The sequence below is a fragment of the Rhinolophus ferrumequinum genome, chromosome 9 (assembly GCF_004115265.2).
Source record: "Rhinolophus ferrumequinum isolate MPI-CBG mRhiFer1 chromosome 9, mRhiFer1_v1.p, whole genome shotgun sequence".
NCBI classification, from domain to species: domain Eukaryota; kingdom Metazoa; phylum Chordata; class Mammalia; order Chiroptera; family Rhinolophidae; genus Rhinolophus; species Rhinolophus ferrumequinum.
The window spans coordinates 7,719,498-7,789,984 of record NC_046292.1 but is presented as its reverse complement, the minus strand read 5'-3'; the positions used below and the strand labels follow the sequence as shown (position 1 = coordinate 7,789,984).

The window sequence follows — 70,487 nt, the reverse complement described above, 5'->3', positions numbered from 1 at the left end:
TCTGGGCTCAGCCAGACTTCCTGGGCTTCTTAGGGTACCACTAGTCTGCCCGGGCACAGCCAGGGTTTCTCAGGGCACCACCAGTACTTCTGGGCTCAGCCAGACTTCCTGGACTTCTTAGGGTACCACTAGTCTCCCCGGGCACAGCCAGGGTTTCTCAGGGCACCACCAGTACTTCTGGGCTCAGCCAGACTTCCTGGACTTCTTAGGGTACCACTAGTCTCCCCGGGCACAGCCAGGGTTTCTCAGGGCACCACCAGTACTTCTGGGCTCAGCCAGACTTCCTGGACTTCTTAGGGTACCACTAGTCTCCCCGGGCACAGCCAGGGTTTCTCAGGGCACCACCAGTACTTCTGGGCTCAGCCAGACTTCCTGGACTTCTTAGGGTACCACTAGTCTCCCCGGGCACAGCCAGGGTTTCTCAGGGCACCACCAGTACTTCTGGGCTCAGCCAGACTTCCTGGGCTTCTTAGGGTACCACTAGTCTGCCCGGGCACAGCCAGGGTTTCTCAGGGCACCACCAGTACTTCTGGGCTCAGCCAGACTTCCTGGACTTCTTAGGGTACCACTAGTCTCCCCGGGCACAGCCAGGGTTTCTCAGGGCACCACCAGTACTTCTGGGCTCAGCCAGACTTCCTGGACTTCTTAGGGTACCACTAGTCTCCCCGGGCACAGCCAGGGTTTCTCAGGGCACCACCAGTACTTCTGGGCTCAGCCAGACTTCCTGGACTTCTTAGGGTACCACTAGTCTCCCCGGGCACAGCCAGGGTTTCTCAGGGCACCACCAGTACTTCTGGGCTCAGCCAGACTTCCTGGACTTCTTAGGGTACCACTAGTCTCCCCGGGCACAGCCAGGGTTTCTCAGGGCAGTGCTGCTCTCTCTGGGCTCAGCCAGACTTCCTGGACACAGCCAGGGCTCTCAGGGCACTGCCACTCTCTCTGGACACAGCCAGACTTCCTGGTCACAGCCAGGGTTTCTCAGGGCACCACCAGTACTTCTGGGCTCAGCCAGACTTCCTGGACTTCTTAGGGTACCACTAGTCTCCCCGGGCACAGCCAGGGTTTCTCAGGGCACCACCAGTACTTCTGGGCTCAGCCAGACTTCCTGGGCTTCTTAGGGTACCACTAGTCTCCCCGGGCACAGCCAAGGCCTCTCAGGGCACTGCTACTCTCTTTGGGCACAGCCAGTCTCCCCGGACACAGCCAGGGCTCTCAGGGCACTGCCACTCTCTCTGGGCCTCTCAGGGTACCGTGCTGAAACAACAGTGACTCACAGTCAAGGTGCTTACATATTCTCAATGGTGGCCGGTCAAGACACAAAAGCAAGTATCTGCCAGTTCCACTACATGGTGGTATGTTCCCAAACAGTCAAGTGGTCCATTAAATTAGGGATGGAAGGCAATTCCCCATAGTCCATAGTCATTTGTCATGGCTGTCCTGGGGTGAGGGACGACCTTGACCTCACCCTCAGCTCCCACGGAGGACTCAGCAAGCGTTTCCTCCTGGGACTACAAGTCCTGCATCCGGGCTGCCTCAGCAAGCACTTCCCAGCTCACAGGGCTGCAACGACCTTCGCTTTCTCCGGCCTCTGCTGGTTGGGGAACTGTCCATGTATTCCCACCCCTCCACGGGGTCCAGCTCTCCAGCAGCTGCTCCTCCTGGTCTTCCTGAGACTGAGTGTTCATAGGCACAAACTGCTCCATGCCTTTCGGAGAGCTTTGGCCGGCACCGTACCCTGCTCGCTGCGCCATGTGTCGTGCGGGGCGGCCTTCAGGGTCTCTGGTCCCACTACCCACACAAGAACGCAGGACATGGTGAGGCCAAAAAGGAACACCCACAGAGCCATAGGTAGGGGAGTCACACCACTATACTCTCGCTGGCGGCTGGGTTGGAGACACAGGAACCAAGAGCCACACAATTCTCAACCCTCACTGTGCCGCTTGCAGGCTCAGCCACCATCTTCTTGCTAGCCCCCCATTTTTTCTTTCTGCTAGCCTAGCCACGGCAGTTATATTAGTGCCCAATGGCTCACTGGTTACAGCTGATGGCCAACTAGCCACAGCTGATGGCCATTTGATCACAGTCGACGGCCATTTACTACCTGAGCCAGCACCTTTCTATGTGAGGCCAAGAGCCTGGAAACTGCTTTTTGGGGCTCTGTCCCCACACTCCACCCCTACAGGCTCTCGCCTCACAATCTACGCGACAAGCGTCTTCCGCGAGGGACCCTGTGCGAGGAGCCTGGAGGTGAATGCTATCTCCTGGACACAGCCAAGCTCTCTGGTCACAGCCAGGGTTTCTCAGGGCACCACCAGTACTTCTGGGCACAGCCAGACTTCCTGGGCTTCTTAGGGTACCACCAGTCTCCCCGGGCACACGAGGGCCTCTCAGGGCACTGCCACTCTCTCTGGACACAGCCAGACTTCCTGGACACAGCCAGGGCTCTCAGGGCACTGCCACTCTCTCTGGACACAGCCAGACTTCCTGGACACAGCCAGGGCTCTCAGGGCACTGCCACTCTCTCTGGACACAGCCAGACTTCCTGGACACAGCCAGGGCTCTCAGGGCACTGCCACTCTCTCTGGGCCTCTCAGGGTACCGTGCTGGAACAACAGCGGCTCACAGTCAAGGTGCTTACATATTCTCAATGGTGGCCGGTCAAGACACAAAAGCAAACATCCACCAGTTCCACTACATGGTGGTATGTTCCCAAACAGTCAAGTGGTCCATTAAATTAGGGATGGAAGGCAATTCCCCATAGTCCATAGTCATTCTCCAGGGCTGTCCTGGGGGTGAGGGACGACCTTGACCTCACCCTCAGCTCCCACGGAGGACTCAGCAAGCGTTTCCTCCTGGGACTACAAGTCCTGCATCCGGGCTGCGTCAGCAAGCACTACCCAGCTCACAGGGCTGCAACGACCTTCGCTTTCTCCGGCCTCTGCTGGTTGGGGAACTGTCCATGTATTCCCACCCCTCCACGGGGTCCAGCTCTCCAGCAGCTGCTCCTCCTGGTCTTCCTGAGACTGAGTGTTCATAAGCACAAACTGCTCCATGCCTTTTGGAGAGCTTTGGCCGGCACAGTACCCTGCTCGCTGCGCCATGTGTCGTGCGGGGCGGCTTTCAGGGTCTCTGGTCCCGCTCCCCACACAAGAACGCAGGATATGGTGAGGCCAAAAAGGAACACCCACGGAGCCATAGGTAGGGGAGTCATACCGCTATAGTCTCGCTGGCGGCTGGGTTGGAGACACAGGAACCAGGAGCCACACAATTCTCAACCCTCACTGCGCCGCTTGCAGGCTCAGCCACCATCTCCTTGCTAGCCCCACTCCGCTGCTAGCGTAGCCACGGCAGTTATATTAGTGGCCAATGGCTTACTGGTTACAGCTGATGGCCAACTAGCCACAGCTGATGGCCATTTGATCACAGTCGACGGCCATTTACTACCTGAGCCAGCACCTTTCTATGTGAGGCCGAGAGCCTGGAAACTGCTTTTTGGGGCTCTGTCCCCACAAGGGGAATGGTCTGTGCTTTGGGAAATGAAAACAGGGCTATGCTAACAAGCACCAGACACCTTCTACCCTGCCTTTCTGAGTTGGGGCTGGGTTGAAGGTAAAAGGACTCAAAACTTCGGGTGAGGCGGGAGGGAGAGTAGAACACATTTCTGGGGTACCTTGGCTTGGCTTCCCTTGGCCTGGAGAGTTGGGAGTTAAGTGGGCACGTTGAGACAAAAGAGGGTACAGTGTTCACACTGGGGAATATTAAAGGGTCACATAGACCCTTGACATGACTTTCGGGAATTCCTACAGTACTGGGATTGAGAGCTCTGCCTGTCTCAAGGTTATTGAATTTCCTCATCAGCCATTAAGGTGACCTGCAGGTCATACAGGGAGTGAGCTCCAAATCTTCCACAGCTGCAGAACTCTCCTCTGGCCCACCCCTCTCCTATGGCCTAAAGACGGTTGCTGTCAGCACTTTCTGTCTCTATGCAGATCAATAGGGCCGTTGGATATGACCTTAAGTTCAATTATGGCTTCAATTATGGAATAAAGAGGCTGTTATTGCACACCTATATCTTATTAAAAACGCTGTGCTGGGGGCTGGCAGAGACTGGACCTGGGGGAAATCATTAGCCCACTAATTTGAAATCAATTTAAAGTACATTTGCTTAATGATATGAGCATTGTGAATTATCTATAAATTGTTAATTTAGTTGAATGTCACACCAGATTTTCATTTAATAAATTGCATTTTTGGGTCGGCAAATGTGTGCGTCCTTCCACTCCCCTCCACCCTTACTTTCTCTTTTTTGGAAACAAAGCTGGATAATCCCTGGGATTCCATCCATGACAGGAGGGTTGAACACAATTCAACCCATAACAGGAGGTCTTGTGCACTCAGAGTCATTCTCCAGGAACCCTGACACTGCTTTGTGAAGAAGCCTGGTGAGTGACACGTGGCCCTGTGACCCCTGTTTCCCTCAGCCTGACAGCTTGCAATCCTCAGTTACTCAAAAGTCTTTGATGTCAGAAACAATTAGGGCAGGAAAGGGATGCTGCAAAGAGGTTGCATATCTATGACCCGCCTCTGCCTCAGTGACAATTTGGGGAGGGAGATGGAGCAGAACAGTGAGCCCGGAAGAGCTAACCTGCCTCTGAGCCAGCTCTGCCTGGCTCAGAGTGGGAGGTGGCCGTGCCCTCTTCTTTGTGGGTCACTGCCTCTGTCTGGATCAGGAGACAGGAGCAGGTGCCCGAGAAGCAGCTTGCTAGGAAGAGTGAGCCTGACCTTTGAGTGGTCTTTATGTTCTCCACAGCACCTGCCATGGGAATGCGGCTGTTGGCTTAAGTGGCAGCCTTTTCACTGTGGATGGGGCACTTTCCTGAAGTGGCACTGGGTGAGCCCTCGCAGGCAGGCAGTGACTCTCTATACCGAACGAGCTGGAATTCATTAGACTCTTCCTGAACTTCTGTTCCATGCCAGGCTAGACACTGGGGCTCAGTGAATAAGGACCCTGCCCTCAAACATGCCTGTTTGATCGGCCGTTATGTGCGTTTATGGAGCCTTCACTGTTGTGTCCCACTCTGCTAAGTGCTTTATCAACATCACCTCGGTGATTCCTCACCAGAACTGAGGTGGGCACTACCACTGGCTTCATTCAACAGATGGAGTACTTAAGCGCGGTTGATTCTTTGCAAAAATGGCCACAATTATTCCCCCTGTAGCCCCACCATTTTTCAACATGACCGTGCAGCCCCTCCCGTCCCGGGCTGTAGCATATTTCCCACCATTTGAGTTGGGGCTGACACATGACTGACGTTGAGGGTGGAAGGCAGTAGAAGTGATGTGTCGCCAGTTCCGATCCTAGGCTTCGGGAGTTGTAATCGTTTCCTAGGGCTGTCATGACAAAGCATCCCAACTGGGGGGCGTCCACAACAGAAATGTCTCATTTCACAGTTATGGAGGCTAGAAGTCCAAAATCAAGGTGCCAGCCGGTCCATGCTCCCTCTGAAACCCATCGAGGAGGAAGGTTGCCTCTTCCTAGCGTCTGATGGTTTCAGGACAACCCTTGGCATTCCTTGGCGTGAGGATGCATTGCTCCAACCCTCTGTCCTCACGCAGTGTTCTCTTCGTGTATCTTCACAGTGTCTTCCCTCTGTGAGTGTCTGCGTCCAAATTTCTCTTTTTTATAAGAACACCAATTGTATTAGCTACCTAGGGCTGCCACAACAAGGTACCCCATACTGAATGGCTCAAACAACACAAATGAATTTTCTCACAGTTCTGGAGGCTGGAAGCCCAAGATCACGGTGCCAGGAGGTTGGTTTCTTCTGAGGCTTTTCTTCTTGGTTTGCAGCAGGCAACCCTCTTGCTGCCTCTTCACATGCACCACTGGTGTCTCTGTGCGTCCTAATCTCACCTTCTTATAAGGACACCAGTGAGATTGGATTCGGACCCGCCCTAATACCCTCCTTTTACCTGAATGACCACTTTAAAAGCCCTATTTCCAATAAGGTCACATTCTGAGGTACTAGGGGTTGGGGCGATACATTTAACCTATAGCAGGAGGATTTGTACACACTCACTCATTCTCCAGCAGCCCTGACGCTGCCTGTGAACAAGCCTAGGGAGTGGCAAATGGCCCTGTGACCCCTGTTCCCCAGCCTAACAGCCAGTTGCACCCCCAAAGCAAAACCACTCAGCTAACTGACAGCTGACTGCAGATACAAGAGAGAAGAACCACCTCTAGGATCAGAAGAACCAGCCAGATGAGCCCAGCTGAATTTAATTAGCTCACAGACTCATGAGCTAAATAAATGGTTGTTGTTTTAGCCCCCTCGATTTTGAGATGGTTTGATAGGCAGCAATAAATAACTGGCTTGCACAAGGCTGTGCAGCTGCAGATGGAACCCAGGCAGCCTGATGGTCTGATTAGCACACCGGGAGAAAGGATGTGTCCCAACGTATCAGACTTGTCAAAGTCTCCCTGGGGCAAGGGCCCCAGAGCCCCTGAGAGGGACCTCTGGAATTCAGTGATCTAGGGGACACGCTGGGAGGAGTGTTGCCTCAGCATCACCATTTGCTGTGAGACTCTGGGAGAAGTCACTTGACCCAACTGAGACTCAGTTTTCTCTTCCATAAAATGGGGTGGTAATAAGCCTGACTCGCAAAGTTGTGCAGAACTGGTGAGATTCTGAATGTGACAACCTCTTGTGAATTGCATAGTGCTGTACACATTTTAGGAAATCTCTCTTTTTATTGTATTAATGTCATTGACGCTCTCTGTCGTAGTTGATATTACTACCTGCGCTACTGAGGCACTCTGGGACATTTTCTGGAATGAGCAATGGAGCAGCAGAAACTGACCTTGGAGTTAGCCAGGCTGGGTTAGAATCCCACCACGGGGTGAAGATGGGCAAGTCACTTTCTCCTCTGCGAAATGGGGTACACCTTCCTTCCCAGGAGGGTGCAGGGTGGAGTCATTTCCTGGGTGGAGAGAACGCATGTGGGAAGGACTCACTTACATGACAACTTCCATCCCTCTCCCGCCTGCCCTGCAGAATTCTGCCTGTTCTCACCAAGGCAAGGCGGTGAGATGCCCGGAAGGTGCTCTGGCGGGCAGAGCGGAGTGACAGAGAACAGCGAGGTCAGAGCCATTCTCTTCCCACGCAAGCCAAATGAGTACAAGCAGCATTTCCGTCAGCTAGACTGGTGCAGAACAAAGGCTCCCCTCGTCTTCTGCTGAGACTCCCCCGAGTCCCTTTGAGAAGAGGCGGGGGAGGAGCCTGAAGGCAAGGAGAGGATGCAGAGTTGCTGGAGAGTAGAAAGTACCCGCTAAGTCCTCCTCCTGCCATGGAACAAAGCCAGGGCATCACTCTGCCCCACTTCTGATGAGATACTTCCCATTTTACAGGTCGGCAAGTAGAGGCTTGAAAGGGTAGGAAATTCATTCTGTCAATAGTTATTTACAACAAACATACTATATGCCAGGAACTGGGGGTACCCAGTTTCTGCCTTCACAGGGTATGCCCTAGTGCTATGAGAGAAAGACAAGTAGGAGATCATTAAAAATACAGGCACAGGAAGTACAAAGCGCTGTGGGGTCACATCCCAGGACAACTAACCCAGACTTGGAGCACCAGTGAAGGCTTCCTGGAGGAAGCTGAGAGCTGAAGGATAAAGAGGAACTGTGAAGGTGCAGGGGGAGGAGGAGTGTTCCAGGCAGGGAGGACGGCCTGGGCATGAGTCACAGCACTGCCCGTATCAGGAACTGAAAGAAGTTTGGCTTGGCTGAGGCCTGAGGTGCAAAGTGTGAGATAAAAATGGGGAAACTGTCAGTGAGATCCTAAAGGGCCTCGAAGGCTGTATGAAGGACCTTCAACTTTGTTCCCGAAGTAATGGAGAAGGCGTCAGTCAGCTACTGCTGCAATAATGCTGTATAACAAATAGCCCCCCAACTCAGTGGCTGAAAACAGCAATCATTATATTGATGTCAGCTCGGAGTCAGGTGATCTATACTATGCAGTACTAGCTGGGCTTGGCTGTGGGCTGAAGTTCAGGTTAAGTCTGTTCCATGTGTCTCCACCTCCTGGAACCAGCGGGCTCCCTGGGGCATGTTCTTTCCATGGAGAAGTAGAAGTTCAGAGGGCAAGTCCCTTTCAGGGACTTTGCTTGCTTCACTCTTACTGACATCCCAATGAACAATGCAAGTCACATGGCCAGACCCAACATCAGTGGGACAAGAAAACATATTCTACCTACAGCTGGAGAGAAACTGGACAAGGAGGGAGTCATTTCTACTTATTGAAGGGCTTTGCAACTCCAAGCACACAAATGCTGTCCTGAACTGGGGGGAAGTCTGTTTTAGAACAACGTTGATGCTGGTTGAGCAGGTATCGCTATGGCCAAGCACTTGGCATATATTACCTCATTTAAAATACAACCATGCATGATGAATATTATTATTCTATTTAATGGATGAGCACACAGGTTAAGATAGAGCAAATGACTTGCACAAATTCAGGTAATGGAAGCAGAATGAGGATGCAAACACCAATTTCTATGACTCCACACCGGCACAGCCACTTAGCCCAAGTCCAGCTCTTTCTACTATCCTTCTCCCTTCCAAGCATTCCACCTGCTCAACTACAAGGAGATGAGGGAGTGGCACCAGGTGACATTGCACTCCTGACCACTCGAAGGGCTCTGATCGGAACTCTGGCTACAAAGCGGTGATGGTCCCACGTCTGTGCTTAGAGAAGGTGGCAGGGAGGCTGCGGCTGGCCCACCAACTCCTGGCAGTGCCAGGGTCAGAGGTCTCCAGCTGATGTTTGTTGATGTCTTCTCTGGGTGGGGGGCACACCCCTTCCTTCCTTCCTTACTGCTCTTCCGGCCTCACTCCACTCGCCTTCAGTCCACTCTCCTCCCACAGCCAGAGTAAGCTTTCTAAGGAGCAAATGAAAGCGACATTTCCACCTGGCTTAAAAAAAAAAAAAAAATCACATAGGCAATAGACTCCTGCAGTCAAAAAATTCAAGAGTGTGAAAAGATTTAACATGAAAGCCTTCCTCTCGTTGTCTGCCATCCACCTAATACCCCACCTCTACAGGTAACCACTGTTTTAGTTTTCCTTGTGTTTCCTTCAGAGTTTCTTTATGCATATGTTATATCAGCAAAAATGAGTATATATTCTGTCACCTATCCATTTTTTAATCACATAAGGTAGCGTATTTTACACACCATTTTTCAACGTTTTCTCCCCATTTAAGATAGCTGGGCAATTTTTCGCACGTTGGCACTTAAAAAGCTTCCTCGTGCTTTCTTCGCAGCTGCAGAGCATCCTATTGTCTGAAGGGACCGGCTGTAATTTATTTCATCAGTCCTCATGCTGATGGACGTTTCGGAGCTCCCAAAGCTTCAGTGAATAGTTTCTACACTGGGCCAAGGTAAGTTTATCTGCAGGATAAATTCTCAGAAGTGGGGTTGCTGAATCGAAAGGACTGTGAGATTGTGATTTGGTAGTTACTTCCAAATTACCCTCCAGGACGGTTGAACCAGTTTGTACTCCCACCATCAAGGCATCAGACAGCCCGTTTCCGCATAGCCTTGCCAGCAGAGAGTGTTATCAAACGTTTAGATTTTTACAAATTGGATAGGCATAAAATGGCCTCCTGCTAAAAAAACAAAACAAAACGCACAAAAAAACAACCAAAAAACGGACAAAAAGCCCTTCATTGCATCCCCATTCCCCTCAGATAAAGTCTAGCTTCCTTGGGCAGTTGTGGGAGTGGGTACAGCCCTGTTATTTCTCAAGGGTTCATTGTCAGCCGGGGACCGGGATGTGGACACAGCTCACTATAGCATGGGCTTGGTGACCCAGTAGAGCCATGAGAGACACAAGGAAGGCTTCATGGAGGAGGTGGCATCTGAGCGGAGCCTTGAGGGACAGGTCAGAGTTTAACAGATGTTAATGGGGGAAGAAAGCGGGGGAATATGTGCACATAGGCCAGAAGGGAGCTGGGGCATGTCCGGGGATCGTGAAGAGCCCAGGATGCTGGAGGACCTAGAAGGAGATGAGCTGGGGGGCGGGGGGGGGGTTGGAACCAGGTCTCAATGGGCCTTGAGTGTCATGTGAAAGAGTGGGGAGTTTAACCTGTAAATGATAGGAACACAATGAAGACTTTTGAGTGGGTGTGTGAAGTGGGTGGGCCGGGGGACTGTTTAGGTAGGAATTTTGATTTATAGTGAGAGAGAACCTCGCTCAAAGTGGCTTAAGGAAACAGGTAATTGATTGGCTTGTTTAAGAAACAAATCTAGGGGTATATTAGCCTCAGGCATGGCTAGATCCAGGGGCTTAAGTGATGTCATCAGAAATCTGTCTTTCACCTTTGGTTGTGCTTTCCTCTGTGCTGGCCTCATTCCTAGGCAGACTCCAGACTTTCCTCCTACAGCCTATAAATATGGGTCAAAAAGAGTGTATCTTGCCCAGTAATTCCAGTAAGTCCCCAGGAAGACACTCATTGGACTGATTTGGTTCAGGTGTCCATCCCTCAGCCAATTACTATGGCCAGGAAGATGAAATGCACTGATTTGTCAGGTGTGGGTCACATGCTTGCCCACCTGGTGGACAGGTTTGGTGGGGTGGCCTCCGCTTCATCTGTGCCACAAAGTTTGGGGTGGAGTAGGGCCCTCAAAGGAAACTCAAGGTGCAGGGACAGAAGGGGAAAGAACAGGCTCCTGTAGGGGACAGATTAAGGTGGGGAAACCAAAGAGAAGACTGTTCCAGGAAGAGAATGAGGGAACTAGAAGAGGCTCTCTTTGAGCTCCTCCTCTGCAGGTGTGGTGAAAGGCCTCGAGCGCCTCCTTGTGGCTGGGAGGCACACTCCACCCGCTGCTGCATCCTGGTCCCATTGTCTCCAAAACCAATCTTGAAGGCAAATCCAGGCAGCCTTAAAGGGCAGGGCTGGGCAAAGTTATCAGGCCCTATGCCAGCCTGAGACACCCGCAGGATGTGTGTGGACAGTGGTGTGTGGACACAGCCCCCTGCTAGGCTCATATTTTAAGTCCGTTGGAGTGGCTGGCATTCCACAGGACTCCACTGAGCCTTGACTGCAAAGGCAACAGTATTTAGCCTGCTGGAGTGGGTGTGAAGGCCTCTCTGAACTCCTCTGGAGGCTCCAAGAGGTAAAAGAAACTTGGTTCTTGCTGGGCAACTTTCTCTGCAGTGACCGAGGCTGGTCTGAGAACCTTGTGCCGAGGGCCACCCTACATGCTTTGCTTGTCTCTCTCGATTCACTTTGTGGGGTGGGTACGTGCCTGAGTCCTGTGGGTAGCAGTGCTAAGCTCCTGAGATGGCCAGATGTTCTCTCCTGGCCCAGTGCGTTACCCCTTTCCCTGTCCACTGCCCCGAGAAGGCTCCAGCCTTGTACCCCTCTAAGACACAATCAATCCCTTCTTTTATGCCTTAACATCAGCCTGCGGTAGGCTGTTTTTTGGCTCAAGAAGGCCTATGTCTGATGGGATAAACTCCTCAGAGGCGAGGACATTGGTCCTCATCTCTTAAATCTCAGCCAGGCCACCTGGCTTCGTGCCCTTAACCTTCACTCTTCTCCCTCGAAGCCCTCTAGTTTGTGGTTATGTATTTGAGGGATTCTTTTATTAAAGTTATTTTTCCCTTCTTGACTATAAGGTCGCTTGACTATAAGGTTTAGGTCTGTTTTTGTGTTCCCTTGTATTATTGAGGCCGGGAACAGTGCCTGGCACATAGTAGGTGTTGAATAAATCGTCGTTGAACAAACGAATGAATAGACAATAGCTTCAATGGGTGTTCTCCTGCTTCTTGAATGTGAACAATGAGAACAAGAGAGACTCACAGAGATGGATGGCCACTGGTGGTGGGCACTGGGGACAGCTTGATTTTAGGAGACTCAAATCCTGGCAGCATAGCTATGGAAGGAATCAGGGCTCTGGACACCATTTTGTCCCCAGCTCTGTTTTCCGGGGGATTAAATCAATGGTGGGTGGCTTGCTAAAGGTCACCAGGCAGGGCTGGCGCTGAGCCTCAGATGCTGAACTTCCAACTCCAGGTCCGGTGCTCCTCCCTCTCAAATAGCATGCAGGTGGATTATTGTGGCTGAGGAGAGAACCCTGGCTGCCCAGCTGGCCTGGGGCGGGTTGCTTCTGTGAGTCAAATCTGGTCGTATACCGAGAGGCTATAGGAGAGAGAGAGAGAGCACACACTCAGGAGCCGTCAGCCCTGGGTGGGAATCCCAGCTCTATCACTCACAGGCTGTGTGTCCTCGGTCCAGTTTCTTCACGTCTCTGAGCTTCAGTTTCCTTATGAGAAAATAGGACAAAACCCTCCCTTCTGAGGAACGCCGTGAGGGTTCTGAGAATGCATGGCCAGGGCCTGGGACGTGGTAGGCACTTCAAAAAAGCTAGCTGTCATTCACATCTCGTGGCCTCCAAGGGAAGGGGAATGAGAACTAAGGGCTCGGGGAAACTTGCAGGTGACAGGGGTCCGTCTGCCCCTCCTTGGCCCCCTGAATGCCTGCACATCCTCACAGACCCCTGGCTACCTGCTATGCCTGAGGTGATGAAAGGCGTCTCATTAATGCTCAGCCAAACTCACTAAGACTGGGAGCTGTGCATCAGTGGCAAAGGAAGGTCAAGGTTTTCTTCACGGGAAGTTAGTGCCTCTGGGACCCTGTGGTGCCAATGTTCACAAACGAGATGAAGGGGGCTTTGTTTGCAGGCAAGGAGGCAGCCAGGTGTGTGGCGGAAGTTCCCTGGAGCCCCCAAATAGTCCTCCCCTCCTTCCCCCAGCCTTGCCCTGGCCCCTGCCCCTGGGAGGAAAAGCATTACAGGCAGGGAGCTGGACAGAGCAGTCACCACGCAGGGCCTGAGGGACCAGGACAGGCCAGGTTTGATGAGGAAGGATCTGAAGTTGAGAATGCCATCCACAGAGGGTGAGCCTGGCAGGGAGAGGGAGTGGGGCAGGGGCCCTGGGCCAGGAGAAGCTGCCTGGCGGTGTGCTGCATGCACTTGCCTTCCCCTCGTGGGACCTCAGGGTGCTCATCTGTAAGACAGGAATCCAGCTTGCAGGAGAGTTATCAGGGTCACAAGAGAGTTGAGCCTAGGCCAGGAGCCCTAGTCACCTGTGTGGGGGGAGGTGACAGTGACAGGCACCAGTCTGGCCTCCTCCATCTTTCATCTGCCCGCCCAGCATCCCAACGACCCTCTGCAAAGATAGAGGCCAAAGGGAAGGAAGAGGAGCTGTTTCTTCAAAGCGAGGAAATGGGCTAAGTGAGGGTTTCTTTACAAATGGGCATTATTTGGACTGCATGCAAATGATATGCAAATGACTCTGCCTCCACATTCAAACTAGGTTATTGGGAAAGTCTCGGGACAAGGATTTGGAGATGGCAGTCCTTTTTCTGAGCACCTTCTCAATGTCTTGTCCATTTGCCAGCCCCTCCCTTGCCTTACCCCTCCCACCTGATCTCCTCCCATAAGCTTCCGTTCCTCTCACAGTGGTCATTGAAAGGAGCACAATCCTGCAGCCGTGCCTCCCCCACCCCCAAGGGCTGCTGGAGCCCTGGGTGGGACCCCCTGAGTCCCCTGATCAGCCCCCTCAGGGCTGTGTGGTCCCCAGCACGTCCCCCTGCCACTCAGCCACAGCGCTCTTTGCTGGGCCTCAGAAGGCTCAGGTTTCATACGACATTGACGGGAAAACACTTCAGTGCAAAGCATTGTACAAATTCAAGGGTTTCCGTTCCAAATTTTCTAAGAACAGGACTCCTGGTTTGCCCATCAACCTCAAATAACCCTGTAACTGTCATCGCCCTTAGTTACAATTCTCTGAGAGGCCGTAACCCTAACGGCGAGCACACACCCTGGGGCAGGCGGGCTGCAGTCTGGCTCCGCCATCACTAGCTGCGTGACCCAGGCAAGTCAATTTCTTGGAGCCTTGCTTTCCCCGTGTGTAAAGTGGGTATGATAATACCTCCTCCTTCAGGTTAACAAATGAGCTGACCCACGCTGAACCCTCTTATGGGTTCTACTGTGTCCCCCCAAAAGAGGTTGAACTCTGGTACCTGTGACTGTGAGCTCATTTGGAAGTAGGGTCTTTGCAGACGATCAAGGTAAGGTGAGGTAATTAGGGAGGTGTCCCTATGAGACGGAAGGTGATGTGAACCTCAGAGAAAAGATGGGCACGTAAAGGCGGACGCAGAGAGTGGAGTGATGCGTCCACAAACCAAGGCTGCTGGCTATCACCAGAAAGCAGGAGAGAGGGGTGGGATATTCTCCCGCAGAACCTCCAGAAGGAACCTATCCATTGGTTCCACTGATTTTGGATTTCTAGCCTCCAGAACTGTCAGAAGATAAATTTGTGTTGTTATAAGCCACCCTGTTTGTGGCACTTTCTTATGGCAGCTCTAGAAGACTAATGCAAACCCTGAGGAGAGCGTCTGGCACGGTAAGTGCTATGTGTCAACGAGCGCCATTAATTCCTTGTTTAGTGTCTGTCTCATCACAGATGGTGGGTTCAAAGGTCTGACATTCCCTCAACAAATACTGAGCACCTACTTGGTGCCGGGCATGCCTAGGCAGGGGGCATGACGTTGCTCATCTGTCTTGTATCCCCAGCCCCCAGTTAATATTTACAGATGACCAGGTGAGCTGGCCTGAAGACCACCCTTGATGACATCTTTCCCCCTCTCAGGGCTGTCCTAGCTCAGTCTGTGTTCAGCTTCCTAAAGCCCAGGGGGCAATGTCTGCCCCAAGGAAGGTCAACACCAGACACACCAACAGCACACAAAAATGTCCCAGCTGGGGAGACAGGTGAGCCCCTTAAAGAAAGGGGCATCTAGTGAGCCCCACTCATGCAGTGCTCTGAGGCCCCCCTGGGGGCATGCGGAGGCCCCCAACCTCGCTCTGGGCCAGCAGAGGCCTCCATGGCTCTGGACCCCAGTGGGTCGGGCACACACCCTGGGGCAGGCCCACATCCATCTCCTTCTAGGCCAGCCCTACTCCTCGTGCCAGATTCTGGTTGGGCAGCATGCAAACACTTAGTTATTTCAATTTTAAGAATATGATAGAGCCAGCGATGCTTAAAATGCTCGTGTTAATGGTGGCGGTCTGCAGTTTCATTTCACTTTAACAGGAACCATCTGCTGTGAGCAGGCAGCAGGTGGCCAGCTCCCGTCCCAGGGGCTGTCCCCTTCCCCCAAATTCCACCCCCAGAGTCACATGGGGGAGATGGGGGATCCGTGAGGAAGGCTGTGCTGGGGCCCCACAGCCCCCAGGGAAGATTTTAAAAGGGCTCTTTGAAGCCGGGGCCCAGGGTAGGACATGCAGAACCCCAGGCTGGTCCTTCTGTCCTCTCTGGCTAGACCAAAAGGTCTGGGGAGGACCATGGCCATGGTAAAGCGGAGGGGAGGGGAGGTGGTGCAGGGGATGTGAGGCCCCTGCCCTTGAACCCACTGTGCTTGCTCTTCCTGCAAAGTCCCCAAGGGAGGCCTGGAACTCCGGAAGTAGCTCTGATTCTGCCACTGACCCAGCTATAGGTCAGTCACTTTGCCTCCTGGTGCCTCAGTTTTCGCATCTGTAGAATGGGGGGCCCTGTAACACCCACATCAGAAAGTTGTTATGAGCACTCAGGCAGTGTGACAGGGAGTCCCCTGCAAAAATAACGTGACACCCCCCCCCCATGGTGACTGGGCATGAGAGGAAGGCTGGTCTCCTCCGCTGTCAGGGGGAGCCCAGTGTGGCTGCCAGCAGCCCGGTGGGGTGGGGTGGCAGCCAGCTTCACCACCCAGCTCCTGCTTGGCACTGTGATGAAGGCAGTGTGGGCCACACAGGTGGGCGTCGGCTCCCACGCTGGGCGTCGGCTCCCACGCTGGGCCTCTGGGCCGCTTCCGGCCCAGGCCTGGGAACAAAAGTAGTTGGAGCCAAGCTGGGAAACAGTGGCTCTGGGGTCAGCGCACAAGTGTCTTGTCCCTACTCGCTGGACCAAAGTGAGCAAGTCAGGACCCAGTGCCAGGGCTATAGGGAGGTCCCGGTGGGCAGGGGGATCTTATAGCCACTTCGGAGGAGCACGAGGCAGGCGCCCAGCCCCAGCGCCCCCGCCAGGAGCACGGCGCCCAGGGCTTTGAGGAAGGAAGTCCTGGTCCGGGTGAAGGAGCCCGGTGCCATGATGCCGAGCAGGGCCGTGCTGACTGTGAGCGTGTAGAGGATGGAGACGCCCGTGTTGAGTGCTACGATCTTGCCGAATTTGGCAAACGGGGCTATGATGCAGAAGAAGAGGGGTACTGTGGCGATGACTGTGGTGAGGGCACTGGAGACGATGGCCACGCCCACGTGCCGCACGGCCTCCAGCGTCCGCCACTGGCGCTGCGAATGGGCGTCCTGGGTGGGGGCGAGAGCGGAAGCTGGGGACAGCGGACCTGACAGGACAGCGGGATCCCTCCCTGCCCAGGGCTTGGACCCCGGGTAAACAGGCACCCCGTGCCCCAAGGCCAGTCCTGCCCCTCGGGGCCCCCAATTCTGCTTCTATAAATGGGATAATTACAGCACCTACTCTTTGGTTCCCCTAGAACAGCGGACAGTGCGCAGTGTGCAGCGGGCAGTGTGTGTGTGTGCATTAAATGTTGCTATGACGACCATGATGCTTTTGATCTTTGTAATAAGTTCTCATAAATGGGAGTCCTGACTGAAACTGATTTTCTTCTTTTGACCAAAAGCAGCTAAGTGTGTAAATAATTTAATTTACATATTTATGAATGTCTTCACACCAGTACAATTCCAAACTAGGAAAAAAACACTTTATGATACCCAGACCTGGTTTTGGCACTGAGTCACGGGTATATCCTCACTAAGCTACAGGGGGCCAGTTAGTGGCCTTAGGGTCACAAACGCCCAGCCCTGCTCTCCAGGCTGGAGAATGAGACTCGCATTCAGGGAGCGGGAGGGCCCTTGGACATCACGTGGTGCAACCCCCATGCTCACTGAGGGAGACGGAGGCTGGGGGAGTGGACCCTCCCAGGGCCCACACACTGCTTTGACGGAGCTGCCTGGGAATTTGAGTCCCTTGGGAGATCGGCCCTGAAAACCGTAGCATCTAGAACATATCCTGGTTGGGGGTCGGGCACAGGGGGTGTCTAGCTATCCTTGGGGGTCCCCCAGCTTCACTGAGGTGGGAGGAGATTCATTGGGAGGGGAAGGGCAGGCAGGACGCTCACCTCGGCCTGGGGAGGGGGCAGGTTCTCTCCAGCCAGCAGGTAGCCCTCGACTAGATGGACGCAGTAATCCACGGAGGAGCCGACGAGGATGGACAGGGAGATGGCTTCCACGGCGCCCATCTCCCAGCCGCTCCAGTACATGATGGTTACAACGAGGCAGACAATGCCTGCGGGTGGCGGGGGGACGGCGGGAAGGCAGCTTGGACCTGGCCCTGCCCACACAGTCTTGGAGGGGTGCTGGGCAAATCAAGGGGCCCCTGGGGAATGGGGTGAAGTCTCGAGTGGAGCCCCAACCTCTGGTGGCAGGAAAAACAGGGCCACAGAGAGCTGAGGGGGAGGGCAGGGCGCAGGTACAGCAACATGTCACTGGGCAGAAAGCTATACACAGCAATATCTGACTCAATTCGGGGAGCACAGACTTGTGGGAACAGTCCTGTGAAGGACCGTCACCCACACAGCACCGAGCAGAGGGTCACTTTGCTGGGGTAGGGGTTGGGGGAGCGGTTAGGAAGACTTCACTGAGATGTGACAGCTAAGGGTTGAGAGAAACCTGCTGACGGGAGGCCACCAGCAGGACCCCTGCCTGTTGCTGGCCCTCGGCCACGTACATACCCAAGATACTCAGAAGCACAGGGAGAAGGAGCAGCACATGGGTGGTGAACACGGCCACTGCAGCCACACAGATGAGCAAGGAGAGGGCCAGGCCGTACAGGGCACTCTGCACCCCTGCAAGGTAAGAGAAGAGGGTCTTCAGCTGAGCTGTGCGGGCGGGGCGCCCACAACCTCCCCTCATCCCCATGGTTCAGAGGTCACTGGGGTTACACAGATGGGCACAGAGACAGCTAGCTGTGTCACTCTGGGAAAGCCACTTGACCTCTCTGAGCCTCAATTTCTTCATCTGTAAAATGGGGCAATAAGAGTACCTACCCCATAGGCCTAATTTGGAGTTTAAAGAGATAACACAGCTCAGGCCCTCAACACAGGACCTGGCACTGAGAAGGGCTCCTAGTGACATTGAGCTGCCGTAATGGTCATTACTATTCCTTTCTGGGTGACCAAATTCAGGATCAGAGAATGTGGCCAGATGCCCCTGAGCAGGAGGGGACCCAAACTCTGGCTGCTGACTGGTGTTCCCAGCCACTGGGTCATTCCAGTTTCTCCAGGGCTCTTGGCCAGGATTGAGATGATAACAAGTGTGGCTCAGACAGGCCATGCCATGCCCTCCCTGTCCAGTCACCTCCCAGACCCCCAATGCCACCATCTGCCCCACCGGGACCGCAGGAGTAAGGGGTAGGGCTACTGCTTACCTATAATCTCCATGAAGATCTGCTTCCAGTGCTCGCAGGTCTGGAAGCCTCGGCGCAGGGCCGAGCCCTCGGGGAACGTCTGCAGCTGCTGCTGCAGGAAGCTCTCCCAGCGCAGGTAGTCCGAGTAGGTCTGGAAGGAGGACTTGCCCTTGTACGTGGTCTGTGGGGGACATGAGCAGTGAGACAGGCAGGAGGCTGTGGCCCACTCACCCTTCCCAGGCTGTGGCTGGTCTCCTCAGGGGCAGATGTAGCCAATCCTTGGACACCTGCAAATGGAGTGTGTGTTATGTTGGGGGTGTGGGGGTGGGTGAAGGATGAGCCAATGCAAGATGACCTCCTGCCAGCCTCTGGGCTCCCATGATTCTTACAGCAATAGCAGGTTCCAGTGCCACCAAAGTTCCTGTTCTAACAGAACCACCTTCAGAGCATGCCCTGCTTTTGTGTCCCACCCTCTGCACATGCTGTTCCCTCTGCCTGCAAGCCAGCTCCCACTCATCCTTCGAGTCTTGCTAGGGTTCTGTCTCCTCCAGGAAGCCTTCCTTGATAGCCCAAGATGGGCATTCTCTGGGCTATGCAAGAAACCTATTGAAAGAAGCCTGTTGCTTTTTAGGTGGCCCAATTCAGGATCAGAGAATGTGGCCAAATGCCCCTGAGCAGGAGGGGACCCACACTCTGGCTTTGAATCAGTTCTTGTCACTTTCTGGCAACCTGCTCATCTCCTGGCTGGACTGTGAGTCCAGAAGGGCAGGGAGCGGCCCATCTGGTTCAGTGTCCAGCTGTGAGGAGCTGTTCGGGGGATGGTGACAAGACAGGCACTCATCCGATTCTGGAACGTTCACCTGTTAGCTCACTGGCCCGATTCTGCTCTCCATGAGCACAAACCGGTTACAGTGTGTCTGTGTGCATCTGCGTGTTGGTGGGGGTCGGCTAAGAAGTGATGTCCTGTCGTGTGGAGGAGCCTGAGCATGAATTCTCTCCTGTCTGAAACTGTCTGCGGCTTCAGACTTAAAAGGGAAAGAAATCCTGTCACACGCTACAACGTGGACAAACCTGGAGGACATTATGCTAAGTGAAATGAGCCAGACACAAAAAGACCAATACTGTATAACTCCACTTATGAGGTAGGCGCCTAGAATAGTTAAATTCACAGAGACAGAAAGGAGAACAGTGGCTGCCAGGGACTGGGGGGAGGGGAATGGTGCGTTAGTGTTTCACGGGGACGGGGTTTCAGTTTGGGAAGATGAACAGTTAAAAGATGGATGGTGGTGATGGTGGCACACCAATGGGAGTGTATTTAATATTACTGAAGTGTATACTTCGAGATCATTAAGATGGTCAATTTTATTATGTATATTTTATCACAATTAAAAACAAAAACTTCCTGGGCTTTGAACGGGTGTCTGCATTAGCCTGGGGCTCATTCAGGGCTGGGAGGGTCTCTGGGCCCTCTTTGTTGGTGGCAGAGGTTGGTTGCCTATGCAGTGAGGGGCACACATGGTGGAAAGGAAAGCAGGGCTGGGGCCAGAGAATAAGACTCGGCTTCACTTGTACCCTTGTCATCATCATTCTCATTCCCCAACACCCTCATGTCATCTCACTGTTGCTTCTCAACGACTGTCAGAGGGAGGGCGGGGATCTGTAGCCCTATTCTTTAGAGGAGGAACTTGAGGCCAGAGGGAATGAGTGATTTGCTCAAGGACGCAGAGCACACCGGGACTAGAGCAGGACTGGACCCCAGGTCGTAATATGGAGCCAGCAGGGGCAGACCTGGCCAGGCTCACAGAGCAAAGTGCCAGGGCGGTGGGGTCTGCAGATGCCCAGGTCTGGGGTGTGCAAGTATGTTCCTCCTTGTGCAGGCCCCAGGGAGTGTCCGGGTGAGAGACGAAGCAGTGATGTGTAGGATGGCTGGTTCCCTGGTTTCCGAGCCCTCCTGGAGGAGGCTCAGCACTGGGGTCTGTGGCCCACTACTTGGCCCCCCACAGTGGCAGAGGGAAGCATCCTGCACTTTCACCAGCCCCACCCCCACCTGCCCCTGCAGCCCAGAGGCTACAAAATGACACGGACCCTGGGCTGGTGGGGAAGAAGAGGGGCGGGAGCGTGCATGGTAGAAAGGCTATGCTCTGCTAATGCTCACTAACCGGGTGACTGTGGACAAACAATGTCACCTCTCTGGGCCTCGCCTTCCCCTCTGAAGAGCAACCCCACCCATCTGGAATGAGGGCCAGGGACCGGAGGTGACACACAAGAGGCAAATACTCTGCATGGTGCCTCTCGAGACCGTCGGGGGCTCACCGACTCAAAGGCCATGGAGATCCACTGCACGCGGCCCTCCTTGACGCCCACGGCCCCATGTGACAGCTGCCCTGGGAGCAGGTTGGGCTCGGGCAGCTCCTTGCACTCAGGGTGTAACATCTGCAGGAAGGCGGAGATGCTGTAGCCTGCAGGGAGGAGTAGAGAGGTGGGGAGGGTGGGGACCCAGGAGAGCACTCTTTCCCCCGCATCCCACCGTGCGCAGGTACTCACCCATCTGTGAGTGAGTGTGGGAGGGTACCCCCCAAATTTAGTAAAATTTTTTAAAAAAGGAAAGGTGTGTGTAAGCACTGGCGATGTCATTGGGAACCTACCACACCCATCTGCTCTGGGGTGGAGATGACATCTGGTGGCCTCAGCGAGATCCCTGGCATGACCTCACCCAGGTTAGCTAGGAGCCAGCCCCTTGCTCCCAATTTTGGAAAAGCTACTCCTGCAGGTGTGCCCCCCCACACCACACATGTCCCCATCACAGGCACCTCTGGGCCAATTCATGTTCACGCACTTCTGGAAGACAAGGAGAATGTTTGCACATCCCCCACCCAGTGTGGACACTCAGGCACAGACACATGTCTGCAGATACCCACATGCCAGGCGCAAGTGTCCTCAGGGCTGTCCACCCTTGGTTCCCAGTCCCCCCGGCCCCTCCTTGCTCTGAAGAACTAGCTCTCCCCACAAACCTGAGGGCAGGCACTGGGCCCCGCCTGGCTTTACTAGCTCTGAGTTCCCGGCGATGGCCTTGCAGAGGCGACACAGGTGCCCAATTTCTTTGAAGAGGTCAAAGCTGCTGTCATAGATGACGCTGCCCTTTCCCAAGGAGACACAAGCCAGTGCAGGCCGCTCAGTGAGTCAGGACCTCAGGCCTGGGCCCCACCCCCAGGGAGTAACCCCCAGCAGTTCTCTGCCACTGTCATTGCCATCACGCTGGAGTCCTCTGCGTGGACCCGTGGTCCCCACCCAAGCCTGCTCTGCCTGTCCCCAGCAGGACCTCTGCTCCCCTCACTGCCCACCTTATACAAGCCCCCTTGCTCTCACCTGCTTCTTTCACTCAAAACACTCTCACCTGGGCTTCCTGCTTCCTCCTCTCCCTCTGCACAGCCAAATCCTACCTGTCCTCCACTGTCGCTTTGTCTCCCCTGGCTGTCCTACCCATCCCTCCCCTGAACACCTGCGCGCTCGTGGTCCGGAATGAACAGAAAAATGTTCTTCCACTCCACCTGGCTCCCGAATTACTTCATGCCTGATCCTGGACTCCCAACCGGACTGACTTCTCAAGGCAGGGGTACGACTGTACGTACATCCACAATCCTTCCTACCACACGCTCAGCACCCATTACGTGCCAGGCACACACCTACTCACAGCTCCATTAGCTTCTCAAACACCCAAGGGCCCAGCGTAGGACACAAACACATACAAGAGGAGAGAAACCCACAGGGCGGGGGCACCACAGCTGAGGCACACAGCAAGGGCCTCCTGCAGCAGGAAGGATGGGTGGTTTTACACACGTGTGTGTCCCTCATCTCTGTCCCAGCTCCTAAGGGTGCGGGGCAGCCAGCTCGGGCCCTAAATGTCCTAAATTCCGAGTGATTCTAAGAGTTCAACCTCTCTCAGTTCTCAAGAGAAACAATACCCAGGGCCCCGTGGGGAACCTGTTTGGTCTGGTGAGGGCATGTGGGGGTTGGGAGGGTGGCCCTCGGGCTGGTACTTGTTTGCAAGTCTGGTTAGTTGGCATCTGCTCAAAGCGGGCCCACGTACCGGGTCTCCGATGACATGGTTGTCCACCTGCCGCGTGCGGTTGATGCCCACAATGCCGAAGACCACAAAGACCATGGCCCCCGTGTCCACCAGTGGCCGCACCGCGGGCTTCCCACAGCCTGCGTTCACGCAGGGGTTGAAGCCGAAGGTAGCCGAGAGGCGGGCCCTGGGCCCTGCAAAGAGAGTCATAGCTGTACTAGAAGCAGGGTCCAGCCCCCCAGGCCCCACTGTGGCCTCCCCGCGTGTACCTTTTTCACTGGGCACATAGAAGAAGCCTTTGGTCGGCCCATCGGGGCTGGAGCTGAGCAGGCAGCCGGGAGGTGCCACGCACACTCGCCCATGGAAAGGTGGCTTGTGGGACTGTGCAAAGTACAGTTTCCTGTGGAGGCAAGGGAGGCCAGGACTAAGGGTGGGAAGCCCAGGACGAGTGGGGAGGTGAGGCCAGTGTGGCCACGTGCAGGGGCTGGACCGGAGCTCCCTCAGCACAGGCATTTGCTCTCTGGTTGGGTGGGGACTGGTGTTTGGAGGCCAGTTCTCGTCCGGCCCCTGCCAAGACCACTGTGTGAGCCTGCTCAAGGCCCGTCCCCTACATGAGTCTGTCTCCCCACCTGTGGCATGTGGGTTAGAGAAGACTGGCAGTTTTCAATCTGCCCTCCAGGTCGTGGGAGGACCATCCTTGGGGGTGTCTGCTTAGAAGCACCTTACTCCCCACAAAGCCCCACCTCAACCTGAATAGTTATGGAGACTCAAGCTTCTGTTTGAAGAAAGGGTTCTATGATCAGCTTGCTCACCACTAGACCTGGCGTAGCTCAAGGTTCTTTCTAGAATGTTCTAAGCTCATCCGGGCAGCCTGACCCCAGTGGCTATTGTGTATATGCAGAGCAAGCCCAGCCTTGGGTTCAGGGGAGGGTAGATAAGGGGTACCCCCACCCCCCGAGCCAAGGTGCACCAGGCTGGAAGGGCCCAGCAAGCCTGTCCTGGTCACCCCCCTGCCTCCACGCCACACCCCTCTGCCCCAAGCAGCGTTCCGCCTCATGCGATGCTGGAAGTTCTGAGGCAGCGCCCTGTCAGAGACCACAACCCCCCGTGTCACCAGTGCAGGGCCCCTTACTGCTGTTCTCTAGACTATGGCAGCCTGGCGCTTTCTGTCAGAGCTCTTGTCGTAATTTGTAATGACATTGCAGGTGACTTGTTAGCTGCTGTGCCCCGCTAGTCGGCCTGAGGACAGATGCACATCTGTCTTGTTTACTGCTGTATCCCCAGGCAGCACATAGTCGGTGCTCAATGTTTGTGACATGAATGAACAGATGAAGGAGTAGACCCTCAGCTACCACGGCTTCGATGGCTAAATGAATGTAAGGCCCTGCCCAGAACATGGGGGATGGAACCTGGGAAACGACACCCCCAGCTGGCTCGGACACGCCCTACCAAGGCACAGAATGCAGTGAAGTATCTTGGGGCACTTACTCCGTGCCAGGCACTAGACAGGGCATACCATACAGGATAGACAGTCTCTCCCTGTCACCTGACAGTCTGGAGAAGGACATTAAATACTTTCTGAATTAATTATACATGTTGAGAGTGTATAAGTGCCTTGGAGAGGAAGGGCAGAGTGTATTCATTCATTCATTCATGCATGCATGCATTCATTCATTCATTCATTCATTCATTCATTCAGCACCGGCTGTGTGTCTGATGGTGAGCTAGGTGCTGGGGACACAGCATGGAATATTAGTCACGGTGCCCCCTGCAGGATGTGTCCGTGTTCCTGAGGGAAGACAGGTAATGAGCTAGTAGATCAGTAAGATTCCAGGGGGTGATGGGGCCAGAAAGAGAGCAATGAGGTGATGTAAGGAGAGAGATCAGGTGTGGCTACTTTAAATGGGGGACGGAGTTCTGGTCAGGGACAGCGTCTCCCAGGAGGGGACAGGCTCTCCCAGGAGACCTGACTCTTGAGAAGTCAACAACATGAGGGGCTGGAGAGGGGCATCCTAGGCAGAGGGAACGGCAAATGCAAAAGCCCTGAGATGGGAACTGCCTGGCATGCTGAGAACAGCCACGGGGCCATGGTGACCCATCAAGAGGGAGGGGGCAGAGGGGGAGTGGCTCACGGGCGTCATCTTTGCCGGTGATTCCCACTCCCCTGTCCTGGGCATAGAAACATCTGAATAGATGTGTGGAAATGGGCCCGGGTCTCTTCAAGGGGCTTGCTGGCCTTGAGGGAGAGAGAGAGGGGAGGGCAGGGGGGCTAGGCTGGTGGAAACAGGCTTGTCTGCAAGGCTGTTACCGGGAGTGCTGCTGCTCCTTGGCGGCCACGTAGAAGCTGAAGTCAAACTTCCAGCCCCGTTTGGCGTCGCAGGCCAAGGTCGTCACCATCCACTTGCGGGAGGGGCTCGCCGCCTGGAGCAGCCCTACTGTAGACATACAAGCGGTCAGCTTCTTGGTGAAGTTACCAAAAGGCGTTCTATATACCTAAGCAGTGGATCGACAGAGACAAGACATGTGACTCCGGGAGGCTGCCTTGGCCTGGGCCCGGCCTCAGGCTCCGTCCCCTCCCTCCTCAGCATGTCCCCCGTCCCAGCCCTGAGTGGGGGATAGAGCCCTGAGCAGAGGCTCAGAAGGCCTGGGTTCGAGATGGAAGATAGAGCAAATCCTTCCCTCCCTCTCTGAGCCTCAGTCTTTCCTTCAATTGAGCACTAATTCCACGCCAGGCCCCGAGCTGGGCAATGAGGGTGCAGCAGTGGGCCCCGCTCTCATGGGCTGCCAATCACATGGGCTGCTTCAGATTCCTTTAAGGGCTCCGAATTAAACAATCAGGATGGGAAAACACAGGGTAAATGTGCAGAGGAAGAGGAGGGCAAACTGAGAGGGGTGCTTAGGACAGGGCTGTACGGGGAGGTGACATGTATGCTGAGACCTGAATGAGGAGTCAGCATGCATTAAGCTGGAAGGAAAGGTTTTCTAGGCAGTGGGAACAGCACTGCAAAGGCTCAAAATCAGGAAACGCCTCTGAAACCGCATCTTTCAAATGGAAATAAAACTCCCAAACAAATGTGCTGATATGTGTCACCTTGCAGGGTGTAACATGTTAAAGAAACACAAGTGATTCCTGCAAGGGAAAAACTGAAGGCCTGGCTTTGCCCTGAGAGGCTCTTTCCTGGGGGGCTGGAGCAGCTGCCAAGAACAGCATATGGCTACAAAGAACTAATGGCTACCATATATTGGGCACGTACTATGTTCCAGATGTTATGTCATGCACAGGCCTTACCTCATGTACCCCCAACAACCCTGGCTGGTACTTTTCATATCCCCATTTCACAGATGAGGAAACTGAGACCCAGAGAGATTAAGTAATTTGCCCAAAGACACACAGATTGTAAATGGCGGAGCTAGGGCTCGAACCCTACAGACCCGGCCTTCCCCTCCCTATATGGCCAGTACCAACCAAGGCAGCACTGAGGGACCCCTCCCCTGGTAGTGGTGGCTCACTTCACGACAGCCCAGGCTCACCTGGAAGGAGGGCACCTCCCCGTCCCCGGGGGACACGATTTGCCAAGGGGCAGGCAGGCTGGCATTGAGGGAGAACCTGTAGACAGCCAGGTGGCCTTTATTCTTCACCTTGGAGACGTACACGGTGCCTGGGGAGTCTGGGGGACAGACGAGGGATGGATGGGGGTGGACAGTCACCTTGACTGGCTTCCCCTGACCCTGCAGCAGGCCACTCTCTGCTGACTGAGGAGCTGAGCCCTGACCTTGGTGGTGGTGAATACTAGGATGGAGTGGTGGCATGGGTGGTGGGGGAAGCAGTGGTCCAGGACGGGGTGGCTGCATGGATAGCGGGGGACGTGCTGATGGTCGTTGGTTTTGGGTGGCAGCTTGGGTGGAGGGAGTGACAGCAATGGTGGAAGTTGTGGTGAAGATCGTTGGTACGGACTAGGGTGGTGGCAGTGGTGACAATGATGGGAGCACAGTGTGAATGGTGGGGCTAGTGCTGGGGATGACAACGGTGGGCACGGATGGGATGAGGACGGTCATACAGAACCGCCCCCTGGGGGAGTTAACTCCTACATGTGTCCCAGCACCCCACCTCTGACGGAGACCCCAGTGTTCAGGACCCCCTGCCCTCCCCCACCCAGACCGTCAAAGGTGCACAGGGCGGGTTCATGGGGCACCACAGGCTGGGCTGGAGCGGTGGCAGGAGGGGAGCCCACAGTTCTGGCTGAGGAGAGCTGGTGGGACAGGACCCAGCTTCACCGAGTTCACCCTCCATCCAACTCCTCCACAGGTTCCTGTTCTCACAGAATTTCATCTCATCTGCTCTCCTCACAGGGCCCCCACACCCTAGCACCAGGTAGGATCCCCCGACACCCCCACCCTTGCCACACCACACTCCCCACTGACCCTGCGGGGTGGCCTCAGGCCGGCTGGCCCACAGGACCCCTGAGCCCCGCTTCTTCTTCTCCAGGGACGTCCGGATATTGTTCTGCAGGCTGTGGGGCTTCTCCTGGAACAGACCTACCCCCCGAGCTGCGTCAGGGACAGGCTGGGATCGGTGACAACCCCAGGGACACGGTCCCCAGGGCCCTCAGCTTGGGGAGAGGGAGTGTCAGGGGTCTGAAAGAAATTAAACAGAACTGAAAAAAACATCAAATATTGAATTTACAGGAATCTTAAGGTAAGAGAAAGGCAACCTGTCAGCCTGGGAGGGAGACACTCTGAAGCTTTCCCTACTCGGAGCCCCAGGTCTCACTCTCTGCCTGTCACAGGGGCTGACACCATACCCCCGGAGGGCGGCTGCGGACCACACGGCACGCTGCTTCTTATCCACTTTGCTCGTGACAAATGCTCAGTAAACAGGAGCCATTAGAAATGGAATGTCACCAACTAGTACAGGGGATGGAGACTTTCCTGTTTTGTCTAAGCATTGTAGATGAGTTTTTGGTTTTTTTAATGAGAGAACTTTGATACCTTCAAAAACGTAACCCTCACAATAATCCCAGGAGGTCATTATTATTAACCCCATTTGACAAGGAAGAAAGCAGAGGTTCAGGAAGGTTACGTAACCTGCAGAGACGTGAGAGGCAGCGCCCCATTAGGACCCAGTTCTTGTTGCCCCTAAAAGTAAAGCTCTTTTTGCTATAATCTGAAGGAGTCCCTTTAAGGGGTTGGGGGCTGGACTCTGGCTGGGGTCCTGGCCTTTCTCCAGATGTTTCCAGGAACTTTGGGTTCATCCTGGGGTTTGTCCACCTGTGAAATGGGAGTGGATGCGGCTTTTTGTCCCCAGGCCCTGAGGGATAGCAGGAGCCCTTGTAGCAGCAGTGACAATGGAGCGTAATTTGTATGCCCAGGCCGGCCGGGGGAGCAGCTGGGGAGGTGGTCGAGGCTGGCTCCAATTTAGGAGGGGCTCTTCAGGCACCTCTCTGAGCTGCAGTCAATTATGCATTTGGTTAAAGCCATTACCAGGAGGACGGCCAGGTTAATCCGAACACCGCACGAATTAGATGAAGGCAATTACAGCAGTCAGTGGATCTTCTCCCAGGAGCTGGGCACACTCGCCCCAGCATCTTCTCATTTGGTTTCTAACTGCCCTGGCAAAGCTGGATGACCTTGGGCTGACTTCACCTGCCCAACCCTGACCTCAGGCTCTCCTCTGTAAAATGAGGGCCTAGCCCAGGCTACCTCTAAAGCAAGGAGACATCTTTATCTCACATCCTGGCTCATCTCCGACGTGCGTTGACACTAAGTCCTATGGATTTCACCTCCTAAGGTAAGAGATTCCTAAGGTAAGAGATGCCTCTTGATTCTACCGCTACCATTAGCACGCTGGTCCCAGCCACTACCATCTCTCCCTCCCAGCCAAGCTAACGCCTTCCCTTCTCTCCCTCCCAGCCTGGTTAACTTCTTCCCGTTCTTTAAGTCTCAGCTTAGACACTACTTCCTCCAGGAAGCCCTCCACGAGGCTGAGCTCCCTGGGCACCCTTTTCCTCCATCACGGCTCAGATCTACTATTACAATGGCTGGCCGCTAGTGGCAGGATGAACTCCCTGAGCTGGGAAAGCGTGTCCCGCCCACTGCGGTCTCCCCCGAGCCCGTGCATCTGACACCCAGTAAGTTTTCGTTTAATGAACTGTGGAAACACTGAACCTGGGTCTTGTATCTTTCAGGCCAACAATCTTTGAGACCTGGACTCCAAAGAGAACAGGGGCCCACAGGGGACCTCCGACTGGAAACCCTCACCTGAACAGGTGATACAGGAGATGCCCTCAGCGCTCAGGTTGTACTTGAGGTCTAGCAGCACCTGGATGTTGGTATCTGGCCGGAAGAGCAGGGGGGCCCGGCTGGCGGGGCGGAGCCGGCTGGCGAACACCAGGGACAGGATGAGGATGGAGACAAAGAGCCCTGCGAGGAAAGGATGCCATACTAGGAAGGGCTGGGGCCCAGGTGATGCCTCCAGAGCCCTGGCAAGGAGCTGCTCCCTTTATGGGGTCAGTGGGGAGAGGGTCCCACAGGAGTGGGTAGAGGCCCAGCATGCCAGCCTGTGGGTGAAGCTTGCTAGGGATCGGTCCTCCGGGGGTAGGGGTCGGTTGTTGTTATGCACGTCACTTGGGAATTAGACCATAAGCTACAATCGCACACTACGCCAAGAACCAGCCATCATCTTAGAGCATTTAACAGCTTATAAAGAGCTGGCATATCCACTTGATTGTACACAACCCTGAATACTGTTGATTGTGATAATAATAGGACTTAAGGTTTATTGAGCACCTACTGCGTGCCAGCCACTGGGCTTAGTTCTTCACAGGCACTAAGGCATCCCTTCCGACTGCCTGAGATAGATCCCGTTCTTATCTTCAATCATAGGATAGGAAACTGAGGCTCAGACTCATCTAAGTCTGGAGTCCAAGCATTAAGCACTTTGCTCTACTGCCCAGCATGATGACTGGCACACAGTAGGTGCTCAATAAACAAAACTATTGGGGGCCAGCTTCATTTCACACAGGAAGGAGGAGGTGAGGTTCAGAGCGAGTGATGGATGCCAACCCAGGCATCATGTGCAGGAGGGGGTGGGCTCCCAATGCCTACACGTTCTTTGGGGGAGTCCCCCCCATGCTCCGATACTGGGTAGAAGCTGCAAGACAGAGGGGAAGGAGGGTGGGGAGCCACTTACCCACAATCACCCAGCGGCTCTTGACGGCCGACCACAGGACCCAGTGGTGCAGCAGCTCCTGCATCTGAGCAATGAGCTGACCCCGGCTGGCCCTATCGGGGGTGGGCTGCAGGCCCTCGGGGGACACTGACACCAGAGACACATCTCCCAGCTCCAGAGACACTGCCAGAGCAGAGCAGGGGCCTGTCAGAGGCCTGGCCCAGATCCGAGTCAAAGCCCACCCTGGTCTCCACACTCTCTAGGGAAACCCAAATGTTTGATGGGGATCCCCTGGACCATCTCCTCCAGCCCCCTGCCTCAGGTCCAGCCTGACCTCAAACAATCTTGTCAAGAGTTACTTCCCGTGGCAGGGGATGCCCCCAGGTCTCGCCAGGGAAAGGCCTTCACCACGTCTCACCTGGTTCCTCCTCTCCATTCAGCAAAGGGATGTCATCATCCAGGTAGGGCATGAGGCCCGGGGCTGGGGCCCCAGCCCGCTCCGGAGCGGCAAACACATCCCCGGGGAAGTGCAGGGAGCGCCTGCGGCCACACTTCTGGTGGCAGCTATGGAGAAAGTGGGGGAGAGGGGTGAGCCCCGAGGGGAGGGCCGGGCAAGGCCCCGGCTACCACACGAACCCCCGTTTCACACTGCTGCTGACATCTCACACTTCCAAAAGCCTGCATCTGATTTCTTTCCAGTGCCATCTCCCCCCAGGGCCCTCAGGAGCCACTCTTCCTCTGGGGAGACAAGTGGTGACAGCAGCCATTACCCCGGGAGAAGGGATGACAACCAGAGCCCCCCACGCGTCAAGGTGACTAAAGCAGGGGAACCATGCCTCTGGTGTCACGTGGCCCTGAGGCTCTGACACCTGGAGGAGGAAGCAGGCTGGGCTGAGGGTGTAGGCGGTGTGGCCGAGGCCTTGACTGGAGCGAATGTGAGGAAGACAAGGCTCATCCCCAGGGACACGAATAATGCACGCGGCGAACAGAATGAATGCTGTGAGCCAGGCACAAGCTAGAAGCCCCATGTGCATTCTCTCACGTAATCCTCTCGGGAATCCTACACAGGGATTACACTCGTTTTCCAGAAAAGGAAACTGAGATGCAGAGAGGTTGAGCAACATGCCCAGGGTTCCATAGCTGCCAAGCAAAGAGGCCGCGGCTGAAGCCCAGGACAGGACGGCTACTGCGTCCATGGCCCCGGACGGGAGCCGGGGAGGGGGCGGGGCTTATGCGATGCCTCTGCAGAGATGTCAGATCTGAATGCCCATAGTGTAGACGGCAGTGCCTCAGCCAGCGTGCCCTCGTGCAGTGCCTAGCCCTCACCAGCACACAGGGCCGCCCTGAAGGGAGGGTGTGAGTGGGAGAGCTGAGCAGTTAGTCCGGGGCCCAAGCCTGATCTCCTTGCTGGATTTCTGTCTCCCTCTTACCCCTCCTTGGCTCACCATAGTCAGGTGGACATCGTCCCAGACCCCTGACATCCTGCCTTGCGTGCCCGGCCTCAAGCCCAGAGACCCTCCATCATTCCTCAGTGTTCCCAAGCGCAGGCAGCCACCCAGGCCAGAGTACACTTATCTCCTCCGCCCTCCCGTCCTCCCTCCCCCGACCACTGGCCCACGAAACCCGGATCCTTCAGCGACCGGCAGCAACTCTGGACTGCCCTGTTCAATTTCGTACATGGCTCACTATGTCTAAATGTTGTCTCTCCGCCAAGACAAGAACCTTGAGGATATTTAACATGGCGCCTAAGGGCACACAATGCAGAATCAGATTGTCTTGGGTTTAAATCCTGGCTCTGCTGCCTACTGAATGGGGGACGCTGAGAAAGGTGACCAATGTCCCCAAGCCCTTGTTTCCTCATTTGTAAAATGGGCAGAGTGAAAGGACCGAGCTCTCAGGATCCTGGCGGATGGCAATGAAATCTAGTACAAAAGCGTTTTGCCCACTTCCTGGCATACAGCACGTGGTCACAAATGGTAACCGCCCGACGGGGTTCTCTTCTCCATTCCTTGTCCCCCAGTAGCGCCCAGCATAGGACTGGGCACACAGAAGGGGCTCAATAACGAATCACAAGGGCATGTTATAGATGTTCAGTGAGAGGAGGGCAGGCACCCCCACCCCGGCCTGCCCAGCTCACCTGGTCTGGCAGGAGCCCTCTAGTGGTGCCATGTAAAGGCTCCAGATGCCCAGAGCAGCAGGCATGGTGAAGAGCACAGCCAGCCAGCAGCAAGACACGATGAGAGACATAAACAGGCCAAAGTCATGGACGGCTGGGATCTGGCAATAAAGAGGTAGAGGGGGATGTGGGTTGTTATGCCTGGAGCCTAGGGAGCCCGCAGACTCTGTAGCCTGAGGTCCGCAGGCACTCAGGACCTGAAACCATGGTGAGACTGAGGCGGGGTAGGAAGGCTCAGGCTGCGGGATGCCAGCCACTGGCCCAGGAGGACATCAGAAGGCAAGGGCTGGCACCAGGGGACACAACAGGGGAGAAGGAGCTCCACCTCTGGAGTGGAGGCTCTTGTCTATACTGTGGCTCACTGCCCAGAACAGTGCCTGGCACAGAGCAAGTGCTTGATCACTGTCCTTACATGAATGACTGGGGGGACAGAGGAAGACACGCCCTCATGAGACCAGTCCATGTGTTCGCGAGAGGAAAGAGAGAATGCTGCCATGTAATGGGAGCAGGGAGTCTGGAGCCTTGGAGTGATGGGTGCACTCTAGAAATGTCACAGGGACCTGCACAGGGGATGGCAGTCAGAAGGAAACTGTAGCCAACGAGCAGACAAGTCTTCCCTGTTCGTGAAACACTTTCGCAATCATCTTTTCACCTTAGTCCCTGAATAATCCACACATGAGGAAAGTGAGGCTCAGAGAGGTTGGACGACCTACCTAAAGTCACACAGCCAGTAAATGGCAGAGGTGGGATTTGAACCCAGCTCTGCCTGTTTCCTGGATGTGGTTCTCTAGGTAGGCCTGGATAATCCCAACACATTTAGTAGTTTCTAGACGGGATACTCAACACAGGTCATAAAATCTCTCAAAGACTCAGGCAGGCTCACTGCCTTTCAGCTTCTAGCAGCACCAAGGACTTGGCCCAAACTTAGATCCTTCCCCTGAGCCCAACTCAGAGGCCTGAGGAGCATGGGGACAGCGAGAAAGTCAGTATGATGACAATACAGTATGAATCAGTGGGTGAAAAGAGCTCAGGGGTCAGGAGACATGGTCAAGCTTACCACTTACCATCTGTGTGACCTTGGGGAAGTCACTTTCCCTCTCTGGGCCTCAGTTTCTATATTAGGAAAATAAGGACGTAATGATACCTTTGTCATAAGTATGTCACGAAGACTAAATGCGAAAGAGCCTTGGGAACTGCCAAATGCCTTCAGGGCAGATGCTGGATTACTATCAACAAGCATCAAAAATAAATACCATTCATATTAAAATTTTTCCACTTGTTAAGTTCTGGCAATGGTGATAAGCAACAAAAATGGACCCTAGGGACATGGTGAGCGCCTGAGGCAAAGGCTGTGTGGTCACAGGAGAAGGGGTGGGTGGGAAGAGCAGAGACCAAAGGCCAGGTATGTACGGGAGGAATGGAAAGGCCAGGGCAGGGACAGAGGGCACTCTCCCACCTGGGAGAAGACATTCGCTGCGTAGGCGGCGGCCGTGGTCAGGGAGGTGAAGAAGGTGGCCTTGCCTGCCGTCTGGATGGTGTGGATCATCCGTAGCTGTGGGTCTTCAAGATGGGCAGCCTGGCGGTATGTGTTGATGAACACAAAGACATCGTCCACACCTAGGGGAGGGAGTCCCGCGCCAGTAGGGGCAGGCTCAGAATCGCCTTGCTGTCTCCAGGACCAGACCCAGGCTGGGCCCAGACCAACCCTGGGAGGCCCCCTGACAGGTCAGGCTCCAGGGGCGGCCTGCTTCTCAGCTTGGAATGTGGAAAGACACATCTGACTCTGGCTCCACCCACCAAGAATCCAAGCCCCACCTTCCATGCTCCTTGGAGCCACCCCATCCCCGGAACTAGGCCCCTTCTTCCAAATCTTAGCCTGTGTCCCGTCTTTCCTAGACTTTTCCCACCATTCCTACCCTCTCCACAGCGTATTCCCCCCGCTCCTTCCACCCCTTGGGGGCTACACTCACTATATGCCAAGGATCGGACCACCATACATACTCCACCCACCACCACACTCTGAGGCGCTGAGGTCCGAGGGGGACGTTCTGGAGCCTCCATGAAAGCCAAGCTTTACAACCAGGGAGGAGGCCCTTTCTGGTGCCGAGTCCTCAAGTAGGAAGCCCATTGCTATGGCAACAGAAGCAACTCACCAATGCCCACTATCACGAAGGCAGCCACCCCGTTGAGGATGCCCAAGTACTGGACACCAAAGACCACGTGGTACAGGAAGAGTGCCACCAGGCAGCTGAGACCAATGCTGGCGATCCCAAAGAAGGACAGGAACACTGGGTGGAGCAAGGAGACAAGGAATAGAGTGCGGGCCCCAGAGGAATACACACCCCCTTCAGTGTTCCTGAGCCCAGCTTGGTCCTGCCTCACACCTGTCCCCCCGCTGTGGAGCACCCTTCTCCATGCCCAGAGAAAGAGCTGGGCCAGAGGCCCGAGTGGCAGAGGAAGCCATCTCTGAGTGAGGCAGGTTGCTCACGGGCCCTCATCTTTACGGAATTGACCTCAAGGCTGGTAGGAAATCATAAACATGTATTTATTTAACATCTGTTATCCCAGCAGAGAAAGGTTCTGTGAGGGTAGAAAGTGTGTCTGTGATGTTTATCACTGGATCCCTGGCACATTCGAGCATCTGGCACATAGTTGGTGCCCAATTGATATTTGTCACATAGATGAATGAATGCCTTTTCCATTTTTGAAGATACTACCAATGTCTCGTTCACTTGGGCAATAGAGAAAACCTCCTGTATATGTAGGAAAAAGCAGGTAGGGTACCTGAGAAGTTGGCATTGGAAAAGTAAATCGAGGGACAAAAGGGTAGCTGACCTGGAGCTGTAAAACAGGCTACAGAACAGTCCCTAACAAGGGTCCAATACTCCAGACTCCCCAAAACAAAGTTATCAGCAAGAAAAAGATGGTCAATGGGCAAAACGTTAAACTGTAAGGTCCTGGGAGTGAGGACACTTGGGTAAGCCTCAACCTGCCTCTGGCCCTCAGTCTACGTGCCTGGGGTTGAAAGGCGATTTCTCAGCAGCCCTCCCCATCAGCTCTGAGATGGTGGATTCGAGACTATTTCTGGTATTCTTGAGAAGGAAGGTTTGTGTCCAGGTAGGAGCACACTGGGAGGAGAGAAGGCTTTCAGAGAAGACCTACCTGAGCAGGATGTGAGAATGTAGACGAGGGCGGCAATGCAGCTGCTGCTGATGAAAGCCAGGAGCATGTCGTTGTTGAAGGTTCTGCGTACCTCGTAATCAAAGAGGTCTGTCCCCCCATAAAGAACCTGGACTTTGCTGGGGAGAGGAAGGACGTGGATAGAGAAAGATGGAAGTGGATTAGAAGTGGCTGTCAACACTTGGCGGAAGGACCAGAAGTATCCACATAAATTACAGATGACATACAACAGAAGACAGAGCAGTGAGCGGGAATATCTAATCGAAAACATAGAGAGAAAAATAGAAAACAAAACCCTAGAAGAGCATATTGGAAACACATGAAACTCAGTGAAAAGAGCTAACATTTGTGTAAGTAGAATCCTAAAAATGAAAAGGGACAGAAAGTGAGGTTAGAAGCAACATTCGAAGAGATAATAGCTGGGAAATTGCTAACACTGATGAAAGTTATCAACCCACGGATTCAAGAAGTTCTGTGCACCCCAAGCAGAACAATGGAAACCATACCAACATAAATCATAGTAAGACTGGTGAAATCAACGACAAAGAGAAATGTTAAAAACAGCCACAGAAAAAAAAGACAATCATTCAAAGGGGCAACAAAAAGACTGACACCTGACTTAACCACAGAAATGATGGAAGTCGGAGCATAATGGATTGACATCTTTAAAGTATTAAAAGAAAATAGCTGCCAGTGTATAATCCTATACCAGCAGAAATAAACTTCAAAAATAAAAGTAAAATAAAGATGTTTTCTAGGCAAATAAAACAGAATTTATCACCAGCAAACCTGCACTAAAAAAAAAAAAAAATACTAAAGAGAGTTCCTCAGATACAAAGAAAATGATCCCAGAAGGAAACGTGAAATTGTAGAAAGTAATGAAGAGCAACAGAAAAGGTAAATATGTAAGTAAATATAAATGGAGACTGACACACTAAAATGAAAACGTAATATCTTATGGGGTTTTAAATGTATATAGAATTAAAATGCATGCACCAAAAATGCAAAAGGCTGAAGGGATTATAAACGCAGTGAACTGTGTTCTAAGATTCTAGTATTATCAGGAAAGTACTAAAAGTGATCATTTGTATTATTCTGGAATAAGTCAAGGTGCATGCTGCCATCTCTTGGGTAACCAATACTAGAATAATAAAAAAAGATTTTATTAATCCAAAAGAAGGTACTAAGTCAAGTCTACAAGGGTCTTGGTGGTCACCATTCTATGCAGCTCTGGGGGAATGGGAAGGGGAAGAGAGGCTTTTTTACCCAGAGCAGGGGTTTCGTCTTGGCAGCTGAATGTATTAGGCAGAGGTAATTGTTGATTTCTGAAACCCTGAAGCTCCTTCTACAGCCAGCCCCTCCCAGCTTCCCAACCCAGGCAAGTACCTTTCCCTGGAGCACCTCCACCCATCCATTTACCCCCAGACAAATTCCCACTAAGGTGTTTCTGGCACAGTGCTAGGGGCTAGGCCTATAGAAACAAGCCAGGAACAATCCCAGACTTCAACAAACACACACTCTATTGAGACATAATTAAACTAGACCTTCGTCAAAGTTGAACAAAATCTTATAGGTCTGGGAAAGGCCTGGAGATTCTGAGATTCTGCATTTCTAACAAGTCCTCGGGGGCTACTGATGCTGCTGATTTGAGGACTACACCTTGAGTGACAAAGAATTAAACACCTGAAATACAGAGGGACAAGGATTATGATGAAATGGTAGCTCAGAGAGGTGAAATAGCTCAATGAAACTCCCACCGCTAAGTGCAGCAACTGGCATCTGACCCCAGATATATTGGACTCAAAAGCCTATGTATGCTCTTTCCTGCCTCCCGGAGGGAAAAAGAAGAGGACTGTAGAAGTGGGTAGAAGTGCATTTAATCCAGCTTCAGGGATAAACTGCCCAGGGTGGATCTTAGTGGATGAACAGGGATTTGCCTGGCAAAAAAGCAGTGCACAGAGAAGCTCTGAGTGCAGCAACGGGCATAGAAAACACAAAGGGTGAGGGCTCCGGGTTAGAACGCTTGGATTTTAATGTCTTCCACCTCTTGTGGGCTTTGTAATTTTGGACAACTTACTTACTTGTGGTGTGCCTCAGTTTCCTCAACTGTAAAACAGATAATCATAACAGCACCTACCTCATTGAGGTGGTGTGAGAATTAAATGAAATGGTGTGAATAAAGCGTTTAGAACAGTGTTTGGCAGAGCAAGTGCTCAGCAAACATTAGCTCTGGTTATTTCAGTAGTTGCTCAGTGTAATGGATGAGTAACGGAATGAACGAGGGTATTTCAGGCAGAATGATTTCTCCTGCCCAGGACTAACTTGTCAGGGCAGGGGACTCAGAGGCACTGGAATTACTGCCTGGCAGGACTGATAAATAAACTATCTAGTGTCCTTTGCTGGTGGAGAGGGGCCCAGTTGTTTTCTTAGACACACATCCCAAGGCTTGGAGGACAACGAAAGCACCCATCACCCAAAGCACCCACTGTCCAGTCTCTTAGCTCATATTCTCTAGACTCCGGAAGGGTAGCGGGCCTTACCGTCTCCACTATTCAACTGAGGCCCAGAGAAGTGAAGGGACTTGCAAATTATCTCCCTGGGTATTAGAGACAGAGAGGAACTCCCGAATCCCTGGTTAATACTCTTTCTGGAAAGCCCGCTAGCACCATTGCCGGAGAAAATCAATACCCAAGACCTCCAGGGCAGGAGTTCTGGGATTTCCTACCTCCTTCAGAGCTGTCATGCCTACGAACCGTTAGTGCTAATCAAGAAAAGGAGCTGTCCACCTGTCAGAGGGACATCAAGGATATATGTGGCTCTGCTCCCGATTTGGGAAGAAAGACTTCCCAGGAGAAAGGTTCCAGGGAGGGGGTCTGGGGATTATGAGAAAAAAGCACCTGGAAACCAACTGCCGACTCTAATAGAGCCCTTCCCTAGTACACACAGAGCAGGCACATGCCGGGGGCTGCTGGACCTCCTACCTAGTAGACTGCTTGGCCAGCATGGCCACGTAGGTGACCACGAAGCTCTGAAACTTGGCCCGCTGCTCCTCCCAGCGGTCATCCACCGAATAGTAGTTGGGCAGGGGTGCTCCAAACAAGATCTCGCTGCGCAGGAGGGAGCTCTTCAGGTTTTCTGCAGACAGACCCTCGTCCACATACCAGTAGAACTCGGGGTGAGTCATGGCCAGCTCCAGGGAGCCTGCAGGGGCAGGGATGGGTGCCCAAGTTGCTCAGTGGGTCAGCTCCCACCAGTCCTCCCATCAAGGTCATCCTGCCCTCCCCACCACCTTACCCCTTTCTAAAGAGCTGAGAAACTCCCCCTCGGCTGCCTCAAACTGTCCCCAATGGGACAGAGGGATGGTTTAGAGAACTCACAGCTGCCCAAGAGGAGCAGCTCCCAAGCTCCCCCCTCCCCCCCCAGGGACCTCCCACTACGTTGACATTTTCATTTCCATTTGAACCTCAGCTAATTTCACGGCTCAGTCTCTGTAGTCTGGCCTTCATCTGCCTAGAGCACTGCACATGCCCCCCCCCCTCCCGCCTTAAAAGCCACACCCAAGCCCCACCCCTACAACCATTCTCTGGCCTAGCTAGCTCCATTCTTTCTCAAGTCCCATCCCTGCTTACCTCAAACCAATCCCACCTTGGTCTTCCTTCAACCCCAGCCACGCACCTATATTCCTCTAAGCAGATAACAGTTTCTTTGTAACCACACCCAGGCTTGTCTCTGCTAAACCTCATGCGCAAGCCTCTCCCCATGCTTTCTCTACCTGGCCACAGCATAACTCCCCATCTCTCAATCCAGGCATGAGCCCAAACCTCCTTCCTTGCGTCCCTTGAAAACCACCTCACACCCCACTCTGCCACCAGTCCTTCCTCGCGTGACCCTCAGGCCTGCCCAGCGCTCAGCTCCGGCCTGACTGTGCCTTCACAGCCACGTCCCTCACCATCCTCTCACCAGCCTCTAAAGCACTGAACCAAACGTCAAGCCTTCCAATCCACCCCACCAAGCCCCGCTCGCAGTCTCATTCAGGCCTCCCCCCTTACAAGCCCCACCCCCAGGTTCCTTCAAACCCCACCCCCTCAAGCCCCTCCCCCAGCCACACCCAGGCCTGCTCACCCCGGATGTCTGCCAGGTCCTGGCCCATGCCGTCATAGTAGATCTTGCCACCCCTCTCAGTGGGGAAGAAGTAGGTCATGAGCGAGCTGGGCGGGGAGCAGTAGGAGTAGGAGCCGAGTGGCAGGTCCTTGAGCACTTCATGAGGCTTCCAACAGAACTCGCGGAAGCCTGGGTGGTCCATGATTTTGCGCTCGATCTCGTGGATGGTGACCAGCCGCTCACTGGTGAAAATGTTGCGCTCCGCATCGCCACGCGCGAGGAAGATGAGCTCGATGCGCCAGTGCGCGTGTGTCTGCGTGTTGGTGCTCACGTATGAGCGCGTGTAGTCCCAATGCGAGGTTCCCCGGCGGGCACGGCTCTGATTGCTCGCGGCCGCTACAGGGGACGGAGTGCCGACTTGGTGTCGCCCGTTCTCGTCTGGCCTTTGGTCCGTTGGGACTTCCCTCTGGTTGGCTGCCAGATCCGCCAGGGCAATGGCCTCGCGCCGCAGACGCCTGCTCCAATTGGCTGCTGGCTTCCGGGCGGCGGGGGCGTCCCACCAGGGGCCTGGGTCACACTGAGGGACAGCAGGGACCGCACGGGGGGCCCTGGTGGCCCTCTGCGAGCGGTTGCCAAGATGCCGCTGCTGCAGCTGCTCTGAGATGAGGCGCTGGAGGGTCTCAGAGGTGAAGTCAGCCAAGTCGCGCCGGTTGCGCCCCCAGGACCCAAACTGGGACTTGAGCGCCAGCGCCAGGGCGTCAAAACGCTGGGAGGCCTCGTGGTTGCGGATCTCAAAGGCATTGTAGGAGATGTCAATATCCAGCGGTGGGTAGTAGAGGAACATGAAGGCTGTCAGGGCCATGGGGATGCTGCAGCCCAGAAAGAGCACCAGACTTGCACAGCACGGGTTGGTGAAGGCCCAACCCAGGCTACTCCAGAAGCCTGAAGCGGGTGGCCGCGAGGGCAAGGTCCAGTGCCGCCAGCAACACTGACCCCCTGCCTCAGCTTGGGGCCCCGGCTTCTGGGCTCTCCTAAGGGCCTCACCTGTGGCTTCCTCCTCTTCCTGCTCCTCTAGCCACACATCCTGCAGCAATGGGTCATCTTCTGAGTCCATAGCCTGTAGGAGAAGGAGAAGGTCAGCAGGCTGGGGGCCAGAGGCGGGGGGTGGGGGGGGAGTGGGGGTGGGGGGGGGGACACGACGACGGAGAGAGAGAGAGAATGGTGCCCTGTGGCTGCAGTCGACCAGCTCCGGGCATTAAGCCTGCCTACTCATAACCGAGTACAAATACTACAATGGAATTGCATCAAGCGGGCATTTAACTCAACTGAACTCAACCACATGTGCACAAAACAGAAAGAAAAATCTTACACGCCCATCATGTCCCCCAACTAGATCAGGGCTTTCAAGGCCAAAGAAAAGAGAGAATCACAGCCCAATGGCCAACAGAAGAGATAGTCAGTCCTTTCTGCGTAAGGGATAGTCGAGGGAAATTTTCACGATGCATCATTTTCCAATATTTGCTGCATTCTCTGGTTTTAGAACTCAAAGCCAACGTGAGGTATGACTCCATTGTAATCACTTTCATTTAATGAGCAAGTATAGAGTACCTTCCAGAAGTATCGGGGTAGAAGGGAAAGAACATGATCTTTGGAATAAGATGGACCCTGGTTTGGGTCCTGGTAGCGTGAACATTAGCAAGGCAGTGAACCTCTCTGAACCTCAGAGTCTTCATCTATGAAATAGAGGTGGCCATTCCTGCCTCATACGATTGTGGGGAGGGTCAAGGAGGGAAGCAGTCTGGAGTCTGTGTAGTACATTGGCTATTATCTGTCACGTGAACAGATTTCTTTGTTCCCCTCTGGAGACTCTACTGTGCTCATCCATTGCCCAGGAGGCTGTGCCAGGGCTAGATGCCTGTCATAGCTCTCCTCAAGAACTCTCAATACCTCCCCACCCCCTCTGTGGGACGCTGCAGCTGCAGCCACTGTTTGTCAGGCTCAGACCACTTAACATGCAGCTCCAGCAACGTCAAACCTTTGGGCATGGGCAGGGCCCAAGCATCTGTCTCCCCAAGACTTGGGCAGAAGCAGCAGGAGGGCCTGGCAGGAGAGGGCAGGGCGAGGCAGCTTGAGGACTCCAGCAGGGCGGCCTGAAGGCGGGAGGCTCCTGGCATCCCTGGGCATGGCCTGTTCCCCTTGTCCTGCCTGCCCTCTGTTTGGACAGAGAGAGACTCATTATCTAGTTAGATGCCAGGCAGTGAGAGGAGGAAGCTAATTATGCCAGAGCTGGCTAATTAATGCTGCCTTTCCGATGAACATTCTCTAGAGTGCTCCATTTCAATTAGACAGTCTGTCCGGGAAGAGAGGGGGCTGCTGTCAGCCCAGAGCAAGTGAGGAAGAGAGGGCGAGGGGAAGGAGGGAGCCAGAGACAAAGAGACACGACCTGGGAGAGATCAGGGAGGGAGCCAGAGAGGAGAGTGGCACCGGTGGGGAAGACAGAGACCCAAATAGGAAACAAAGAGATTAACTGAGTGAGCTAGGGGGTCTGGTGGTGGGTGGGAGAGGAGGAGGGCACAGCAGAAGACTGGAAAGGGAGAGCCTGCAAGGGGCGGGAAGTGCTCCTGTAATACGCAAGATTCCTATCAATGAAATAATTCAACTTCCTCGTTGCGGTACCCTAAAGCATGTAACTGCGGGCCCAACCATATGAGTACACACTCCTGAGTGTGAATCAGAGGTCGCTCAGCCTCACTCCACCTCCAAAGGACAAAACCAAGTCTGCACCGGGAGGTGGGGGCCTGTGGGAGCCTCCCCCGCTTTCCCAGCTTCTGAGGGAGGAAGCTGATGGTAACAGGATGGAAAGGGAGAGGGGCGGCTTTGGCACTTTTTCTGGGACTATGTCCATCCGCCCTGACCACAGTCTCAGCCTGCCTTTCAGGGGGTACAGTTTAGAATGTGTTGGTGTGTTAGGGGGTCAAAGGCCAGGATTCTGGAACTCAGCAGCCCCTCTATCCCACTGCTACCCCACGAGGAAGGTCACTCCTTTTTGCACGTGTACAAATCTAAAGCAGCTTTCAAGGCCTTGCTCAAGTGTCACCTCTGCCAAAAAGCCTTCCCAGATCTGAACCCCCACCCCCAGCTGCTTGTCTAAGCTTCTCACCACACTTTGGGGGTAAAAGTTAGTTAGGGATGGAGAAGGAGAGTGTTAAGAGCTATGGTTTTGGAGGCAGACAGACTTGGGTGCAAATCCCAGCTGTATGAGTTAAGGCAGGCAGGGTAACTTTTCTGAGCCTCCGTCTTTCCATCTGCAAAATGGGGCTAACAGTACTTAGCACGGAGGTGTTGGAAGGGTGATGTACACAGCAGGCTGACCATAGTGCCTGGTAGGTATAAGTGCTTGGGAAAGGACAGCTACTGTTTTTTATAATCTGCTTCCCCCTAAGGTCTGTGAATTCCTAAAAGACCCATGTGGCACGCTGTATTTGCCAAAGATTTCATCAACAATATCGCCCATTCCACATGCTTTTCTCATAATGTGACTTTGAGACTTCTTCCAGCAGGAAGTAATGTCTGCATTCCTTCCCTTTGAATCCGGGTGAGCTTATAGCCACAGCAGAAGTGGTGCTCTGTGACTACTGAGGCTAGGTGATAAAGATGCAGCTACCACCTGGCTCTCCTGGGACACTCGTCCTTGGAACCCAGCGGCCATGCTGTGAGGAAGCCCAAACTCGCCCGTACAGAGAGACCACAGGTAGGAGCTCCTGCGGACAACGCGGCTGACAGGCAGCATTAACCCCTGGACACGTGAGTGACGACACCTCCAGGTGATCCTGGCCCCTGTAAGTGGAGTAACCCCCAGCCTTCAAGTCTTCCCAGCTGAGGCCCAGATACTGTGGAGCAGAGCTAAGCCACCTTCTCCTGTGCCCTGACCTGCAGAGTACACGAGCATGATACACTGGTTGTCATAGATCACTGAGTTTCAGGACGGCTGGTTACGTAGTAGTAGTAATTGCAACAACTTCAACGGAGCCCTGTCTGATACGTGTGACTCCGTGCCCTGGGGACAGCATTTGCTGAATTTAAGTGACCAGAAAATTGGCCACAGCCATTCTGCCTTCCAGTGAGAGCTCCACAGCTGGGTGGACATGAACTCCAAGGGAGCAAGGACTTGGCTGTCATGTTCCCCGCTGGGTTTCCGTGGCCTAAAATAATCCTGGAAGGGGTCACTGCTTGGCAGATATTTGTTGAATAAAGGAAGGAAATGGAATCTCTGAAGAATCTGGGTTAGGTAGGCGATAGCACTTTCCCCTGTACAGAGGGAAGTCAGATACCAAACAGTGTAAGCATGTGGCAGAGAGAATGGTTTCTTCTACCTGCAGTGGGAAGGATTCTGAAGAGTATGAAATGGACAAGCAGGAAGTGGACTGGATGGGTTCTTTGTCTCTCAGTCCACTCTCCCTCCCCACCCCGACGCCTGCCTTCTCAGCCCACCCTTGAAAAGAAAAGCCGCCACATGGACCATCACACAAGACGGGGGGTGGTCGAGTGACATGGCTCCATATCCTTCAACTTTCTGTGTGGCCCTGGCCATGTCCTGTCCCCTCTTGGGGCCCTGTCTCTCCCTCCGGCAGTAGGATGGGAAAAGCCCAGGTCCCTTCAGCTGTGACACCTCCAGAATCTCCAAGAAGCCCAGTTTGCAGACCAAGGAGGGTGGATGCCCTCTGAGAGATCCCACCAAGCCGAGTGAGGCCCGCTGGTGGGTGGGGTCTCACTCGGATGCCTCAGCTGGCATCCACCTCCTCAGGCCCCCACAGGACAGACGGGCAGCAAATTGCAAATTTGTTTTCCTTTCTCAAATGACGGGAATTGATTAGCTTATCAAGGAGCTCCAGCTGCTCCATGGAAAGAAGCTAAGGGTGGCTCCTCTGGTTTCTGTCATTGGCTCAGACAAAGAGCCTGAAGTAGGACAAAGAAAATGATCTCCCATTAGGGTGGGCCCGTGGCATATGCTCATGCTCAGTGACTAACACGCGTGCTCTCTCGCTCTCTGTCCCTCTGTCTCTGTCACATACACATTCAGATGTGGTCGAAGTTAAACTCTGGACCTCCCAGGCTCCCATGCACACATCCATGGAACAGGTGTCCTCCTCTTGGGAAAAGCAAGTGGGGCGCCTGCCTGAAAGGGAACAGCAGACTCTGGAGAGCCTCGGAAGGAAGAACCTGGCCCAGTTTCACGGGCCAGGCTTGGGGCAACTCAAAGCTATATTTACAGCATAACACTAATTTTATAACAGAAAAATAAATCCACATATATGTGCATTTTTAAAAAAACCATTAACAGTGGTTATTTCTGGGAGGATTGTGGATGATTTTTATTCCCTCTTTTATACTTGTCTATTTCCAATTTTTCTACAATGATCAGGTAGTCTTTTAGAATCAGAAATGAATGCTATTTAAAAATAGAATGTGTGTGTATGTGTGTGGAAGGGATTTTGCTAACAGCCTTCAACTCTTTGAGGAGTTCCTATAATAGGCAAAGGAGGAGGGTTCTGTCCTCCAAGGAGTGAAAACAAGGAGAGTTGGCTCCGGTTGCAGCAGGAGGGATCCTAGTTAGAAAGCAGAAGGACTTGGGAGAGAGGGAGTTGGCAAATGACCAGCAGGTGCATAAGTGGGGAATCTCCTGTTCCCCTGAGATGGAGAGGGGGTTCTTTAAAATGAGTAGGAAGCAGGTCACGACCATCGGACCCAGAAGAGACACCAGAGCACATCTAGTCCAACTCCTTCATTTTACAGATGGGGAAACTGAGACCCCGCAAGGAGAAGGGACTTACCCAAGGTCATATTTCAGTGGCAGAGCCGGGACTCTTGGCTCAAAGGAGTGTTCCATCTGTTCCATCACCAGAGTCTGGGAGGAGTTTTTGGCAGCCCCAGGGAACCACCAGACCTGGAGATGATATGTGGACCCAAAGAGCCAAAATAGGGCAGCTATTTTTAAGGTCTAAGGGAGAAGTCACAAGCCAGATGGACTTGCCCATCTGGACAGGATGGGGCTTTGGTGGGAGGTGGTGCTGCCTCAGAGACACGCCCAGCTTCACACTGGGGCCTCCTCCTTCTCTAGACCTGTCTGCCGGCAGCCCTGTTTACAACTTCTCTCCTGTCGAAGGGTGACAGCACCCTTCCTTCTTCATTCCTCCATCCCAGCTAGACTATTAAAATGTAATCAAAGAAATCACATTAGACATGCAGATTCGACTTAAAATACGTCTATGTATATATATACAATTTAATGGCAATTAGGAGCGAATCAGCTTTTCTTCCTGTCTTGGGGTGTTTTGGCCTCCCTGGTTCAGCTTTGGTCCTTGGAAACATCCTGGGGTGTCTGACTCTCCTACCCTTGGGCTGAGAGGTTTGGGCAGAAGTTGGAAACGACACATTTTTGAGTTGAATAGCTTTACCCCTAACATGCTGAAGTGGGAACACTGTGTCTTCCGCTTCCTGGTTATGTGTCTGCCCGCTCCTTTGGTGAATTCAGCTCAACTGAAGCAGAGAAGGCAGGAGTGGACAGAAGGGGGCTCTGTCCCTCCTAGCTCTCACTGTCCTGAGTCCTAATACCCCATCTTCTGAGAGTATGCCATCCCTCAGATGCCCTGGTTCTGTGCCTACCAGACAGAATCCCAAGTTCTTCTTGGAGACCTGGGCAGTCCAGCTCAGGTCAGGAAGCTTACAAAAGCATTGGAGACATGGTGGTGAAAATGAGGCAAAAGCTCCACTCACTCAGTGCAGAACCTCATTAAGAGAATCATAATGTAATCATTAGCTGTGTGTCTACCACGTGCAAGTACCCTATCCAGTCTCTCTTAAACTCACATCAGTCCTGCAAGGGAGCATTATGAGCAACCCCATGTTACAGAGGAAGAAACAATCAGAGAGGTTAAGGGACTCCCTTGTGATCACACAGCGAATAGGAGTGGAACTAGCATTTGAATCTCAGGCCTACGGATCCCAAAGCCTAATACGTTCTTTTCGCCATTCCAAGCAGCCCTTGAGTTCCCTGAGAGCTGAGATGTCTGTCAATACTCACTGAAGAAACCCACTGCTCTTTTGCAAGCCTGCAAGCCCCTAAGAGCTGAAATCACTCAAGTCTCGGTAATTCTGCTTTCAGTAGGTGAGAGTAAGGCGCAAAAGAAGTCTCCAGCAGTTTCAGGAGTCTGCCTTCCCTTCAGTGGGAGCGTGGGTGGGATGGTTAATTTCACGTGTCAGCTTGACTGCACCCGGGCTGCCCAGACATTTGACCAAACACGATTCTGGGTGTGCGGACTGAGTAAAGCAGCTTGCCCTCCCTGATGTGGGTGGGCCTCATCCAATCAATTGAAGACCTGAATAGAATTAAAAGGCTGAGTAAGAGGGAACTCTTGCTGCTGACCACTGGAGCTGAGACATTGGTCTTTTCCAGCCTTCAGACTCAGATTGAAACATTGGCTCTTCCCGGGTCCTTGCTGGCTTCCCAACAGAATCTTACACATCAGCTCTCCTGGGTCTCCAACTTGCCAACTGTAGAGCTTGGACATCTCAGCCTCCACAGTCATGTGAGCCATTTCTTTTATCTATCTACCTACCTACCTATCTATCTATCTCATCTGTATACATCCTATTGGTTCTGTTTCAATGGAGAACCCTGACCAATAAAATGGGGTATAAAGCATCCCAGATGGAAAGTGGGGGTGAAACAGGGAGCCCCCTCCTAGCAGCTGGGTCCTAGGAACCTCCTAGAGTTTTCTCCCAAGAAGCCCCAAGTCCTACTCAGAATCTCAAAGGAAAATGGCAACAGAGCCAGGAAATGCCCAGTAGAGGAAGGGGAGTGGCTGGGTGACTGGCATCATATGTCTGAGTCCTTCCTTCAGCAAGAAAATCCTAACCCTACTACCGCCGTGCCCTTCCCCAGCCCTGAGGAAACCTGGCTTTGTGGCTGCAGCTAAGGTAGGTACCTGCACCTCCTCCCATCAGACTTGCTGCCCCCTAAGGAATACCATCCTTGGGGGGACTACATGTGCCGGCAGAGGGCAGGAAATTCAGAGGGACACACATGACCATTCATCCCCAGCAAAGAAAATCTGGGCTTATTTATTGGGAGCCTAGTGGGGGTGGAGAGGAGAGGGTGTTAGATGGGGGTTCCGTGATAAGCCTGCCCAGCCCCCCTCATTTCTCAGAGGAGGGTAGGCTGCAGGAATGCCTCCCCGGGCTGACAGCGGGTGAGGAAACTGTGGGCACCAACTCGTAAGCCCAACAACTCCATATACACCAGGCAAACAAGTTTTGCTCTAGTCGATATATCACCCGGGGAACCGTCCCAGCCAGCACCAGAGGAACGCAACCTCAATGGTCACGACAGCCATTGTCACTTTGCCATGTTCCGTGTATTCTCTGTCTAGTGGGCTCAGGGAAACATAATTGGTCCCCCAACATTAAGAGGACAGCAGGTACTGAGAGCGCCAGGGCCGGATTGTTTCTGAGGGGGAAGAAGGGGCTAAGCATGGATTTTTGTCATCAGATAGACCTGGGTTCAAACCCTGGCTCTGCCACTAGCTGGGTCCACTGGGCAAGTCTCAGTTTCCTCATTTGTAAAATGGGGATAGGGACACCCCACTTGCTGAGTCATAGCAGCAAACATGATCATTAGGAACTTCACAGATGGGAAGAAGTCCAAATCTGGCCCTGGCTTGTGGCAGGTCTGCAAGTAGGCCGGAGCTGACTCTTTCATTCTCTACCACATTGGTCTTCAGACTTGAATGTGGACCAGTCACCCGGTGTACTTGTTAAAATACAAACTCTAGGGCCAGATACCAGATACAGCCAATCTGACTCAGGGGCTCAGGGGGCGGGGCCCAGGAATCTGTATTTAGACCACCTCCCCACGTGGTCCAGGACCATTCTCCCGAGTTCCCAGTGACTTCCTCCAGCAGGTGATCTAGACGTGGGCCTTCCCTACTGGGGCTCACACTTGCCTCTCCGCAGGTGCCCCATCCCCTGGTCCTGGGGATGGACTCAGCCTCCTGGATCTCTGTCCAGGCCTCACTCCTCGAAGTGCCTCTTCCTCCAGCATGGGGAGGAAGGAATGATGGCATTTGGGCCAGGAATAGGACTTTATGTCCAAGAGGGGGACATAAACAGACCACCCAGATCTGCCAACCAGCTCCTCCTGGTGGGGCCAGGCAGCAAAAGGAAATAGACGGCCACGGGCTCACTATCTGCCAGGCCCCATGCGATGGGCTTGGGTGGGGAGCTGCCCATCCACCGAGCACTGCTGTGTGCCCAGCACTGGGCACTTTACTTATTTATGGCACCTCTGTTCTAGCCTCAGCTCTACAAGGCAGCTTGCAGGAATGGGGCTGGGATCTGAGCCTCTGCAGACTGGAGTCGCAGCCCATCCTTTTAGCTACCGTGCTCTACTGACAAGAGGCGTTCCACCCCAACTGACCCACTTTTGCCCCTTCCTCCCCACTCCTTTCCACCTGCACAACTCAGACCTCACAGCCCAGACCCATCAGGCCTGGCTCCTGGCACCCACCAAACAGCCTTGCCTTTCTGAGGAAAAGGCAATAAAAGCTTCATAAAACCAGCAACGCTTACAGGACCTGTAAAATATAGCCAGGGCCCCAAACACCCCTTGCCTGTAGGGTCAGAAGGTTCCTGAAAACCTTCAGGGCCTTCCTTCACCAACCTGTCCAGGCTGCAGCCTCCTCCCACCTCTGCCCCACGCCCAGGCCCAAGTCCTGGCTGCTGCCTGGAGTTCAGTGTGGGCAGGGAGGACGCACTGGGCCTAGCAGCCAGTCAGGTCCCCAGCTCCCAGCTTGCTGCGCTAATAAAAAAAAAAAATAAAAAGATCCCCACAAAATAAGACCAATAACCGTGGCCATAAAAGCCAAATTGGATTCTTTCCTGGTTGATGAGCTCGGGGCCCTTGTCTCTCTCTGAGACCCGATTAACAAATATGTAAAACAATTCCCTGGGCATCTCTGCATCTATGGCTCCAGCCAGCTCCTCCTGGGAGCTCAAGCTCAGGGCGTGGGAGGAGGCGGAAGCAGGGGCTGGGTTCTAGAGGCAGCACAAGTGGCCCCGGAGGAGGCCGAGAGTAGGGACCTGCCCTGCCACTAGACTGCTGTGTGACCCAGAGCAAGTCATGTACCATCTCTGGATGGATGGTCTCCCAGCTGGGGAGAGATGCTCTCTATAGTGGGCTCCGTTTCATCCCTATTCATAAGCTATTATATGTCGGGGTGGGGGGCACACAGGGTGAGTCCTGCTGTCACAGCAGGAACCGCTGAACAGCCTGTGCTGGATGCCATCAGCTTTGCTGGGACACAGCAGGTGGCCACCTGTCTGTCAGTTCTTAGCTCAGGGGAAAGTTATCCTTTCTCTCCCCACCACACCAAACCCCATCTAGGGGTGCAGGGATATCGCAGGACTCTCCTCGGTCCCAGAAGGAGAAGCCTGATGGTAAATGGGAAGCTAAACCATAGAAAGGCACAGAATGCAAAGTGCTGAAGCCCCACAAGGGGCCACCATGACTGATCTGGGGTGGAGACTTGGGAAAGGGCTGTCCCCTCAGCCTCATCACCTGGAAAGAAAGTGAGAAGTCTCAGGGCTGAGAACTCGGGGCTCCCCGACCCCTGCTGCCTGGGATTGTGGAGGGCCACAGAGGCCAGCACTTTGAAAGAAGCACGGCAAGGAGATGCTGGAGCCTGCTCAGGCCCTTGTGTCCCCAAACCAGAGCCATTTCTCTTCCTGTCCACTGTCTTCTCCTGATGGAAGATTGAGTGACATTGCACCTGTGTAGTGCCTTACAGCTTGTAGGATCACTTCTGCACAGGCTCTCTGGCCTACGCAGGAATTACTGCCAATTTGCTAAAAGAACCTGAAGCTAAGACAAGTCAAGGGATTTATTTGAACCTGATTTCTGATAAGCTCAGTACTCTTCTCACTTAGATTTTATTTGAGTCTTACATGCTTGAAAACTCCCAGAGTTCTAGAGCCAGCCCTCTTAACCCCTGAACACATGCTCGCTCTCTCTCTCTCTCTCTCTCTCTCTTTCTCTCTCTCTCTCTCTCTCTCTCTCTCGGTACCTGCCCCAGAGTCATTCTGGCCACAGTCTAGGCACAGCCCTCGCTGTGTGGCAGGCTCCAGGGAAGGGAAGAGAGAAGAAGCATTAGGGACTGACATCCAACTTCACCATCTTGGGTGTCCAGGAAGAGACGCACCAGGTAGTACCTGCACAGGTCACTGGCTATACTGCTGGTTGACAGCTCAGGTGTAAAGTGGGATGTGGGCGTCAATCCAGGAGGTGCGGTCCGGACCCCTCAGCACCTGGGGTCAGCATAGAGGCCCCTGCTGGGCGCGGGCATGTCTAACACGGGCCCTCAGCCTCAGCCCATCCTCCATGATGGAGCAGCTGCCTAGATGCTCGAGTTGAGGGTCAGTGCTGCGCAGCTGGAGCAGAAGGCCCAGGATGGAGAGCAGATCCCTAAGTACCACCCCCGACTCTGTTGCCTTTCTCATAAAATGCTTGGGGGATTCAGGACCCCAGGAACTAAGAACTGCTACCCTTGGCCCCAGAGGCCAGGAGAGACCCAATGAAGCTACCTGAGCTCAAGAATCCCAGGCCTCTCCCGTCCTACCTGCTCAATGGAGCAATGTTATCCTAAGTCTAGTGGGAACTCCCCTGATCCTTCCACAGCAATGGGGCTCTGTCTCCCATTTGCTTGTGACCTTGGGCAAGTCCTTCCTCCTCCCTGGATCTCAGTTTACCCATCTGAGGGCTGGATTCGATGAGCTTTCAGATACCTTCCCAGATCCATTATTTGGAGTCCTCAAAACATCAGAAGTGTGACAAAAGGGAAGATGCAGTGACTTAGGGCTGGAGGAGCGGCTGGGAAGGGGAAGGGGGTTACAGGTTTCCCAGGGGTGGGGGGCTGCAGCCGCCATCAGCTTTGCAGTGGCACGGATTCCAATCCTGCCATGGCCAGGACTCAGACAAGGACCGGGACCACAGGGCCCAGCAGAATGGGCTGGGGTGGGGTGGGCAGTGAGAGGCAAGGTTCAGTGGTTCAGCCTCTCTCTGCCTGATCCTGAGCTGCAGGGTGTCCCAGGGGACAAGAACAGGCCCCTTCCCTTTGTCAGTACTTGCAGTCAGCTCAGCTCCCACCAAATCAAGGCCTTCGCTGTCAAAGTCCATCAGTCCATTCACCTATTCATACATTTACTAAATCATTCATTCACTTATTCATTCATTCATAGTCATTCATTCACTCGTTGGCGCTTACTATATAAAATAAGGACTTTCTGTTCAATCACCATTATCTTAAATTTGTGATGTCTTGAACTCCTTTCCTCTTAAAGGCTCTGTGAACCTTCTCACCCCAGATCCATTCTCATGCTCATGAATGCCCAAGAATGTCTCTTGGCTGACATGTCCCCGTTCACCAGGATTCCTGGCTCTGTTACTCGAGCATCTGATCAAATCCACTAGAAGATAGGATAGGAAAGTCAGGAACCCTTGCAGGGAACTTGCAACAGCTACTTGCCTGCAGTGCTTTTCACCAGCCAGCCTCGTCCCAGCTTCCCTGGCTGAAGAAGGGAAGGAGGGAATTTCTCCCTCTGCTGCTGACACTTTCCCAAAGCTACTGATTTTTCTCTAGCTTAGTCTAATGTCTCTCAGGCCTGGATTACACAGAGGAACCAAAACTGACATCCTACCTTTGTGAAGTCACAAGATGATGCTTTCAAACTAGTGGATCCTTTTCAACCAGAAATTTCCCACATACAAACATGTCCAGAGGGATGCAAGTCCCAGCTGTGCCTACATGGAGTGAAAAGGGGGAACATCTGGATGAAAGCCAGAAAAGTCCTGCCAGTCTGCCAGATGTTGCCCACATCTGGACATCGGAAAAGGGATCTGCTCGGTTGCTTGGCGGTCAAGAAACAAATGGTCAACCCACATCACCCTGTCAACTGGGACGCAGCTTGAGTCCATACATACGAATTACCCAGCTTACTGAAGGATCCAAAAGGTATTTTGGTGTCAATCACGCTCATCCTTAGAGACCCAAATCAATTTAATATAAAGGCCAAAGTGTGAGCCTCAATCACTGTGTGGTGGCCGTGCTGACAGCGTCTGGGCCCAGCTTGCCTGGGTTTGAGTCCTGTCTCCACTGCTTACTAGCAAGCGGCTCAGTCTCTCTGTGCTTCAACTTCTCACCCTTAAAATGGAATAATACTGCCAACTCTCTCATAGGACTGGTATGAGGATGGAATGATAATACCCATAAAGCTCCAAGCCCAGTGCCTGGCAGGTAGTAAACGTTCAAAATATGTTGGCCATTATTCTAATCATCGTTATCATCAGGTGATCACCCTGCAGAACGCTCGCAGCGAAGAATGTGACAAATCCTTCAGGACAGTGCAAGGGCCCATGAAGTGGGGGGTGGGGGGCAACGCCCGTTAGCCACAACTGTCCCAACTCTGAGCGCCATTTAAACTGCCTTCCCCAGAGACAAGCAGGTCACCATATTCTCCTTCATGGCAGGAGTGGCTTCCAGCTGGCGGCCATATCTCCTTTATTAACAAGGTTTGGCAAAGGCTGCATCGTGCAGGTGCCAGTATGTGTGTCGGATGCCTCAGGCAGATGTCTGGGCAGGAATGAGCCTTCCCTACTGCAGCCTCTCCTACCAAGACATCGAGCTGGGCCAAACACCCAGGTGTACTGCGGGTACCACCATGGGGAACTTTCCTCCTGCCCCTGGAACGACCACTTGCCTGGATCACGTCCTCTGAGTCGCCGTGGACACCTGGGTCTACTTCCGGTGGGAGACCTTGGTGAGTCATCACTTATCATCCCTCACCTCTTCTTTGAGCAGGGATGGGAGACTCTGGTGAGCTCCACAAGGAGAGCGACGGAGGCTGTCCCACTTCTGTGTGTATGTCTAGTACTTGGCACACAGTGGGGCTGCTCAGGCAGACACTTGGGATGGGGGATTCAGGAGAACGCTCTTTTTTTTTTTTGGTAGAGGAGGTTTAAGCTTCCGGACATTGTCTCCTGGGACATCACCCCGTGGTTCCAAAGAGGGTCTCCTCTAAGGGACTTGTATGGCTCCTGCTGGCATCCAAATCCAAGCGTCTTTCCCATCATCTGTACCACCTCCGCGTTCCCAACGGTCAAGCTCACCGCATACAACGAGCCCCTCATCTGCCACCCAATGGACCTTTGCCCAGGTTCCCAGTCCGGTTCCCTCAGAGGGAAGAAAAAAGGTGGTGACCGGATGCCAGAGTCAAGGGCATGCCCGGGGTTCTGCATGCCTCATAGGGTCTCTCCCCTGAATTCAGGGAGAAATATCCAGACCCTATGCCCCCCAGGGGCAGGTCCCAGGACCCTATGCTGGGTTTCTTCTGTCTAGGTTTTGGCAGAGACACAGCTTCTGCCAACACAAATGCCAGCAAGAGTGACAAGGCGCAGAGGTGGAATATAAATAGCCTGCTGCTGTCCATCAGCTTCTTCTTCCCTTGGCTATGCTTCCAAACCCTGCGCCCCCCAGAGGAAACCTGCTAGTGGGGGCTCTGCAGGGCCCTACCTGCCTCTTTATTAGCTGTGTGACCTTAGGCAGGCGAGCCAACTCTCTAGTCTCAGTTCCCTCAATTGTGAAGTGAACTAAGAACACTTTAGGTCTATTGTGGGGATCACATCAATGAACCTACGGAAAGCATTGAGCGCGGGGCCCAGCACATGGCAAGCGTTCTGTTTGCTAGTGTCATTCACGATGATGAATAGGTGGGGGCCTGGGGCAGGTCACCAGGCTCAGGCTTGATGTTCAGGGGATATGGAAGAGAGGACCTGGGCAGTGAAACCCAGCTGCATTCTCCTTCTGTGCTTGGCAGGGAAGTGTTAGGTTTACTGCCTGTATTGGTTCAACCCCCTTCCCTGGGGCATTTGGACGCTTCTCACACACTCAGGGAGGCTAGCCCGGCGACATGGCGTGCCAGTCTGGGATTATGAGATTCAGGTTCTGCCGCCCATGTGCTGTAGGATGCTGGCCAATTCATCTGCCCTCTCTGAAGTCACTTCCCCATCTGCAGAGGCCTTGAGTAGCCCTGACCTCTTCAGGAGTGAAATTACCTTTCATAGTCCAAGCCTATAGTAGGGGTCCCCCCTGAGCCCATCCACTAGACAGACAGGTTCAGGTTCTCAGGGCTGGAAACAGAGCCTCGGACGCAGATTCAGGCCTAGCCCAGAAGGACCAGTTACCCATCCTGGGCCACTGAGAGGTGGCCAGAGCTAAACTCAGGCGACAGTACTGCCCCTTCACCCCTCACCCAGGTGGCAGAGGAATTTACATTTTTTTAAGAACCATCATGTAAATGGGTTTCTTCACACACACACAGATTATTGAACGAATACCAGAAATCATGCAGAGTACTGGGCAAAATAGCGGCTCTTGTTTCATTCAGATCAAAATCTGATCCCAGCTTGGTCTCTTCTAGCTGCATGGCCTCGGGCAAGCCTCCACTTCTCTGAACCTTGGTTTTCCCATATGTTACACCGGGATAACAGTCCCTATGCCATGAGATGGTTGCAAGGTTAAGTGAGATAGTACATTACATGTTTAGCATATGGCGCATACTAGGTACTCAACAAATGCAGCTATTATCATCAGTATTGTCAGCCTGCTGCTCGCATTGTACGGCTGAGGACCAGAGGCCATCAGCCTTGTCTGGTGCCCATTTCCAAAGAGCTCAGACCACCACACAGACACATATACTTAGAGTCCTCCCACTCTTGTTCTTTCCAGTGGGTAAGGAGCCGGAGCGTGGCTGGCTGGCCTTCCGGTGGCCAAGCAGGGAGTGAGCTCGCCGGGGGAGGCTCTGTCACCTTCCCTGGACCAGTCCCAGCAGCGTGCCTGCCTCGAGCCTTTGTCGAACAGCTGGAGCATGAGCCGCACTGTCTGCCGTGAAATGCGACTTTTGGAAAACATGCATATTTTGTGAGTTGATACATGTTTCTATTTAGGGCAGACACTGCTCTCTTTATTTATTTTCCCTGGGCTTTGCGTTTGGAACTCAGCTTGGAAGCGTGTTTTGACAGACTTTGACACTGCTCCTGGCCCTGCTGGCAGGAGATGCACTGGGGTCGGGGAGGGTGGGCAGGAGGAGGAGGACTTCAAATGACAAGCCCTCTTCCTCAGCTGGGACTGACCAACAACCGGACACCCCCATCTCACTGTCCCAGCCCTTGGTTTCTCCACATTTGGGTGGAGGAAGGCGTACGAGAGGTTCATATGGGGAAACAATTTCCAAAGGGGGAAGAGAACCAAAGAGGCCACTCATTGAACAATTACGATTCTGCTATGATTATCAACACGAATAATGCCATCAACCACGGCTGCCACCACCACTGCCATTTTAGGGTGCTTATTTTTATGACTGACAGTGGGCTGGCTGTTTGCCCTTCAGGAAATCACCTCGTCTTTCAGCATCTCACTTTGCTCATCCGTAAAGCTGATTTTTGCAGTACCCGGCTCAGGAGGCTTTGGGAAGTGGCTGCTTAGCCAAATGGTAGTGACAACTGGCCAGCTGCCCACGGACAGCCTACTTGGTTGAGTCTCAGGGATTTGGGGCTGTTTCCCAAGCCCTACCCACGAGGCAGGGCCTCTAAAGCTTCTTTGTGGTCATTCACCATCAGCCCAGAGTTGGACTTAAGGGAGGAAGGGTCTTAGACAACTCTATCTGCCTTTGAATGACCAGGGGAGTGGAAGAGGAGATGGGGAGACAAGGAAAACATGTCGAAATTATCAGAGAAAAGGGCTTAAAGCATGATCCCAAGGCTCTAGATGTCAGGAGATCCAGGCTGAAGTCCCTACTCATTCATTCATTCACCAAGCATCCACCAGCAGAACCGTTCATGGAGACGATATACTGAAAGTAGAATCAATGCCTGTCCCAATGGAGATTGCATTTCAGCTGTGTAACCTCAAGAAAATTACTTGACATCTCTGATCCTATAAAGGAAATCATCAGAACATCCCTTGATCAGGGGACAGGAAGACTTCACCAGTGGTGAGTGCTCTGAGGAAGGGAAAAGTACCATAACCTCTGGGGTTAGAACGATGATTTTCAGTCACACCCACACTCAAGAGACTCATGAGTCAACGTTCGCATTATTAAGGCCAACAAGAGACGCTGAAGGTACCTCAGGCAGCCCTGTCCCTGTACAGATGAGAAGCCCAGGCTCAGAGAAGGGAATTTGCCCCAAGGACAGTTGGTCTGTGGCCAAGCTGAGACTGGGACCCTGCTCTCCCTACTTGCACTCCAGTGCGTCTTCCATCACATCACGCTGAGACAATTCCTCCTTCAAGCTGGTTTCTGGATTTTAAGGACAACAGCAGGAGAGGTGTCAAAGGGCAAGCCAGGCCACGGGTACCAGAAACATCAAAAAGCCAAACCCATAGGGAAGTGGGGATGGAATCACTCACTGTGATTCCAGAACCAAGGAATCCTGGCCCCTTGGAAAGACTGTGGGGACGCTGGCACATCTGGCCCTGGAAATTTTCTTGGGGAGGAGGCAGAAGCTGCTAAAGTCATGAGAGCAAAGGGGGGACATCAGATTAACAAAGAGAGGAGTGGAGGTGCAGAATCTGCCAGGAGAATGGAGTCAGCTCCCCCTAAGGGTCAGCTGTACCCACACGGTTGTGGACTGACTGAAGGAAAGTTGGGGAGAGGGTGAAGGCGACCAACTGGGAAGGAGGAATTGGAAAAGACAAAAAAAAGAAAAAGGATGTGTGTGTGTGGGTGCACGAAAGATAAACATGGGGGAGGAGAACAGAGCAGGAAACAAAGATACAGAAAGTGCAAGCAAAGAATGATGCAGAGAGACAGGGACCCTGGTCGTAGATTTGTCTGGAGTAAGGGCTGAAGAAAGCGTGGGGTGGTGAGCTCAGCAAAATGGACTCTGAGCCTAAACCCAACATTTTGTAAGGCTGGGCTTCTGCCCGCAGCTTCACTGGGCCAGAGCCTCCTCCCTCCATTTGGCGAATGTCCTGGTTCCTGTCCAGATCTGCACTGGGGTGGGGGGAGGGTCTGCTCTGCCACTCTCTCTTCCCCCCAAGGAGCAGGACTGTATGTGTGTGTGGGGAGATATGTGTGTGTGCACGAGAGGGCAGAGAGCCTGAGCAGCTCTACAAGTCACTATGTACCCATGTGGGCATCCTGCGGTGAGCTCTGGAGTTTGGGGCTTATTCAGGTGTCTGGAGACAGCAGGACCTGAAATAAAGCTACTGCCCGGATTGCTGCTGCTTGTGGGAAGATCTGGGCTTGTCTACCTGCGTGTGGATCTTCCCTCTGTGTGCGGATTGCCTGGACCGTGGGTGGATGTGTATTTGCGTGAGTGGACTATGAATCTGTCTGGGGACTGTTCGTGGGTGGTCTGTGGAACTGTGTGAATGTGAGCGTGGGTCCGTGGGGTACACGCGGGGATTTGAGTCACCAAGGCCGCCCCGGCGCTGTCCGCGGTGCTGACCTGGGGCATGGAGGGGACGGGATCTGCGCCTGGCCTCAGGAGGAACTGCCGGGAGCTGGCGCCGGCTTCCACAGCAGAGAGGGGCCCAGGAAAGGAAGCCTCCAAGGAGGCGCCTTCCTGGCTCAGCTGCGGGCCCCTGTCCCTGGGGAGTTGGGAAAAGTTCTCCCAGCGGCGGCGTTGACTCGTGGGACTCAGCGCCACTCGCGCCAGGAATCTTCCCCCATCCTCAGCACCCGCACCGCCCACCCCACCTCCACCCTCACTCGCATTCTCGGCAGTGCCCGGGGACTCTCTCGCGCTCGTCTTCCATCGCACGCCGGGTCTGCCCAAGAGCTCCTGCGCACCCCACTGGACCTGCAGCCAGGTTAATTGGGCCCCAGGACTCGGGAAATGTCCCGCTGAGAAATAAGTACACTAAGGTAGGGAGTGGATGGAGAGGAGGTCATTAACCTTTTCCAGTCCCCTCCCTTCGCTCTAGCCCGGCCAAGAGCCTGATCGGGGCGGGTTCAGACTGACGCTCAACTTTTATGGAATCAGTCATCCACCCACAGGGATGAGCAGGGGACCTGAGGTCGGAAGCCTCCCCGGAGGTCGGAAGCCTCGCGGTTTCTGTACATCAAACCGGCCGGTGCAGACCAAGGCTGCTTGGGCCCGCTGGGAGTTGGTGTGGAGCTAGGGACCCGCAGTGGGGGGCAAGATCTGGGCTCTGCCCACCACCAGCCGGCTTTCCTGGGGTGGTGGGTTCCGAGGCCCGCTTCCCAGGCTTGGCGAGCGAGACAACTTCACACACTGCCCTGCGCAGGCCAGGGTGGGGGCGGCGCAGAGGACTTGCCCTGCTCGTCCGAGCAATACATCCCCCAGCCCCGACCCGGATGGCGCCCAGCGGCCGTCGCACTCACCTCGGCTGGCCAAGCTGAGCTCGCTGAGCCGCGGGCGCGGAAGGGAGGCGTGCCGAAGGGGCCGGTGGCAGAAGCCACCCGGCCGTGAGGACTCGTCCCCTCGCGGGAGTCGCAGGGAAAAGCTCTTCAGAGCTGCAGGAGGCCGGGGTTCCCCGCTCCGCTCCAAAGCACACGGACCGCTCACAGCCTGGTGAGGATCCACGTCCCTAGCGCTCAACCCCGAGCGCTGGGCTCCACCGCCTTTTATTCGCCGCCCGCCTTTGTTTGGGTCCCGGCTCCTACCACGGGATGTGGGGGTGCCCCGGGCAGGCTCTGGAGCCGCGCCCTACCCCCAGCACTGGCACCTCCGGATTCGGCGCTGCCTGGCCTTGTGTCAGTTGTCAGCGAGGGCCCGCGTCCCGCCACGCACTGGTGTCTGCGGAGCCCAGCGCCAGGTGCCACCGTGGCCTCCGCTCCCCCTGCGGGAGTCGTGCAGTGGTACAGTCGGACTCCCACTGCCGGCTGGCGGAGGCTGCAAGCCGCGCAGCGACCCCTGGGGGTCAGTCTCCGCCTCTGCAAAGGGCCCTTCCTGGCTGGGCTCTGGCCCCAAGTTTCCTAGGATCGTCTCCCACTCCACCCAGCCTTGGCAGGTTACCAGCCTCCTGAACAGTCGAGGCCATCCTCGGATCTCCTCCGGAGGGAGCTGCCATGCCCAGGCTCCTGCACCGTCCTTTTCTCCCTTCTTCTCTATTCACCTCTTTGGCACCCGAGACGAGAGCCATGCCAGCCTCCCTGGGGACCAGGTGCCCCTCCAGCTCTGACACACTGCCTGACACCCCCGGTCGGAAGGCCACAAGAAGAAGCTAGGGAGCCACAGACAGTGCCTGGCCCATTTCTCTCCATCAGGGCTCAGAGGTCACTGTCACTGGTGACACCCAGGGAGAGGCAGGGGAATGCCTCTGTAGAGGATCAGCGGCCAGGCCCTCCCGCCCCCACCGCTGCAGGACCGAGGGGTTTTACTTATGGAGGAAGGGAGGTCATTGCTACTGTTGTGTGCGGGGTGAGCCAGGAGTTTATCGTATACCCTCAGAGTGTGTGCTGCGGGAGGAACAGAGAAGACAGAGAGATAAGTGAAACACAATCTCTGCCATCGGGAAGTCCCAGCTTATGGGAGAAATAAGAACAGAGGAGAATTCTAAAATGAAACACCGAGCTCCATACCCACAGACAGGTGCTCAGCCCATGTTAGTTTCCCCAGCCCTTCTTTTTCAAAAAGGAAAACTGAATTGGGGGCACCTCTAACTTCAAGGTGCTGAGTGGAGCTCCCACTCTCGCTGGTGTACAGTCCCCATGAGCTGTACCCACTGTCTGGCTGCCAACTGGATACACTGGTATTTATGACCCGGGATGCCTTGAGTGCTAATCTCTGCAGAAGCAAACGGTCTGAGCCAGTGTCCCTGCCCCGGCACTCATTCCCCGGATGCACAGGACTGTCAGGGGAGCCACTGCCAGGATGGCCAAGCCTCTCGGGGGACTCCTAGCGGGTCCATCTGGCCTCAAAGACATTAGGGTTAGGAAGAGCTTCTGGCATGATGGGTGCCACCCTGAGCTGTGAGGAGAGCGAGAGAGACAGGAGGCCTCTCCCAAGAAGTGGAGAGTGTGTGTGTGTGTCACTGCCCTTAGATCAGAGGCCACATGTGACATCTAAGTACAGAGGAACAGACCCGGCATCGTCCTGCAAATTTCCACTCCCTTTTGTCACATCCCAGCGGGAAGGCAGAAAATATGTAGCATAGAAGAGGGTGGGAGGAAGAACAGGAAGAGATTTGTTTGTACGGGAGTAATAAGGGAGACACAGAGAGTGTTCCCAAGCCCAGCTGAGAGCAAAGGGCTTTCTTTGCTGGGTGAATGGCTTACTCTTTTCAGTTGGTTTGAAAGCTGCTTTCAAGAGCCTCCTCAAAGTTCTCCAAGGCTCCCGCACTGTTCCTCTCAGTCTGACAAATCCGCAGGGAGTGCCACTATGATGCTGGGTGCCACCCTCAGCTCACACCTGGGGACACAGCCCCCACTCTCCTAGGAACTATTTTTAGTCGATTGGGGTCCTGGCTTCATGCTGCCCAGCTGGCCATAGCTGTAGCCACCTTTGCCGCACCCTTCCTGGAGCCCTCTCTGGCCTCCCGAGAGTTCCAGGTGATCTCTAGTGGGGGCTGGGCTTGCTCTGCCCTTGGTGGGGGACCTTCTGGGAATGGAGGGGGCTGAGGCCCAGTGGAGAGGGGGAGGAGTTGGGGAGTATGGTACCCAAGAACACTGGAAAAATGCAATTTTCCTAGGCCATCAGCAAGGTTTTAAAAATGCAAATGGAACTGGGCCTTTGAAATATGCCTGCCATAAAGTGGAACCGTGGTGGCAGCGGGAGCTGGTGCGGGTGTGGAAAGTCATGAGAATCCTCCTCCTGGGGCCTCATCCTCAGACTTCCTTCCCTCCACTTCCCACTCTGCCTGCAGGACTCCTGTTTACAGGGGGCCTGGGAATGCTAGACTCAGGCCCAACCTGAGGGCATCCCCCCGAAGCCTTCTTTATCTCCAGGTGTTAATTAAAAATGACTCTGATGGCCAAATGATCTGCCCAACTAAAGGGCTGCAGAAAATAAGATTCTACATCCCATCTGGTCCCCCACTCCAGTGCTGTCTGCTGGAAGTTCTTCCTGGGTCTTATTTCAATGCCTTTTGGTGCCGATAAGAGGCTTCCCTTATACCCTGTCTTGACGACTAATTGAAAAGCCTTCTTTTGTAAGGGGATTCAGCTGTAAAAGGCTGCTTTGTCCTTAGCTCCCATCCCTTTATTTTTATTTTCTTTCCAACTATGCCTGAAGCAGAACCTCTGAGCTGAGCTTGATCCTACCACTCCCAGTAAAGCCATATATCTGTTCCACCTCTTACCAGCTATGTGGCCTTGGAAAAGTCACTTCACCTTACTGCACCCCAGTCATCTCATCTATAAAATGGGGATGGTGAAAGTACCTATCTCATAGTAGTGGTTATAAAGAGTTTATTAAATGAGATAATCTCAGTACAAAAATACCCTTTAGCACCGTGCATAGCATAAACCAAGCTCTTAATAAATACTAACTCCTCCACTGTCGTCTTCTTCTTCTTATCTGCTGGCAAGAGACGACCTAGAGGTGACCATAACTCCTCTTACTTCTTATCCCCAGCCCTGGTGAGGGAGGACAGACCAAGTCCTCCCACCAGATGGTTGAACAGCTGAAGGGAAGAGTATATGAGGAAAGGTGGAGTATTTATCTTTAAAATGCAGTAGATTAAGACCGTTTTTTCATTGTCCTAGAATCAGGGAATAGAGTAATTACATTTATAAGTAATTCTCTCTTCAGTTTGCTAACACACTGACTTTGGAACTCTTGGTGCCAACCTCCAATGTCACCTCTTCCAGGAAGCCAGTGAGTAGAGGCAAGTGAATTGGGTATGCTGGAGAGAGCTCTAGATTTAGATAACTGAGTTTGATTTTTCTATGTGCCTTTTACTAACTGTATGCCCTTGGGCAAGTCACTTCATATCTCTGAGACTCAGTTTCCTCAGCTGCAAAATGGGCGCATAATGACCTCTGCCTATAATATGCCTTCAATTATCTTTTCAGCTGAGGTGGAGCACAGATTTATGGGTGATAATTAATTAAATATATATGTATATGTTTAGAATATGTATATATATAGTAATATGTAGATTTATAGAGTTATATAGTTAGAGAGATGATAATAGAATGATCAATCCCTGTTTCCATGACTTTCCTGATTGGTTGTAGCAAGTTAGTGGAAGAGATTGGGTTGGACCCAGGCCTCCCACGTTTTAGTCCTGAACTTTTCCCAAGTTGCCACCTTTCCTCTCTCCAGCCCCATTCTTCCTAGAGCTCTGTTCAGGAGGCAAGTGTGAGTTTATGAGGAAAGTGGGGGCAGTAACTCAAGAGAAGAGAGAGAGGCCTGGGGAAAGGTGATAGTGCCAGGCTGGGGTGGGGTGCTGCAGACACGGTCTGGGGGAGGCCGAAGACATGGGAGCCCTCTACTCCTGCCTCCTCCAGAATTTTGCAAGCAGCCAGGTCTAGCATTCCTTTCTCAGCCTTGCCTGCCTCCTCCAAGGAAGCAGGCAGCCTGCACCAGTGAATACAATTCGAGTTATTAATTGCCTGCAACAATTAGCCCCAGCGCCTTGTCCTGCAGACACCCAGGCTCTGAAAGAGGGAGCCAATTACAGCTTTATCAATATTCACACTGCTGCATAATCCTCCCAACAAGACAGTGCCCGTATCCACCATCTATGTTTCTAGGGGCCTTGCTGACCCCAGCATCTGGAGAAGACCAAGTTTTGCTGAAGCCTCCAAGAGTGAAAGTCAATAAAGGGTTAGACTCTGAGGGGCATTTCACATAGCAGGGCCAGAGTGCTGGAAGAGAAGAGTAGGAACCTACCAAAGATCTGGACAGTGTGGCATTAGTCAAAGACCATCCCATTGTATGGGAGAGAATATAAACTCCAGTTGAGGGTTTTAAGTAGATTCCTTGAGGGTCTGATTGTTAGGACTGGCTTGAAAGGCAAGGTCAGAAATACCCCAAGAGTTCTGGTTTTAATCTCAGCTCAGTCACATACTAGCATTGTGACTTTGGGGAAACCCCTTCATATCTCCCAGCTCATTTCCTTACCTATAAACTGGGAACAGTGGCCACACCTCCCCAAGGAGGGAGATGCTATGCATAGTGGGTGGCACGGAGTGAGCTGGAAATAAGTGGTGGCTATTGTATACTATATGGAAAGAGCCCTGGAAGGACATTCCACGCTGCCTGGGGTCCCCTTTCCCTTGGCAGGGAAGGAGGAGTGTGGGGCAATGGAGAACGGGGTAGATGGGGAGTGAAGAGACCTACATGCTGGCTCCCCTCTAACTGGGGCCTTCCAGGGGAGTATGGGCAGAAGGAATTAGTTTAGAATGGGTGGGAGGCCATGGGGATTATGGACTTCCCAATTTTTCAAAGGGGTAAATGTGTTGGATCAGCTGGAGAACATGAAATCAGTTACATAAATAGTTAAGCCTAAAGTCACAAATCTGTTGGTTCTGCATCAGTAAAAGAAACCACAGAGATAGAAAATAAAGATCATCACCTGGGGATTCAGAACTCCCCAGAGATGCTGGATAGAAGTCCCACAGGTGGTCCTTGTTTCAGCACCTCGGACAGAGGCTGACACTGGCCTCCTAACCCTCCCCTGGGCCATGGTTGAGGTGAGGGCAAAGAGCTGAGTGAGGAGTATGGATTTGACCAATGAGTGGGAGCCTTGGAGGTGGTGTGATGCTTGGCGTGAGTAATGCTGAGGGTCAAGAGTAACTCAGTTACACCTGGTGAAGGCCTCTGAGTGGCCCGTGGAGCTGCCCAGGCATTAGAGGGTAGGGTCATGTATAGGTCCTGTCTCCCGGCCGCTCCTCAGGAATCCCCACGGCTCCTGGTGCACCTGCCTTTGTGTGAGCTCTTCCATGACTCAGCATGGAATCCCAACCCCATCTCCCCATCTTGCCCTGCCCCTTTGTCCCTCTGGGCTCAGCTTCCTGGTACAAGTTGGCCAACACCTCCCCTTGCTCCAGTCAGCCTGGCTGACCCACTGGCGCCTGGAGCCAGGCTAGATTTAACCCTGACCACTAGGCTCCATCTGGGCCTCTACAGTGACAACAAGAAAGAGCTTTCCTGGCATTTTCCCAGTCAGGAATCTGCACAGTTCTGATGGGCTGTCCCACTGCCAGCTCCTATTCCAGCACATTCAGTGTGGGCAGGGCGGGGAATATTCTGTGCAGGAGAACTCTGTGGCTAGAGCCCCTGACCTAGAATGAAGGGCCGGCTGACAGATCACGGGTGCTCGGGCAGTTAAAATACCTTTTAGGCAGCAAGAGATGCTGCTAACAACATCAACATGAATAATAATTAATGGCTAGCATTTATCGAGTGCCAGTCATTGTATATATGCAGTACTTCACTTAAACTTACAATCAGCCCATCAGGTGAATATTTACTATCCTCCTTTCCAGATAAGGAAATTGAGGCGCAGAGAGTAAGCTGCTTCAGGTCACACAGCAGGTAAATACTGAGGACTCAACCGCAGGCAGTTTGATTCTATAGCCCAAGTTCTTTGCCACACTATTATTCCCATTTTACAGATGGGAAAACGGAAGGTCACAGGGGTTAAGGAACTTCATTAAAGTCACAGAAAGAGTCAGCCATGGAAAGAATTTGAACCGGGGTTTGCCTCATGTTGAAGATACCACGTTTATCTACTCCCCTCTACTGCTCCCTAATGAACTAGGTGCCTGTGGGTGCCCACTCTCAGAGTCCCCTCCTGTGGCACGCAGGTCTCATCTTAGGTCTAAAACACAACTAAACTCATATCCCTATTTATCCTTGGGAAAGTCACTTCCTCTCCCAGAGCCCAGACCTACCAAGGGAAATATTCTATGACCGAGCTCACATTCCGATTTGAGAATTGCTTTGTCTGATGAGATTCGCCCATGGGAACTAGAAAGGCCATCATGCAAAATGGCAGGACATTTCCCAGGACCCAGAGGGCAAGGTCATACCCATACCCTTTGGTACAAGACGCAGGGGCCAGGGCCACTGGCTGTGGACTCGCCATGGGACTGGCATCACCTGACACAAAATGCCAGGTCACCTCCTAGCTTTTCATTTACCAGCGAGGAGATTGAGTCCCGGGGCAGGTGATTGCAGTGGTGTGGTTGCCTTCTGACAGCCTGCCATTTTGGCCACCCCTCCAAGGCTTCTACGTCCTTCTCGACACCTCTGGGTTCTCATTTTGCAGCTGGGCACATCTTGGGACAGCTGTTCTCCCTGGCATCCAGGGCCACACCTGGCAGATGTGCCAGCAGGATGCAGGAGGAATGCATGAATAGTCTTAATGGCCACGTGGGGGAGCAGCCTGGGCCGGGTTAGCACAGCGGGCTGTGCTGTGGAGCTGGGCTGGTGGCATGTCCCCTTCCCCTCCTCCTGCTCCCCCTCTTCCTCCTCCTCTACCTGCCTCTCCCCTTCCATTGTTCCTCATCTTCCTCGTTTTCTTTCTTGTCTCTAACCTCACGGTCTCAAACTCCCGCCTTCCCTCCTTTACACTTACCCCTTCCCTTGATAACGACCACAGTAAACATTTATTGAGCACTTATTGTATGACAAGCCCCAACTCAAGTGTTTTACATGCACCATCTTTTTAATCTTCACAACAGCGCTTGGAGAATCAGCTCCCTTTTACAGGTCAGGAAAACATGCCTGAGAGAGGTCAAGGTTTGTAAGGCCCAGCTGACTTCTGAGCCCACGCTCTCCCGACCCTTTGCTCTGCTGGGGTCAGTAGCACCTCATCCAACGTGGGGCGAGAAGGCCAGAGGTGCTGCGATCCATTCCCTTTTGGCCTTGGATGGATTGTTGGGTGGATGCTTTCTTTGATTTTTCTTAAAACCCTAAGCTGATTTCATCTCCCCACCCTGGATTGCTCTGTTTTCTGTACCTCCTAGTCCTTTCCTTCCTGGTGTGTGTATGAGCAACCCAGGGTTGGCTGAGGCGCCTTCTGTTTGCTAAATCAGGAAAATAGAACCAGACCAGTACACATGGGACCAAGCTTTACCTGGCCAAGTGCAGAGGACTTCCCCTAATCCCCTGAGGTTTCTGCAATCATTGTCACTTTAAGCCATGAATAACTAAGGGGCCTAAAGGTGGGTAAGAGAATGGAGTTTGGCAGACATAGCTGGGTCACCTACTGGCCAGGTGATGTTGGCCAAGTTGCCTCAACTCTCTGAGTCTGTTTTCTTACCTTTAAAATGGAGACAAGACTTGCCTCAAGGGGTGATGGTGAGGTGAGGAGCCATTAAGACAGGGTGTGTAGTGTGCCTGGCAGGCAGCTGTCCTCAGGCAATGTCCTTGTCCTGCTCTACCTTGTTTTGGGTCAAGGGGATTTACAGACACACGCTCCCCTAGCCTGTGGAGGACTCCCTGGAACTCATTTCCCAGGAATTGGTTGTTCTCCCAACTATTTTTGGTAGGATTTAGATAACAAGGTAACAGCCAACGTTTTTGCATGTGTCCTAAGTGTGACTTGCTCACGTCGTCTCATTTAGATCATGTGGGTTCAGAGGACAAGCCCTGGAGTCAGACGACCTGGGTTCAAATCCGGGCTCTGCCACTAACTGGCTGTGTGACTGTGGGTAATTTACATAACCTTTCTGTGCTTCAGTTTTCCTCATCTGTAAAGGAGGTGTACAATAGTATCTACCTCCTAAGGCTGTGCTGAGGAGTTAGGGGTGCATGGAAAGTACTGAGATCAGTGCCTAGACATGATAAGTGCTCCCTAAATGTCAGCTATTATTATTTGATTTCCACAACAATCCCAGAAAATGAATATTATAGTCCCTGTTTTACAAAAGAGGTAACAGAGAGGTTAAGTAACTAGTCCAAGGTCACACAGCTAGTAAATGGTAGGGCCAAGATTTGAACCCAGGTCTGACTGATTGCCAGGCCTAAGGGTTTCCCACTCAGCCATATATCTGGGAGGTAAGAGGATGGGGTTTATGGCCACCTCTGAGTCTAAGCCAGTCCCTTCCAATGCTGTCACCCAGATGAGCTCACCTCCCTACCTTCTTGTTTCCTCTTGTCTTAGCTGGAAACTAACCCTTTCCCACTCAGTCATTTATTTCAAAAAAAACTCCAACTCCAACGGATTCCCTGGACCTTCCCGTTTCCAAACCTGCTCACTTTGCGGGGTTCCCAGGGCGTGGAGCCTACAAAGGCCCTGAATCGGTTTTGATCTCCCCTGGGCCGAGTATGAGAGCCTGGGGGTAGCCAGCAGAACTTCCAGGGCACCCAGGAAGCCCCTACAACTCCCACTGTTCCCTGCAGGAGGGTCTGCTGCTCCAAGAGCTCTATTCTTCCACCCTCCCCACTGCCCGCAGGACACAGCCCCCATACCGAATGTGGTACACAAGGCCCTTCTTCCTTAATGGCCTTTCTCCAACCCCATCAACTGGCAGTGCCCTCCCCACCCCTAGCTGGCTGAAAAGCTAGCCCATCATGGCTCAGACACACCGGGCTCTGTCATGCCTCTCAGCCTTTACTCACGTCACTCCATCTGCCTGAAATGCTCTTTCTCTTCTCTACCAACGGAAACATTACTCATCCTGAAGGCCCATCCTCCTTCTAGATGAAGCCACCCCCAACCCTACCCCCACTCTTTCCCCCAAGGAGTCTTCAACTCTCTCCTTTTTGCTCCTAGAACAATTTCACACCTCTATTTCTGCATTTATCACAGCCTGACTTGTTTTCTATATAGAGTCTGTGGTGTGAAGGCGCATGGAAGGTGAGGGTACATGAAGACTCTGTAGGGGGCCCACTTCCCAGGCAAGGGCTGAGGGCAGGGGAGGGGCAGATCAGAAGCCCCATCGGAGCCGGGAGTTTTGGGACCATATTCTCCAAGACCTGGTTCAGGGTCAGACATTATTCTTCTCATTTTAGAGATAGGACAATTGAGGTTCATAGAAGGGATGACTTTCCCGTGATTGTATGACTCTTTGTGAGAGGACTATGGAAGCTGGGCTTCCAGCTCCTAATCCTGTGGGGTCCCCAAAGTCCCTGCTACAGGTCTGGCTGTGGCACACACTTCCTTGGTCACCCAGAGCCTCTGAACCGCCTTGCTGTCTTTATCAGCCAGCTATTGCCACAAGAATGCTGTGTAACAAACCGCTTCAAAATCCCAGTTGCATTTAATAGTAACACTTACATTTTGCTCACAAGCTGACAGGAGAGCTCTGCTTCGGACCGTGTCAGTTCCATGTGTCACATAAGGGACCGTGGCTGCCGTGGCTCCCCGGTCAAGTTCATTTTCTGGCTATGGCAGGAATGCTAGAGGGCAAACACAGCCATGTGATGTAGCTTAAGCCTTTTCTCTCATTATAGCTGCGACCACGCCTTTGGCCAGAGCAAGTCACCTGGCCAAGCCCAAAGTCAAGTGGTGACGAAGTAGACTCAGCTCCATGTAGCCATGGCAAGAGTTTGAACGATCAATAATTCAATCTTTAGTGCTGTGCTTATGCCTCAACCTTCCTTCTTACAGATTCGAATTGATAGCCGACCGTCCCCCAAAGCCACTAGACAGGTACCCCTAGCTTCCTTCCCTGCAGCCACTCCTGCAGAGCCTTTAGTTCACTCTCCACCTCCCCCATCAGAAACTTAGCCATACACATTACAAAATAACAACAGAGAAGAAATGTAAAGAGAACACTCAGGCTCCAAGAGTTAAACGTAAAGGAAGAGTAAAGGGAAACACACCATGTTTCCCCGAAAATAAGACCTAGCTGGACAATCAGCTCTAATGCGTCTTTTGGAGCAAAAATTAATATAAGACCCAGTTTTATTTTACTATAATATAAGACTGGGTCTTTATAATATAATATAATATAATATAATATAATATAATATAATATAATATAATATAATATAATATAATATAATATACCGGGTCTTATATTCATTTTTGCTCCAAAAGACACATTAGAGCTGATTGTCTGGCTAGGTCTTTTCAGCGAAACACGGTAGTTGAACTCTGGAAGAGTGGAGAGTGGGGGAGACTTACCTTCACCCTCACCTTCCAGCACCACCCATTGCCCCAAATCTGAGAGGTGAGCTTTAGGGGGTCCCTCCCAATCTTGAGTCAAGTTCTCATAGGATCACTTATCGGTATAGCCTCAGAATCTCGATGTGGGGACCCTTTTTATTTTTGCCTTCTTTCACCTGCACACCATTCTTTTGATAGCAGCCCACCAATTTTCAATAGAGAAACACCATTCCCCTTCAGTCCATGTGGTTTGGGTGGGGAGAATGTACATGTAACCCAGGCCTAAGCCAATCAGAGCATCCCATCATCACCTGGGCTGCAGTGATTGGTTTAGGGGATAGACTCATGGCAAATCCAGGCCAATGAGAATTCGGTCCTGGACTTTTTGTCTAATTGCTGGGCCTGATATGAAGAGTTAGAGGAAGCTAGAAAGAGACTATTTTTAACTCCAGGACTTGAAACACAGAGGGTATAGACAGGTTACCAGCAGCCATCATGCTGCCATGTCCATTTCCAAGAATAAAGTGTGCCAACCTCGCCATGAACGGGGACAGAGAGAGACTTGCCTGGAGCTTCTTGACTTGACTTTTTACTTTTCAGCTATGAGACCAGGTGGAACATGTTTTCTGTCACTTGCAACTGACAGTCTTGATTAAATACGAGGTCTAACAATTAATTTCGCGAACTCATCCTAAAAAAAGTGCTACATACCTCATGGCTGAATATCACTATGGCCACCTTCCAAGTACTCCCCTTGGGAAGCTATACACCGATGCCAGTGCCTAGTCCACCCTTCAAAGCAATTTTGGAACTCTTTTTCTGGAATGGCCATCAGAGCTGTCGTATCACCCTTGATGTCCTGAATGTCATCAAAATGTCTTCCTTTCAATATTTCCTTTACCTTTGGGTCAAGAAAGAAGTCACTGGGGGCCAGATCAGGTGAGTAAGGAGGGTGTTCCAATACAGTTATTTGTTTACTAGCTAAAAACTCTCTCACAGACAGTAAGTACCATGTGAGCTGGTGCATTGTCGTGATGCAAGAGCCATGAATTGTTGGAGAAAAGTTCAGGTCGTCTAACTTTTCCACGCAGCCGTTTCAGCACTTCCAAATAGTAAACTTGGTTAACTGTTTGTCCAGTTGGTACAAATTCATAATGAATAATCCCCCTGATATTAAAAAAGTTTAG

The 70,487-nt window shown here is 53.1% G+C and overlaps 1 protein-coding gene across 1 annotated transcript; it reads right to left on the bottom strand.

Moving 5' to 3' along the window:
• Positions 1-15,904: 15,904 nt before the first annotated feature.
• Positions 15,905-58,964, bottom strand: DISP3 (dispatched RND transporter family member 3). Its single transcript, XM_033115998.1, has 21 exons — positions 58,673-58,964; positions 39,236-40,331; positions 38,095-38,314; positions 35,096-35,232; positions 34,087-34,221; positions 33,390-33,550; positions 31,895-32,034; positions 30,176-30,321; positions 29,779-29,940; positions 28,848-29,009; positions 27,012-27,125; positions 26,121-26,257; positions 24,898-25,082; positions 22,859-22,989; positions 22,611-22,783; positions 21,535-21,661; positions 20,837-20,982; positions 18,545-18,704; positions 17,850-17,963; positions 17,238-17,404; positions 15,905-16,404 (listed from the first exon to the last, which is right to left on the bottom strand). The coding sequence occupies exons 2-21, from the start codon at positions 40,326-40,328 to the stop codon at positions 16,042-16,044; spliced, it is 4,173 nt and encodes a 1,390-aa protein (XP_032971889.1). The 5' UTR covers positions 40,329-40,331; positions 58,673-58,964; the 3' UTR covers positions 15,905-16,041.
• Between the last annotated feature and the right edge of the window lie 11,523 nt (positions 58,965-70,487).

Excerpts from the sequence above, each read along its gene's own strand:
- DISP3 (XM_033115998.1), bottom strand. The coding sequence starts at position 40,328 with ATGGACTCAGAAGATGACCCATTGCTGCAGGATGTGTGGCTAGAGGAG. Across the intron at positions 32,035-33,389 it reads CAGCGAATGTCTTCTCCCAG|ATCCCAGCCGTCCATGACTT; the intron begins GTGGGAGAGTGC and ends CTTTATTGCCAG. Across the intron at positions 17,964-18,544 it reads GATCTTCATGGAGATTATAG|GGGTGCAGAGTGCCCTGTAC; the intron begins GTAAGCAGTAGC and ends CTTACCTTGCAG.